This window comes from Mus musculus, chromosome Y (genome assembly GCF_000001635.26).
Source record: "Mus musculus strain C57BL/6J chromosome Y, GRCm38.p6 C57BL/6J".
Lineage (NCBI taxonomy): Eukaryota > Metazoa > Chordata > Mammalia > Rodentia > Muridae > Mus > Mus musculus.
Genome location: NC_000087.7, coordinates 85,454,409 through 85,526,497, shown reverse-complemented (window position 1 = coordinate 85,526,497; position 72,089 = coordinate 85,454,409).

Sequence of the window (72,089 nt, the reverse complement as noted above, 5' to 3'; positions counted from 1 at the left end):
TTAATTGGTGGGAGAGGACCCAGTTCATTGTGGGTGGGGACACCCTTATGGTGGTAGTCTTGTGCTCCTTATGGAAGCAAGACTTAAGGAGCATGTCAATAAGCATCACCACTCCATGGCCTATGCATGAGCTTCTGGCTCCAGGAACCTGTGTTGTTTCAGTTTCTTTCCAAACTACTTTGATGATGAACAGCAATGTGGAATATAAGCTGAATAAAACTTTTGCTATGGAATTAGCTCTTTGGACATGGTATGTTCTTACAACAATAGAAACCTTAAGTAAGACAATTTCTTAGAGGAACAAAATATCTAATACTACCACTGTCACTTATCCTATAAGGACAAATAATGTGTAGATATTTTATTTTAATTTAAAGGTAAGATATTCTCATGTATATAATGACATGCAATTGTTCTAGTTTGCTTCTTTCTCACACTGAAGAATACTAACATCAAACATAACTTGGGAATATAAGGGTTATTAGCTTACATGTTACAGACTATTACCAAGGAAGGCAAAACAGGAACTTGAAGCATTACCAGGAAAGAGTGCTTATTGCTTGACCCTATCTTAGTCATTGTTCTATTGCTGTGAAGAGACATCATGGATAAAACAACTATTATGAAACAAAGCATTAACTGGGGGCTTGATTACACTTACAGAAGTTTAGTCAAACATCAAGTCAGCGACCGCAGCACTGGAGCAATAGAGAACTATTGATCCTTAAACAGAAACAGATATTCTGCCATTACATTGGTTTCTTGAAAACTCAAAGACCACCCTTATTGACACTACCACTTCCTCCAATGAAGCCACATCTTTTCTCATTCCTTCTAATCCTTAAACACACTGCCAATCCCTGGTGACTAAATATCCATATATATGATTCTATAGGGTATATTCTTATTCAAACCACCAAAAATCATGTGGCTTGATCGAATATTTTATTTTAAATACAGAGTAAAAGCTTTCCTTTTATAAATGACTACTGATGAGCTTACCCACAGTTGCCTACCCTCACACATCGACCACCAATGAAGAAAATGTCCCATAGACTTACCCAAAAACCAAGTGAATAGAGACAATTCTTCAATTGTTCTCTCTCCTAAGGTGACGCTAGATTGTCAAGTTGGAGATAAATAAAATCCCAGCACATTAAGGTTTATCCTGCTACATAACCCACACAAACATTACTCATCACAATCTCCTCATTCTGCCTAGGTGTAGACCCACTTCCCTCCATGGCAGAAGTGAAGGGTAAGTACCTCCAACAGCAAGAATACTCAATAATAGGTGACAAGTAGTGAATATGCCTTATAGCTTCACAACACCTACATTCTAATTTGTGTTACACTTTCTGGGAGACACCCCAGTCTGTCCAACTTCCTGCCAACTCAGCTTTGACCAGAAAAATTCTCATCAAGAAATCCAATGACTTTTAATTGATTTCTTTCTCCTGAGGGAATGGAGTGTAACCCCTTCATGGATGTATTGGTGTCTGATTCATAAGTAATAAAACCCACTACTATTAACAGCTAAATCACAGGTGCTATGACAAATAACAACTCACATGAGAAGCAGTACATTTGGTTAAGCCTTTTCAGAAGTTTTATTGGAGTTTGATTTATATACTAAATAAATCCATTGATTTATTTATTTTTAAGTGTGTAATTTAATGATTCTAAACACATTTCACCACTGTCATTTTTCACTCATTTTCTGGTACTTCATATGATATTGAAATCTACTAAAATACAATAGTGAATTCAGAAGAAAGACCAGTGGTGTGGGTAGCAGCAAAGTTCTTGAGTCTCAAAGACAACAGATACCATGGCTGAATATTCCAACTACAACAACTAGGTAACATTGGTTCTACACTTAGCATGCCGTTTCTAGAAAAAAAAATTAAAGAATTAAGCAATGTTTCCTCTGAACCTGTCATGTTACTATCACAAATGAAAGAAGGATCCATGATCTCATGAATATGAAAGGGGCATGAAGCAGCACAATTGTTCAAATTATTGGCAGCTAGTCAGCATTAACACAAGAAGGGACCAAAGACAATAAACAGCTTTGAAGACATGTCCAAATGACCGCGTTCATTTACAAGTTTCTTACCCATTCCTTGTATATCCATTGATTGATTAACTCATTGATTAAAGCCCTCAGGTTCCAATCACTTTTCAGAGTGCATATTGTACTACCTATGAACATTGTACTGTGGACCAAAGCCATCATCTAAGACCCTTACTGACATTTCAAAACAATTTAACCACAGAATTCTTTATTTGAAACAAAGTGATAAGATCCATCTATCTCTTCAAGGATATCTCTGTTTTGTTCAAAAAGGAGAAAAATGCAATCCAAGTTCAGGATCTTGATCCCTTATCCATGCATCTTAAACCCATAGGGGCTAGCCAGAATGTAAGGTCAGAAGTCTAAACTTCACCTATACTACAACTAACTCTGAAGATATCTAGCAATCTCCAGTTCCTTTCTGGTACTTACCCACACCAAGTCTGCATTAAGGAATATGGTCTAGTGTGAGATAGTGCCAGCAGTTAATTGCAAAATCCCACTATGAGTTGAGTTGTATATATACTGAGGCATCTGTAATATAGACACACATGCATATTCACAAATACTCACAGAAAGAGGCAAGAAGTAGAGGAGCTGAAACTTAGAAATCCTCAAAGAAGAGAATGAAAATCTTGTAAGGCACAGAGGTAAGAGAAAAACTGTGTCTTTCTGCACAAAATCAGGAAATTCTGTCTTCCATCACTGAATGGGAAGGCTCACTATCCCTTATCGCTATCTGATAAGGTATAGACAGTTGATGAAGGATGAATAGTAAGTTTTCATCAAAGGTATTGACTTTGAAGGTTATAGATTGTTCATGCTCTACTGGAAGCCAGATGTCTAAGAGTTTATGGGAAACACAAATGATTTGAATGTGTTGTAACAAAGGGGAGAAGACGAGATATGAAGTTGGCAGGAGGAGTTAGGTGGGAGTGGGCCAGGTTTTGTTCTGGGAGGAGTTACTAAAAGGATTGGAAAGTAAATTCCATCAAAATATTTGTATGCAATTCTCAAGGTATTAAGGAAAGTAATTCTTAATATACCATGTACTGAACACACACAGACCACTTATATTGCCATCTTCTAAATAACAAATTCTTATAGAGCAGTTTCATTACATTGAGGGCAAAAGACATCCAGAGGTTATTTAAAATAAAGAAGAATCTAGGGAGATGGCCCAGTGGTAAAGCCAAGTGTTTGGTCAAACATTCACCTAAACACCAGTGCTTAGGAATTGGAGTGGCAGAGACAGAAGAATGACTGTGGCTTCCTGAATGTCAGCCTCACTCCTAGCTCAGCAAGAAACCCTGTCACAAGGGGAAAATTAGGGAGTGAAGTAGCAGAAAACAGTATACCCTTCCCTATCCTCTGGACTTACCTGTATAATTCTGTATGCATACACACATCAATATGATAACTGTATAAAAGAGGTTACTTTGCATAAATTATAGGCAAAAGCAATGTTGTTTTAACCTAGAGACCTGAAGACTTTTATATATTAATGGTCCTGGAGAAACTCTCCATATATAGAGGATTGATATATCTTCTTCCTGTGCAAAGGAAACCTAAGTTAAGTGTGTGTGTCAGTGACTTTAAACACCTTTCTTCCTCTAGATTCCTATTTATACCACAGAATGGTCTGTAAATAATGAAAAGATGAATATAAGACTTTTTCAGGGTGTTGCCTTCTTTTAAAATCATATTTATATTTTACTAAATCGATGGAAAATCTTCAGCTCCAAGGAACAATGGATTCAATATTGTTGACTTCTGTATTATCCCATTATGAATAGGAATTAATTATACATCAACATTTCCCACGATTTGAACTAAATCAGGAATAAGGGATATGTTTCCATAAAAATAAGTAATGCCAATATCGTTAATCAAGTAGAAATGTGTGTGTGTGTGTGTGTGTGTGTGTGGTGGGGTTAGGATGCCTTTGGATTATTTGAGAATGATTGCTGATCAGAAATATGTTATGCAAATAACCCTAACCTGAGAGAAATGAAAAGTAATGATATAAACTATACTACCAAGTGTCATGGCCACTTATTAGTTGATATCATTTTCTTTTTCATTCCTTTATTCGTTTGAATAATTGTGTGCCACAGATGATCACACGTTCAAATGTGTTAGTTTTCCGGGTGATGGGCTGTTTAGAATGAATTAGGAGTTGTTTTATTATTAAAGGAGATTTGTCACAGAGCCTTGAAATATCAAAAACCCATCAGACTCTCTCTATCTCTCTCTCTTTCTCTCTTTCTCTCTCTCTCTCTCTCTCTCTCTCTCTCTCTCTCTCTCTCTCTCTCTCTCTCTCTCTCTCTCTCTCTCCCTCTTTCATTACTCTCTGCCATCTCCATCATAAGTTGTTCGCTCTCAACTACTGCTCTACATGTTTTGCCTCTGTGTTGCCATGGTGTCTACCATGATATCCTGGACTTGCCCTCTGGAACTCTAAGACCACAATTAAATGTTTCCTCTTATAAGTTTGTTTGGTCATGATGTCTCTCACAGCATAGAACAGTAACCAAGACATACATACTCCTGTTTATTTTTTGAAACATTCTTTATTTCTTTCATTAAAGTTACCTTTTGTCCATTGAACAGTTTTAAGAATAATGTTAATGGGCCCAAATAAATAGTGCCAATAGGTGTGGCACTCTCAGGAAGTGTGAAATAGTTTCATGAGGTGTGACATTGGTGGAGTAGTTGGGACACTGATGGAGATGTGTCTTTGTTGAGTTGGTGTGATCTTGATGGAAGAAATGTAACAATGTGGTGGTAGGCTTGGAGGTCTGCTGTCCTTAAGCAATCCCCAGTTTGACACAGTCTCCATCTGCTTCCTGTATATCAAGACCTAAAACTCATCTCCTTCTCCAGCACTTTGTCTGTCTGAAGGCTACCATGTTTCCAGCCATGACAATAATGGAGTAAACCTCTGAAAAGAAGTTACAAAGTGTTCAAGATTTACTATGATCCTGGTGACACTTCATGTCAATAGAACCCATACTAATACTCACATAAACACTCAAAAACACATTTGATGTTGAGTGGGAACAGACTTTAATGCCCTCTGCCTACTGCCAGGAAGCTATTCATTTCCAAGCAGCTATCAGATGAAGATGTAGAACTCTCAGCTCCAAATGAACAATGCCTGCCTGGATCCTGACATATTCTTAACTTGATGATAATGGACTGAACTTCTGAACCTGTAAGCCAGCCCCAATTAAATGGTTTTCTAATAAAACATGCATTGATAAGTGTGTCTGTTTACAGCAATAAAATCCTAACACACACATGTACATATTCACCTAGATATACTGAGTCACAGACACACACACATGGAAATATTCACACACACACACACACACACACACACACACACACACACACACACACACACACACACACACACATTCATTTACAGGGACTTTAGATTCAGCCAGTACCCATGCAATTTAATTGGGGTGTTGAATACATGTGTTTGTGGAACATGACTATTGCTCTTTCTTTTAGGAGTTATGTGGACAAAATCTGCACACTCACTTCATTCCTCTTCAACATCAGAAATCTCAATTTAAAGAAAGTGAGATAATGAGAAGTAGTTTTAGATACCTCTCTTTTTTTTTTCCTGTGAGTAGCTTCCACTTCAAATCACCAAAGAAAAATAAACATAACAGGAAAGAAATTCATATTCAAATGCTCTTGACAAGCTCATAATACATTCTCCATAATGAATATAAACTTTTATTTAGAATTCCCAAGGAAATGAGACTTTTGAAAAATCCTTACTTTCAGATAGGCTTTGGTATTTCATTTCCCTGCAAAAGAACACCAATGTAAAAAGACAAAATGTAGATTGCTTTGTGCACAAGTTGAATCAGAAACATTTGATAATGTGCATACAGGGACTCACCACATTTTTACAAACATATATATATATATATATATATATATATATATATATATATATATATATATATTATATATATTGGGAGGGTGAAAGGAGACATCTGGAGAACAATAAGACCCTCATTAGCATTAAACATTCCTGAAGTCAAGTAATAACATCTAACAACATCAATAACAACAACAACAAAAACAACAACAAGAATAGATGTTCATTAGGAAGAATTTTTTAAAATAACCTTCCATTAGCCACATAAAGAGGGGGCATGATCCATCTGCAACACTTTATAGATACTTATTACAATTACCACTAAAATTTTTAAAATAATACGGATTTTTAAAAATGAAATTGAAGTAAAGTAGATTTTTCAGCTGTTAAAAGGGGGAAAATGTGTTCTAGAACGAAATAAAGAGTGTAAGAACTAATTGATTTTTTAATAAAGAACATCCTTATAACTCATGTGTCAGTAAGTATCAGGATTATAATGCAGTTGATTTTCTCATTGTAGAATAATTTTAATGTGTTTGAATATTTCCAATTGCAAGAATGGATCTCAGAATTTTCACAGGACAAGAAGAAGACACCAAGTAGTTCCTCACTTTTGTTTCAAAATTCTTAATTCCTTTTTTGCAGAGTCCCAGACATTCCAGGGAAGGGTTTGAAACATTCAACAACTTCTGAGACCATAACCTCAGAGAGAAGCTACCTTTCTCAGTAAATGGAACTAGGAAAGCTGAAAAGATCCATCAAATCGCTTTAGAACAAAAATGGCAGCTGGTTCACAGAACAAGGTATCATTTAGCAACTCAGCCAAGAAATAAGAGGATTTGAAATGATAATAACACAGAGTAATAAAAACCACTATGCAGTTGTAATTTAATCGTATATATATACTTTGGACAGAGAAAGCAATCAAATCTTGAGATCTCTCTGCTCAGCCCAATGAAACTCTGGGTCATGCTGCAGATGTTCCAAGTTCATGGCTCATCACAGATACTGGAAGTCTCTGGGAAACTAGAACTACATCACGTAAGTGCTGTGAGTCCAAAGACATGATTTCAGAAATTGTTCAAGTCCTCATCTTGCTTGAAAAAAAAAAATCACATAGCACCAGAAGTAATAAGAAGTTCATGGTATCAATGTCAACAGGTAAGCACTACTAACAAATATCTGTTAAGCATTGGATTGTTACCAACTCAAATGAGGAGATGATTTTTAAATTTAAATGGAGTTACATTTTAATAATTTGTAGTAATGTTAAGTGTCCAGTGTGAAACTGTGGGTGTAGGGCAAGTTGGTGAAGTGAGAGAGAACATGGATGGCAGAAGGTTCTGTGCTCTGTGAAGGCTGACATGGGAGGAGTGAAGGATAATTACCATGCATACCTGATTGTGCATCTGGCTGTGTAAATCCACTGAAACTACACGGATGGGGGTGAACTAGGGGAAGACAATGGTACCAGATTCTTTGTCTCTGGCATCCCATATTGGGCCTAAAAAACATAGACAGTCTAATGTTTTAGAGCTTTATTTTAGACAGCAAGGAGAAAAAAAAGAGTAAAAAGATTGTTAGACTTGCCATGGCCAAAAGGAGAGATGGGGAAAGACATAGAAGGAAGGACAGAAAGCAAGTTAGAGAGTAAGAAAGTTGAACGCTTAGAGAAAGAGGTAAAAGTTTACAGAGAGTAAGGATTGTAAAAGTTAGACAGAGAGAGAGAGAGAGAGAGAGAGAGAGAGAGAGAGAGAGAGAGAGAGAGAGAGAGAGAGAGAGAGAGAGAAAGAATGAGAGACTGATGTAGGGCCAAGTAGCCTCTCATATATTGGGCTCGTTATCTTGCTGTTGCTAGGTAACTAGAAGTTATCTAACCTGAAGATCAGAACCTTTGGTCATTTTGTATGTGACTGCTAGCCATTAGCCACTGCAGGGCGGGAGTGCTTGTGGGTATGGTAAATTCACCAGGAGCCAGGGTTCCAGAAATACGGAGGAAATGCCTTCCTTCCCATGTAGGTGAAAATTACGACCCATTAGGTTTCATCAGGTTTAAGGACTTCAGCATGACTGGAGACCAGACATTTGGTACATAGCACAATGCCCCAAGCTCAATGATCAAATTTAACTCTAGCCTCCAGATTTTGTGGTTTCTCAGGCAGAACACTATCAGAGAGGATGTGAGTTTGAAACTCTGGGGACTCCCACCAGAAGAAATCAAGGCATGGAGGTGGGGTGGGGTAAAATGATCTTAGAAGAAATCTGTAAAACAGTGAAAGGACAATTGAAAAGACATATGGAAAAGACCAGTAACAGGGGATGCCTCAGGAGACCATCCTTGTCTTCATAGCTTGGCAAGACAAAATTCAAATGACCAGTAGTACTGGAGGAGAGTCTGTGAATGCATCAGGGAGGGTAGGGTAAGGGTAGGAGGGAGTGAGGGAGGGTGAGATAGAGAAAAAAGTAGAAGGAGAAAAAGAAAGAGAAGAAGAAGAATATGGAGAGGAAGAGGAGAAGAAGGAAGGGAAGAGGAATGGGTGGAGCAGAACGACAAGGAGAAGGAGAAGGAAGAAGAACAAGAGAAGTGGAAGAGGAAGAGCAAAAGGAAGGAGGAGGACTTGGAGAAGTAGAAAAGGAGAAGGTTAAATAAGGAGGAGAGAAGGAGAGAAGAAGAATGAGAGAAGGAAAAGTCAAAGGCATAGAAGAAGAAGAAGAAGAAGAAGAAGAAGAAGAAGAAGAAGAAGAAGAAGAAGAAGAAGAAGAAGAAGAAGAAGAAGAAGAAGAAGAAGAAGAAGAAGAAGAAGAAGAAGAAGAAGAAGAAAGAAAGAAAGAAACAGGAGTAGGAGGAGAAGGCGAAGGAGAAAAGAATAAAGAGGAGAAGGATAAGGCAAATAAGGAAAAACAATAGAAGAAGAAGGTAAGCAAGGAGAAGAAATGAGTTTAGATGTGAGGCATAGATAGACAGACAGAGACAGAAAGACAGAGAAACTTAGACATACAGAGTGAGACATGCACATAAACATTCACACAGAGACACACAAGTAGGCACAGAGACAGAGAAAAATATACATAGAAAGAGAGATATGCACAGAGACATTCACAGAGTTACACACATTTACACAACTTAATTAAGAAGTATTTAGAAAAATATATCTATGAAATCACGAGGATATTAAGTACTAAATTATGTGAGCAATGAGGAGGAATGAGATCCAAACAAATTTTGCAAGTCCTCCAACATTCTCCATGCTTCCACACAGCTTTAGCTATGGGAGTATCAGTTATAGGGCTGTAACTTTTGTTTTCTTCATTTATAATTTACTGTGAATCTCCTTTCTCCACCATTCAATATGGTCCGTAGTTTCCATGTGGAAGGACTTTCCAATGCATGGCATCTAGTGAGAAAGAGAAAACAATTTTAAAGAAGAGTCTCTATGCTAGAGCCAACTGTACAAACAATTCGTAGTTATTCTCCAAATGCAGGGCTCAAAGAACACAGAGGCTCCTCTAGCTGCTACACAGATCTTAAGTATGGCCCCACAGCATCACTGGGAACCTATTGACAATTCTCACTCAGGTCATAAAACTATGGAGCATTCCAATTTCTTGAGTTCCAGAAAAAAAGCCTTTTGGAAGCTTATCTCCCTAAAATTGAAGATTACACTGAAATTTATGAAAAGTGAGAATAATTTTTAATGTGAAAAATCATTCCACACACACATTAAAAAAATACATGAAGGCAAAATTGACAGCAATATATTTGACACAACACCCACCCACACACACCTACACACACCCACACAGAGAGAGAGAGAGAGAGAGAGAGAGAGAGAGAGAGAGAGAGAGAGAGAGAGAGAGAGAGAGAGAGAGAGAGAGAAAGAGAGAGAGAGAGAAAGAGAGAGAGAGAGGGAGGGAGGGAGGGAGGGAGGGAGGGAGGGAGGGAGGGAGGGAGGGAGGGAGGGAGGGAGGGGGAAGAGGAAGAGGTGGAGAGACAGATGTACACTTACAATACTTATTTTTAAGTCAAGTTGTCAAAACTCCTGACACAATCAATGTTCAGGAAGAGATGTATATGGCAAACACTCACGAGGAACAGACTGTCATGATAAAGAGAACATAGGAGGAAACAACAAGTTCATCTGTGGCATTGAGAACCTGAATGGGCCCTTCTCACATTTGGTTGGATTTAGAATCCAAGATTTAGTTCAGAACCACCCAGCTCGCTCCTTCTTGCCCCACGGATCTACTTCTCCTAGGGCACAGTCACAAAGGTTCCACAACATTTCTAGACAGTTTTCCCAGTTTTAGACAACTGGGACTGTGGGAGAAATAACCCCCCCCCCAATCTTAATTAAACTAAGCCACACAACTGCAAAATATATTTGAAAGCAGTTTAAATTCAATTTTGGAAAGAGAACAGAGAGCTCTACTTTGAAATGGACTGAAATAGTCTTTAGGTTCCATTGTGCACCCTAAATGAAATATATTGTAAAAGATTCCGTTTTCTATGTAGCAAGTGAGGGCTGAAAACAACACACTAATAGAGATAAAATGCAAAAAAAAAAAAAAAAAACAAAAACAAACAAACTGGGAAATATAGTAACAATTCAAACTGACTGTGTGAAAAACGATGTATTTATACACGTTAACTGTCCTATTGACCACAGTGTCATTCATCATTGTATTAGGGGATACAATCTAGTGATTAATCATCAGGGTTTGACAGTAAAACCCTTAGGCTCAATACACCAGACATTAGCTGAAAAATGATTTACAAGAATGTATTGCCCTTTGGTGTCTTCTCTGTGAATCTGTTGTATGGATGCCCTGTCGTTGGTTGTTTTAGTTGTTGGTGTTGTTTTAAAATAGATATATTGAATGCAAAAGCAAGTGGCAGGAGCCCAAAAGGTCCTCTCTCTATCTCCTTCCCAAAACTTTCTAATTTTCCCAATCCCCTCATTCATTCAAAAATTCAGAAGTTCAAAAAATACAGAAACTCATTCATCATCTTTACTTTGTGCTTGCATGCTGGTTGCAATTATCTTGTAAGCATTAAAAATAAGGCTAACATACTGCCTATGTTCAACAGGGTTTCATTGATGTGAAGAGACATCATGACACAGGAAACTCTTATAGGGAAAACTTAATTGAGGTTGTCTTACAGATTCAGAGGGTCAGTACATTATTATCTTGGTAGGAAGCATGGCAGCATCCAGGAAGAGGAGGTGCTGGGGAAGGAAGTAATTGGTCTATATCTTAGTCTGAAGGCAACAATGTGGAAGCTTGTGGCCACAGTTAGCAAGGAAGAGGATCAATTTTTGTCACTGGGCAGAGATTGTGCACTACATAAAAGCAAGCCTACACAATGATACACTTCCTCAAACAAGCCAACACCTTGTAATAGTGCCACATCCCATGGGCAAAAGATATTCTAATCAACACACTGCATCATAGGAAAATGGCAGAGAGAAATAAAGAAAGACACTGCATGATTGCATTCCTCTGGTCACAAGTGCTACATACCTACACGCTTATATGCACACACAAACACACACACACACACACACACACACACACACACACACACACACACACAAATGCCTATCGGATGTGCATAATAATAATGTGCAGTCTAGGGTCCTGGGCAATTTGATTGGACCAGGCGCTGTGTTCCACCCACCAGAGGTCTTAGGATCCCGTGGAGGATCCTGTGTGGGTCCTTGTGGGTGTCCACAGAATCCCCCGGTCCAGGGACCATGGTGCTCCCTTGATCTACTTCTGTTGTCCAATTGCTCTGGCTAGGATTTCAAGTGATATATTGAATAGATAGGAAGAAAGTGGCAGCCTTGTCTAGTCCCTGATTTTAGTGGGATTGGGTTTAGTTTCTCTCCATTTAGTTTGATGTTGACTACTGTTTTGCTATATACTGCTTTTATTATGTTCAAGTATGGGCCTTGAATTCCTGATCTTTCCATGACTTTTATCATGAATGGGTGTTGGATTTCGTTAAATGATTTCTCAGCATGTAAGGAGATGATCATGCGGTTTTTGTTTTTCAGTTTGCTTATATAGTGGATTACGTTGATGTGTTTCCTTATATTAATCCATCCCTGCATCCCTGGGATGAAGCGTACTTTATCATTATTGATGATCTTTGTGATATGTTCTGAGATTCAGTTTGCATGGACTTTATTGAATATTTTTTGCATCAATATTCATAAGGGAAATTGGTCTGAAGTCCTCTATTTTGTTGGGACTTTATATGGTTTAGTTATCAGAGTAATTGTGGTATCTATAGAATGAATTGAATAGGGTACGTTCTGTTTCTATTTTGTGAAATAGTTTGAGAACAGTTGGAATTAGTTCTTTTTTGAAGGTCTGATAGAACTCTGCACTAAACCCATGTGGGTGGTCCTGGGCATTATTTGGTTAGGAGACTATTAGTGACTGCTTCTATTTCTTTAGGGGATATGGGGCTGTTTAGATCTTTATTCTTATCTGGATTTAACTTTGGTACCTGATTTCTGTCTACAAAATTGTCCATTTTGTCCAAGTTTTCCAGTTTTTTTAGTATAGCCTTTTGTAGTAGGATGTGATGATGCCTAGGATTTCCTCAGGTTCTGGTCTTATGTCTCCCTTTTCATTTATGATTTTGTTAATTAGGATACTATCCCTGTGCCCTCAAGTTCATCTTGCTAAGGGTGTATCTATCTTGATACTACTTTCAAAGAACAGGCTCCTGGTTTGGTTGATACTTTGAATAGTTCTTTTTGTGCCCACTTGGTTGATTCCAGCACTGAGTTTGATTATTTTCTGCTATCTACTCCCCCTTGTAAATTTGCCTCCTTTTGTTCTAGAGCTTTTAGGTGTGCTGTCAAGCTCTTAGTGTGTGCTCTCTCTTGTTTCTTTTTGGTGGCACTCAGAGCTGTTGGTTTTCTTTGTGGGACTACATTCATTGTTGTCCCATAAGTTTGGGTATATTGTCCCTTCATTTTCATTAAACTCTAAAAAGTGTTTAATTTCTTCTTTATTTCTTCCTTGACCAAGTTATCATTGAGTAGAGTGTTGTTCAGCTTTCACATGAATGTTGGCTTCCTATTATTTATGTTGTTATTGAAGATCAGCCTTCCTCCATGGTGATGTGATAGAGTGTATGGGATACTTTCAATATTTTTGTTGAGTCCTGTTTTGTGACTGATTATATGGTCTATTGTGGAGACGGTACCATGAGGTGCTGAGAAGAAGTTATATGCTTTTGTTTTAGGGTAAAATGTTCTGTAGATATCTATTAAATCCATTTGTTTCATAAATTCTTTTATCTTCAATGTGTCTCTGTTTAGTTTCTATTTCCCCGATCTTTCTATAGATAAGAGTGGGTTGTGAAGTCTCCCTCTATTATGGTGTGCAGTGCAATGAATGATTTGAGGTTTACTAAAGTTTCTTTAATGAATGTGGATGCCATTGCATTTGGAGCATATATATTCAGAATTGAGGGTTGATCTTGGAAGATTTTGCCTTTCATGATCATTAACTGTCCCTTCTTGTCTTTTTTGATAACTTTGGGTTGGAAATTGATTTTATTCTATATTAGAATGGCTACTCCAGCTTATTTCTTCAGACCATTTGCTAGGAAAATTGTTTTCCAGCCTTTTACTCTGAGGTAGTGTCTGGTTTTGTCCCTGAGGTGGGTTTCTTTTTTTTTTTTTTTTTTTTTTTTTTCTTTTTTTTTTCCATTTTTTATTAAGTATTTAACTCATTTACATTTCCAATGCTATACCAAAAGTCCCCCATATCCACCCACCCCCACTCCCCTGCCCACCCACTCCCCCTTTTTGGCCGTGGTGTTCCCCTGTACTGGGGCATATAAAGTTTGCAAGTCCAATGGGCCTCTCTTTCCAGTGATGGCCGACTAGGCCATCTTTTGATATATATGCAGCTAGAGTCAAGAGCTCCGGGGTACTGGTTAGTTCATAATGTTGTTCCACCTATAGGGTTGCAGATCCCTTTAGCTCCTTGGGTACTTTCTCTAGCTCCTCCATTGGGAGCCCTATGATCCATCCATTAGCTGACTGTGAGCATCCACTTCTGTGTTTGCTAGGCCCCAGCATAGTCTCACAAGAGACAGCTACATCTGGGTCCTTTCAATAAAAACTTGCTAGTGTATGCAATGGTGTCAGCGTTTGGATGCTGATTATGGGGTGGATCCCTGGATATGGCAGTCTCTACATGGTCCATCCTTTCATCTCAGCTCCAAACTTTGTCTCTGTAACTCCTTCCATGGGTGTTTTGTTCCCAAAACTAAGGAGGGGCATAGTGTCCACACTTCAGTCTTCATTCTTCTTGAGTTTCATGTGTTTAGCAAATTATATCTTATATCTTGGGTATCCTAGGTTTGGGGCTAATATCCACTTATCAGTGAATACATATTGTGTGAGTTTCTTTGTGAATGTGTTACCTCACTCAGGATGATGCATTCCAGGTCCATCCATTTGGCTAGGAATTTCATAAATTCATTCTTTTTAATAGCTGAGTAGTACTCCATTGTGTAGATGTACCACATTTTCTGTATCCATTCCTCTGTTTAGGGGCGTCTAGGTTCTTTCCAGCTTCTGGCTATTATAAATAAGGCTGCTATGAACATAGTGGAGCATGTGTCCTTCTTACCAGTTGGGGCATCTTCTGGATATATGCCCAGGAGAGGTATTGCTGGATCCTCCGGTAGTACTATGTCCAGTTTTCTGAGGAACCACCAGACTGATTTCCAGAGTGGTTGTACAAGCCTGCACTCCCACCAACAATGGAGGAGCGTTCCTCTTTCTCCACATCCACGCCAGCATCTGCTGTCACCTGAATTTTTGATCTTAGCCATTCTGACTGGTGTGAGGTGGAATCTCAAGGTTGTTTTGATTTGCATTTCCCTGATGATTAAGGATGTTGAACATTTTTTCAAGTGCTTCTCTGCCATTCGGTATTCCTCAGGTGAGAATTCTTTGTTCAGTTCTGAGCCCCATTTTTTAATGGGGTTATTTGATTTTCTGAAGTCCACCTTCTTGAGTTCTTTATATATGTTGGATATTAGTCCCCTATCTGATTTAGGATAGGTAAAGATCCTTTCCCAATCTGTTGGTGGTCTTTTTGTCTTATTGACGGTGTCTTTTGCCTTGCAGAAACTTTGGAGTTTCATTAGGTCCCATTTGTCAATTCTCGATCTTACAGCACAAGCCATTGCTGTTCTGTTCAGGAATTTTCCCCCTGTGCCCATATCTTCAAGGCTTTTCCCCACTTTCTCCTCTATAAGTTTTAGTGTCTCTGGTTTTATGTGAAATTCCTTGATCCACTTAGATTTGACCTTAGTACAAGGAGATAAGTATGGATCGATTCGCATTCTTCTACACGATAACAACCAGTTGTGCCAGCACCAATTGTTGAAAATGCTGTCTTTCTTCCACTGGATGGTTTTAGCTCCCTTGTCGAAGATCAAGTGACCATAGGTGTGTGGGTTCATTTCTGGGTCTTCAATTCTGTTCCATTGGTCTACTTGTCTGTCTCTATACCAGTACCATGCAGTTTTTATCACAATTGCTCTGTAGTAAAGCTTTAGGTCTGGCATGGTGATTCCACCAGAAGTTCTTTTATCCTTGAGAAGACTTTTTGCTATCCTAGGTTTTTTGTTATTCCAGACAAATTTGCAAATTGCTCCTTCCAATTCGTTGAAGAATTGAGTTGGAATTTTGATGGGGATTGCATTGAATCTGTAGATTGCTTTTGGCAAGATAGCCATTTTTACAATGTTGATCCTGCCAATCCATGAGCATGGGAGATCTTTCCATCTTCTGAGATCTTCCTTAATTTCTTTCTTCAGAGATTTGAAGTTTTTATCATACAGATCTTTCACTTCCTTAGTTAGAGTCACGCCAAGATATTTTATATTATTTGTGACTATTGAGAAGGGTGTTGTTTCCCTAATTTCTTTCTCAGCCTGTTTATTCTTTGTATAGAGAAAGGCCATTGACTTGTTTGAGTTTATTTTATATCCAGCTACTTCACCGAAGCTGTTTATCAGGTTTAGGAGTTCTCTGGTAGAATTTTTAGGGTCACTTATATATACTATCATATCATCTGCAAAAAGTGATATTTTGACTTCCTCTTTTCCAATTTGTATCCCCTTGATCTCCTTTTGTTGTCGAATTGCTGTGGCTAATACTTCAAGTACTATGTTGAAAAGGTAGGGAGAAAGTGGACAGCCTTGTCTAGTCCCTGATTTTAGTGGGATTGCTTCCAGCTTCTCTCCATTTACTTTGATGTTGGCTACTGGTTTGCTGTAGATTGCTTTTATCATGTTTAGGTATGGGCCTTGAATTCCTGATCTTTCCAGAACTTTTATCATGAATGGGTGTTGGATCTTGTCAAATGCTTTTTCTGCATCTAACGAGAATATCATGTGGTTTTTGTCTTTGAGTTTGTTTATATAATGTATTACATTGATGGATTTTCGTATATTAAACCATCCCTGCATCCCTGGAATAAAACCTACTTGGTCAGGATGGATGATTGCTTTAATGTGTTCTTGGATTCAGTTAGCGAGAATTTTATTGAGGATTTTTGCATCGATATTCATAAGAGAAATTGGTCTGAAGTTCTCTATCTTTGTTGGATCTTTCTGTGGTTTAGGTATCAGAGTAATAGTGGCTTCATAAAATGAGTTGGGTAGAGTACCTTCTACTTCTATTTTGTGAAATAGTTTGTGCAGAATTGGTATTAGATCTTCTTTGAAGGTCTGATAGAACTCTGCACTAAACCCATCTGGTCCTGGGCTTTTTTTGGTTGGGAGACTATTAATAACTGCTTCTATTTCTTTAGGTGATATGGGACTGTTTAGATGGTCAACTTGATCCTGATTCAACTTTGGTACCTGGTATCTGTCCAGAAATTTGTCCATTTTGTCCAGGTTTTCCAGTTTTGTTGAGTATAGCCTTTTGTAGAAGGATCTGATGGTGTTTTGGATTTCTTCAGGATCTGCTGTTATGTCTCCCTTTTCAGTTCTGATTTTGTTAATTAGGATTTTGTCCCTGTGCCCTTTAGTAAGTCTAGCTAAGGGTTTATCTATCTTGTTGATTTTCTCAAAGAACCAACTCCTCGTTTGGTTAATTCTTTGAATAGTTCTTCTTGTTTCCACTTGGTTGATTTCACCCCTGAGTTTGATTATTTCCTGCCGTCTACTCCTCTTGGGTGAATTTGCTTCCTTTTTTTCTAGAGCTTTTAGATGTGTTGTCAAGCTGCTAGTATGTGCTCTCTCCCGTTTCTTCTTGGAGGCACTCAGAGCTATGAGTTTCCCTCTTAGAAATGCTTTCATTGTGTCCCATAGGTTTGGGTACGTTGTGGCTTCATTTTCATTAAACTCTAAAAAGTCTTTAATTTCTTTCTTTATTCCTTCCTTGACCAAGGTATCATTGAGGAGAGTGTTATTCAGTTTCCACGTGAATGTTGGCTTTCCATTATTTATGTTGTTATTGAAGATCAGTCTTAGGCCATGGTGGTCTGATAGGATACATGGGACAATTTCAATATTTTTGTATCTATTGAGGCCTGTTTTGTGACCAAACATGGTCAATTTTGGAGAAGGTCCCGTGAGGTGCTGAGAAGAAGGTATATCCTTTTGTTTTAGGATAAAATGTTCTGTAGATATCTGTCAGGTCCATTTGTTTCATAACTTCTGTTAGTTTCACTGTGTCCCTGTTTAGTTTCTGTTTCTACGATCTGTCCTTTGAAGAAAGTGGTGTGTTGAAGTCTCCCACTATTATTGTGTGAGGTGCAATGTATGCTTTGAGCTTTACTAAAGTGTCTCTAATGAATGTGGCTGCCCTTGCATTTGGTGCGTAGATATTCAGAATTGAGAGTTCCTCTTGGAGGATTTTACCTTTGATGAGTATGAAGTGTCCCTCCTTGTCTTTTTTGATAACTTTGGGTTGGAAGTCGATTTTATCCGATATTAAAATGGCTACTCCAGCTTGTTTCTTCAGTCCATTTGCTTGGAAAATTGTTTTCCAGCCTTTCACTCTGAGGTAGTGTCTGTCTTTTTCCCTGAGATGGGTTTCCTGTAAGCAGCAGAATGTTGGGTCCTGTTTGTGTAGCCAGTCTGTTAGTCTATGTCTTTTTATTGGGGAATTGAGTCCATTGATATTAAGAGATATTAAGGAAAAGTAATTGTTTCTCCCTTTTATTTTTGTTGTTAGAGTTGGCATTCTGTTCTTGTGGCTGTCTTCTTTTTGGGTTGTTGAATGATTACTTTCTTGGTTGTTTTAGGGCGTGATTTCCGTCCTTGTATTGCTTCTTTTCTGTTATTATCCTTTGAAGGGCTGGATTCGTGGAAAGATATTGTGTGAATTTGGTTGTGTCGTGGAATACTTTGGTTTCTCCATCTATGGTAATTGAGAGTTTGGCCAGGTATAGTAGCCTGGGCTGGCATTTGTGTTCTCTTAGTGTCTGTATAACATCTGTCCAGGCTCTTCTGGCTTTCATAGTCTCTGGTGAAAAGTCTGGTGTAATTCTGATAGGCCTTCCTTTATATGTTACCTGACCTTTCTCCCTTACTGCTTTTAATATTCTATCTTTATTTAGTGCATTTGTTGTTCTGATTATTATGTGTCGGGAGGAATTTCTTTTCTGGTCCAGTCTATTTGGAGTTCTGTAGGCTTCTTGTATGATCATGGGCATCTCTTTTTTTATGTTTGGGAAGTTTTCTTCTATTATTTTGTTGAAGATATTAGCTGGCCCTTTACGTTGAAAATCTTCATTCTCATCAATTCCTGTTATCCGTAGGTTTGGTCTTCTCATTGTGTCCTGGATTACCTGGATGTTTTGAGTTAGGATCCTTTTGCATTTTGTATTTTCTTTGACTGTTGTGTCGATGTTCTCTATGGAATCTTCTGCACCTGAGATTCTCTCTTCCATTTCTTGTATTCTGTTTCTGATGCTCGCCTCTATGGTTCCAGATCTCTTTCCTAGGGTTTCTATCTCCAGCGTTGCCTCGCTTTGGGTTTTCTTTATTGTGTCTACTTCCCCTTTTAGTTCTAGTATGGTTTTGTTCATTTCCATCACCTGTTTGGATGTGTTTTTCTGTTTTTCTTTAATGATTTCTACCTGTTTGGCTGTGTTTTCCTGCTTTTCTTTAAGGGCCTGTAACTCTTTAGCAGTGCTCTCCTGTAATTCTTTAAGTGACTTATGAAAGTCCTTCTTGATGTCCTCTATCATCATCATGAGAAATGTTTTTAAATCTGGGTCTAGATTTTCGGTTGTGTTGGGGTGCCCAGGACTAGGTGGGGTGGGAGTGCTGCGTTCTGATGATGGTGAGTGGTCTTGATTTCTGTTAGTAGGATTCTTACGTTTGCCTTTCGCCATCTGGTAATCTCTGAAGCTAGCTGTTTTAGTTGTCACTGTTAAGAGCTTGTTCTTCAGGTGACTCTGTTAGCCTCTATAAGCAGACCTGGAGGGTAGCACTCGCCTTAGTTTCAGTGGGCAGATTATTCTCTGCAGGCTAGCTCTCTTCTTGCAAGGCAGGTACCCAGATATCTGGTGTTCGAACAAGACTCCTGGCAGAAGTTGTGTTCCACTCACTAGAGGTCTTAGGATCACGTGTGGAATCCTGTGTGGGCCCTTGCGGGTGTCAGGCGACTCAGCTGGCAAGGTAGCCCGGGGCTCGAGTGGAGTGGAAGGGGTTTGTGCCCCAGATCAAGCCCGGGTAGCCTACTTCCCTATGTACCACAGTCTCAAGTTCCGCGTGATTGGATTGGAGCAGGCGCTGTGTTCCACTCACCAGAGATCTTAAGGTCCCGTGGGGAGTCCCGTGTGGGCCCTTGTGGGTGTTGGGCAAGACTCTGCTGGCAAGGTATCCCGGGGCTCGAGTCTCGAGTCGAGGGGAAGGGCGAGGTGGGTTTCTTTTATGCAGCAAAATGTTGTGTATTGTTTATATAGACAGTCTGTTAGTCTATTTGTTTTTATTGGTGAATTGATTCCAGATTAAGGCAACTTCAGACCAACTTCTTTTATGCATATCAATGCAAAATACTCAATAAAATTCTCCCCAAACTAAAAGGGCTATTAGGTCATTTTCTGATAGTCAAAACTGCAATGAGAACTGCCAGTTTTCCTAGTGTCACTGGCTAATTGCTATTAGATAGTAACTAGGCTTTCTCCTATTCAGAGCACATTCCAAGAGGTTGTATAACAATTAACCAAAGGTCATCAGAAGGGAACTAATGATTTATTATAGGTTCTAGGGTAAAAGATAAAATATTGATTGGGTTTACCTATACAAAACATCACTAATATCATAGTTATGTTTTGATAACTTCAGTGAACCTGTTGATCTGAGACAGTTGATGAACTTTGTAACATGAGGTCATGTATTCTGAAATATTTATAATTGCTGAGGACAAAGAGACAAGGAAAATCGAGACAGAAATTTTTTTTTTTTGCCTTTCTCCACTTAGACTATTTTTTTTTTTCCTTTTACTCACTTAGAAGAATTTTTCCCTTTCCGCACTTAGGATCTTTCTGCTTTGCCCTTATATAACTTTCATAAAAATATTTTTATAACTTAGTAATAACTTCTATAATCACTTCTCTAAATTCCTTCTCTTCCAGTGACACCTGGCTTGTTGGCTCAAAGTTAGAGCCCAGCAATTCCTGCTGAGCTAGAAAAAAGGCTGCATTGCTTAATCCTCCTCTGTTAGGCTACAGGTGTTAATCACCTAAGCCAGCCTACCCTCAGAAAAACCAAGTACTTTTTAGAAGTTATCATCAGCATTTCAGTACAATTTGAGAGCTAGAAAGCCCTGAGACATTTCGATTTTAAAGCCATTGCCAGGGTCCTACTCTGTGACTCCACTGCTATCCTGGCTCAGAGCAATCCTGGACCTCAAACTCTAGTATAGAGCAGTAGTGATAAAAAAAAAAAAACCTACATGGTATTGATACAGAGACTGACAGATGGATCAGTGGACTAGAACTGAAGAACCAGAAAGAAAACCACACATTTATAGACACTTGATATTTGGAAAGAAGCTATATATATATATATATATATATGATGGAAAAAAGAAAGGATTTTCAATAAATGGTGCTGTTCTAATTTGCAGTCTGTATGTTGAAAAATAAAAATAAATCCATACTTATCACCTTGCACAAAGCTCAGTTTCAAGTTGATCAAGATTATCAACATAAAATAAGATCCACTGAATCTAATAGAAGATAAACTCATTGACACAGAGAGGGAAATGTCCTAAAAACTACTCCCATGGCTCATGCTCTAAGATCATCAATTCATAAATGTGACCTCATGAAACTGGAAAGCTTCTGTAAGCAAACCATATAGGCAATGGTACTAATCATCAACCTACAGACTGGAGAAAAAAATCTCAACTAACCTCACATCTGATAAAGGGCTAATATCCAAAATATATAAAGAACTCAAGAAACGAAATAAACCAATCAAATATGGGGTATATATCTAAATAGAGATGTCAAGACAGAAGAGTCTAAAATGGCTAAGGAACACTTAAAGATATGTTTAAAGTCCTTAGTGCTCAGGTTAATTCAAATCAAAACAACCCTGAGATTGTACTTTACACCAATCAAATTGGCTAAGATCAAAACCTCAGATGACAGCACATGTTCGTGAAAATGTGGAGAAAAAGGAACACTCCTCCACTGCTGGTGGGACGGAAGCAGGTACAACTTCTCTGGAATTCAGTGTGGAGATTCCTCAGAACATTGGAAATAGGTCTATCTGAAGACCCAGATGTACCACTCTTGGGCATATACCAAAAAGATGTCCCACCATGCCCCAAGGCACATGTTTTTCTATGTTCATAACAGCCTTGTTTATTATAGCTAGAAGCTGCAAATAACCCAGATGTCCCAAAACAGAAGAATGGATACAGAAAATGTGGCTCTTTTACACAATGAAATACTACTCAGCTATTAAGAAACGAAGACATCCTGAGTTTTTCAGGCAAATGGATGTAACTCGGAAATATCATTCTGAGTAAGGCAACTCAGAACCAAAAGGACATGCATGGTATATCCTCATTAATAAGTGGATATTAACCAAAAAAGTGCAGAACACCCTGTATTCATTCCGCAGAACTTAAAAAAGTTATCAAGCCACAAGTCCCAAGTGAGGACACCTCAATCCCACTTGGAAGGGAGAAAAAGAAATCACAGAGCGAGTGGGGGTGGTGGGAGGGTCTCAAGTGGGGATGGGGACCAGGAGTACTAGAGAAGAACATGATCAGGTATTGGTTAGAAAAAAAAACTGAAGCCCTGAGGTACAGCAGAAAGAATGAAAACAGGCAACCTATGGAAGTATGGCATTGGGGACCTCCCAGAATGTACCAGAGCCCTGGGAGGTGAGAGACTCTCAGGACTCAAATGGAGGTATCTTAGATGAAATGCCCTACAGTGGGGAGTAGGAACTTGTAGATGGGAAGCAGGAACTTGTAGAATCCACATCCAGTAGAAAGATAAGGAAGGCATGAAGTGAGTGATGGGGTTGCCATCCCACGTGAAAAGCTCTGACCCAGAACTATTCCTGTCAAAAAGAACTTCAAGAACAAAAACAGAGAAGAGCCTGATGGAAATGAGGTCCAGTGAATGGATCAAGGTGGGGCCCAGCTTGGGGAAAGGCCCCAAGGCCTTACACTACTACTGAGGCTATGAAGTGCTCACAAAAGGGGGCCTATTATGACTGTACCCGAATGACCCAAAAAGCAACTGGAAGAGTCAGGTGCAGATATTTACACCCAACCAATGGACAGAAGCTGCTGATCCCTCTGGTTCAATGAGGGAAAAGCTGGAAGAAGCTGAGGAGGAGGGCAACCCTGTATGAGGACAAGCAGTCTCATTTAACCTGGATCTCCAAGACCTCTCTGACACTGAGCCACCAATCAGGCAAAATATACAAGCTGACATGATGCCCCAAACACACATACAGCAGAGGACTGCCAGGTCTAGGTTTAGTCAGAGAAGATGCACCAAACCCTCAAGAGACTGGAGGCCACAGACAGTCTCTTGGGTAGTTCTGGTGAGGTGGGGGTTGAAGACAATTTTGTGGAATTGGTGGGCGGTGGTATGGAATGTGGAACAATCAGAGGGGGGACCTAGAGGGGTATAACACCTGGAGTATGAAGAAAAGATTAAATAAATCCAAAAAGATAAATAAATAAATAAATAAATAAATAAATAAATAAATAAATAAATAAATAAATAAATAAATAAATAAATTCTTAATGAACACTGGCTTTTAAAGGTTTCTTTCTTTTGAGTACATTCTCTCTCTCTCTCTCTCTCTCTCTCTCTCTCTCTCTCTCTCTCTCTCTCTCTCTCTCTCTCTCTTTCTCTCTCCTTTCTCCTCTTCCTTCTCTTCCTATTTCTCACTTGCTGCTTTGCTCCAGAATATTTATCAACAGTCACCTATTATTCTACCTATGTTTAGAAGGGGTGAGTCTCTGCCTCTTTAAGGTATCTAAGGGAGTTTTTTTTTTCCTACAAAATTAAAATGAGAGTATTGTCCTGGAAATTTCCCAATGCTTGTTTTGTAGTGTGTAGCACTTTCCTGATACTTACAGAGGAGTTCCTATTAATTGAAATTTTTGCGTCTGTGTATCAGAGGGAGAACAATAAATGGAGAAAGAGAGGATAAGGTGGGAGTTCTCATTGTTTTCTATTTGCTGAGAAATAATCTATGCACTAGACACACCAGTGCTTTGGTCATTTCCCAGATAAAACACCTGCTTTTAGCTATCAATGATTACAAACAAATATAGTAAAAATATGTAAGTATATTTTTGTGAGAATATGTTTTCCATTGATTTAATTATCAGAAATAATATTTTTCAGTCCTGTACTTAATTTGTTTAGCCCCTAGATATGAATCCCTGAAATATGTGTTCTTGGGCTTTTGAAATATATTGAGATAGCTATCCAGGCTCTATTCTAATTTATCAGAACAATGTATGACAGTTATAATAAGTATATAATATCCCTAACATAATTACTGAATAATATATAGATAAAGCAAGACATCAAACTTTATCCCTTAGAGATGCCCAGACAAAGATAGCTGATAATAAATAACTCTAAAAAGATAGTTAATAAAATTTATATTTGTCCACTTTGGTGAAGTAAAACCCCTCTGCACAGATATTTCTTTCATGATATAGAATAGAGGTCCTAACTGTCACAGGAACAGATTTATATAGTTTGTCAAAGAATTCTTTACAAGATTACAAAAGAGGTCGAATATAAATGACATAGTCTTTAGTTGAATTGACCTTTTATAAATAGAAATTTGACAAAAAATAATATTTACTCTATGGGTGCTTTCAAAAATAGAATGGTTTGCATGGAACAAGTTAGTATTGGAAGGATTAGAAGTTCGAAGCTATCCTTGGTTACATTCTAAGTTGGGGCCAGCCTAGGCTATATGACATCCTGTCTGAAAATATGAAATTACTGGAACCAGTAGTTTATCTTTATGAATCCTCTACTTTGGATACTGAATCATGAGCAATATCAGAAGTACAAGGTCTATCAGTACCAGAAAGTATAAAAAGAATTTCCCCAAACAAAAATAATTTAAGAGTTATTTTTAGGGGCATGATTATGTTGCCAGGGAATAAAAGCACTTTGAGTTTAGAGTGGTCAGTAATGAGGAGTGAGTATTGCTCTTACACAGGACTCACATTGGTTAGCTCACAGTCACCTTTACCTTGAGGTTCAGGAGGCCTCTGGCAACTGTGGGCATGTGCATTTCCTTACATACATATGTACGTACGAACACATACACACACACACACACACACACACACACACACACACACTCACACACACACATTTAAATAATAGGGAAAAGTACTTTGCTTTATCTATCAGTTTAAAGGAAGTTTGAGTTGAATGTACTTAAAAGAGGTGCCTCATAACCAAAGTATGAAATCTGCTAGTCTTCCACAAATTAGGTGACTCAGAGCCACTACTCAAATAAATTACACCCTATAAAATCAAATAACCCCATTTAAAAATGGGGCTCAGAACAGAACAATGATTTCTCACCCGAGGAATACCGAATGGCAGAGAAGCACCTGAAAAAATGTTTAACATCTTAATCATCAGGGAAATGCAAATCAAAACATCCCTGAGCTTCCACTTCACACAAGTCAGAATAGCTAAGATCAAAAATTCAGGTGACAGCAGATGCTGGCGCAGATGTTGAGAAAGAGGAACACTCCTCCGTTGTTGGTGGGATTGTAAGCTTGTACAACCACTCTGGAAATCAGTCTGGCGGTTCCTTAGAAAATTGGACATAGTACTACCAGAAGATTCAGCAATACCTCTTCTGGGCATATATCCAGAAGATGCCCCAACCGGTAAGAAGGACACATGCTCCACTATGTTCATAGCAGCCTTATTTATAATAGCCAGAAGCTGGAAAGAACCCAGATGCCCCTCAACAGAGGAATGGATACAGGAAATGTGGTACATTTACACAATGGAGTACTACTCAGCTATTAAAAAGCATGAATTTATGAAATTCCTAACCAAATGGATGGACCTTGAGGGCATCATCCTGAGTGAGGTAACACAAACACAAAGAATCTCTCACAATATGTACTCAGTGATAATTGGATATTAGCCCAGAACCTTAGGATACCCGATACAAGATATAATTTGCTAAAAACATTAAACTGAAGAGAACGAAGAACAAAGTGTGGACACTTTGCCCCTTCTCAGAATAGGAAATGAAACACCCATGGAAGGAGTTACAGAGACAAAATTTGGAAGTGTGACGAAAGGATGGACCATCTAGTGTATGCCATATCCAGAGAACCATCCCCTGATCAGCTTCCAAATGCTGACGCTATGGCATACACTAGCAAGATTTTGCTGAAAGGACCCAGATATAGCTGTGTCTTGTGAGACTATGTCAGCGCCTAGCAATCACAGAACTGGATGCTCACAGTCAGCTATTGAATGGATCACAGGGCCCCCAATGGAGGAACTAGAGAAAGCATCCCACGAACTAAGGGAACTGCAACCCTATAGGTGTAACAACAATATGAACTAAGCAGTAACACGGAGCTCCTGTCTCAAGCTGCATATGTATCAAAAGATGGTCTAGTCGGCCATCACTGCAAAGAGAGGCCTATTGGACTTGTACACTTTATATGCCCCAGTACAGGGGAACGCCAGGGCTAAAAAGGGGGAGTAGGTGGGTAGGGGAGTGGGGGTGGGTGGGTATGGGGTACTTTGGTATAACATTGGAAATGTAAATGAGCTAAATACCTAATAAAAAATGGAAAAAAATAAATTACACCCTAGACATGTGCAGCCATGAGGTCCACTGGTAAACTGTGGATAGAGATCAATGGTAGAGCTATTGGATTATGTAAGGGGAGGCTCAAATAAAACTGAGAGAGTCACAGTCTCATGTGATATAAGCTGGCTTTTGTTTGTGTGTTGGTATTATATAGTATTATAATCCTTACTTGCTTTCGAGATATATTCCATATAGTTCAGACTGTCCTTTATCTCACTTAATAGCTCAATATGACTATGAACCACTGATCCTCCTGCTTTCATTTTCCAGAACAGCTAGTATTAAAGAGAGGTACCAGCATGCTCTACTTGATACAGTTTTAGAGATAAAACCCAAGGCTTCATGCATGAGAATAAAGTACTCTACCAAATCTACTTCGGCAGCTGCAAGCCTTCCTGTTAATGATAAGTCCAAGACAACATTTCTTACCCTTAACACATCATGCCTATGGCTATAATCATTAATGTCCTCTTCTGTCTAAATCAATATCAACTTCACACAAGCCAGAACCATTTGAGAATATTGAATTTCAATTGAGAAAATAACCCCACCAAACTTTTGCCTGGAAAAGGCTTTGTTGAATTTTATTAATTAATGATTTCTATAGAAGGATATCCCAGTTGGCAGTATCAGCTCTGGACTGATGGTACTGGATGCTATAAAAAAAAAAAAAGTAGGATGATCAAAACATGGGGAATATGCCAGTATGCAATTTTTCTACATGTCCTCTACTTCAGGTCTTACCTGCTCCAAATTCCAGTCTAGGGTTTCTGGTGTGACTTTCATGTATGATGAATTACAAACTGAACTATGAACCAAAACATTTTCTCTCCCAGTTGATGTTGTTCATAATGTCTTATCACCTAAATACAATCCCTTACTAAGGCAAGTTAGTATGCCAATGTAGCTCATATGGAATACCAAGTACTGAATGTTCACGGTGGTCCAGATAGAGCATAGAAATAATGAACTTCACTGGTCATGATAATGCATACCTAATATCTATGTACGTGAAAGACAGGAGGATGAGTGTAAGTTCAATGCAATGCTGAGCTACATAGGGAGGTTCTGAGTCCAAAACAAAACAAAACAAAAACAAAATCAATATCAAAAACAAAACAAAAAAAAAAACACAAAACGGGAGGTTAATGAGATGCTAAACAAATAAAGCACTTGCTAAGCAATTGTGATGGCCTTCATTCCATTCTCAGAACATACATGAATGTAAAGAGGGAACTGCATTCAGCAAAGTGATGCTCTGACTTCCACATGTGCTATAGATCACATATGCTACCACATAATAATAATAGTAGTAGTAGTAGTAGTAATAATAATAATAATAATAATAATAATAATAATAATAATAATAATAAATGTGTTTAAAAATGAAAAGAAAATTTATTCAGTCATATTATACTAGGCTTATAAAAAAACTAGCACTGAGGAAGAGAAATTGGAGTAGTATTGAAAGTTTGAGGCAAGCATGAACTGCATTAAGAATGTTAGCACCTTATAACTTTTTGTAGGTATCCTGCCCAAAACAAGATACATGAAAGTTTATTTTACACACAAAGTCAGACTATAGTCCATCACTGTTGGGGCATCAGTGCAACAGGAAGTAGCAGAAACTTGACACAAGTCAAGAGTATAGATCAAGGAATTGATGCGTGTATGGTTACTAGAACTTAATTTGCTTTCTTTATTCTCATACACTCCAGAATCCCCATCGTAAATAATGGTGCCACAAAAAGGGAAGTTCTTCCCATATAAATTAAAAGTAATCAAGATGCAGGCACACAACCATGCTCACAGACTAAGTAGTATAGACAATCCTTCATTCTGATTTCCCTCCCAGGCAATTCTATATTGTTTTATGTATATAACATTAATCATCACAGCTTCATTCATTGTTAACCGGTCACATAGACACATCACATTATGTTTTAGACATGAACTACCAACCCTTATTTCCAAAGTTCTCTGTGTGTTTAATAATGCAAAATACAGTTCAACTTTAAAAGTCCTCATAGTCTTTAAAATTTTTACCACATCAAAAAATGTATTGTGATATCTTGTAAAAAATTATGTTATTGCTATGCGTAATAGAATAATGTAAAAATTATTATCACAAAATAAAAATAAGTATTAGGAATAGAAAATGATGATTATTCAAAAAGCCAAAATCAAGCAGAGAAAGGAAATCCTCCATTTCTGGGGCTTTCCATGGAGAAATCAGCTTTGGTGTCCCAATTCCTCTACATATGCTATCTTCAGCACACACAGAATTTCTCAGCATTTAAACTGATTCCATTTCTCACCTTCAGATGTCCTTGTCCAGATATTAGATCATGTCCCATCATCCTGGCCTTTCTAATACTCTGGAATCTCTACAGTAGCTTAAACTTTACCTTCATAACTTCATGCAACAGCCTCTTGGGGCTTCTTTGCCAGGATTCAAACTCTGTCACACAGTTCTGGCCTCAGCTGTTCTTAAAGACTGTCTTAGTATTGCATCTTTCATATATTAAATTTAGAAAAATGTAGACATTGCCACCAAATTTCATGACTGGCCCAAGAGGTAACCTAGTTTCACTGGACCATAGCTGTAACATCATATCTCAGTTAATGTATCTGAAACGTTTGACCATGTTTCATCAACACTAGTATCATTGGCGAATGTAAAACATACAGAGTTCCCAAAGCTTTTTAATCATTCCCAATTCTAAGGTATGTTAATTTATTTTTAAACAAATTCAACATATATATTTTTGGTATGAACTTCATTGTACAAAGTTCCATTTCAAGGACTTGTGACTTTGTGATTAAAAATATGAACATAAGATGTTAAAAAAAACATAAAATATATGCACAATGAAATGTTTTGTCCACAGACATCCAAATTCTCTCAATATGTCTTACATTTTCTAGCCTCCATTCTCCATTTAATGTTGCCTTAACTCAAGGGGATTAATGATAAACACCTTCTTTCTGAAAATATTTTTTTCCAAATTCAATAAAATAAAAGCCAATTCAGTTTAAAAAAATGCATTTCTGTTTGATGGAAAACTCAAGTTGATCGTGCTGTGCTTTAAACTATTTCGAGTATTTGATATGCTCTCTACTTTATAGAGTTTGACTCACATTTAAGGGTACCCTGAGAAGTTCTGGTAAGTAATTTTATAATATTCAGTCAAGTTCCTACAAATCCAAAGTAACCAAAATATCTTTAGAAATCTGCAACCCTTGAAAAAACATATTGTCTTGCAGATTTTATAGTATATAGACCTGTACTGGCTAGTTTTATGTCAACTTCACACAGCTGGGGTTATCACAGAGAAAGGAGCTTCAGTTGAGGAAATGCCTCCATGAGATCCAACTCTAAGACATGTTCTCAATTAATGAACAAGGTGAAAAGGCCGTTTGTGGGTGGGACCATCTGTGGGCTGGTAGTCTTGGGTTCTATAAGAGAGCAGGCTGAGCAAGCTAGGGGAAGCAAGACAGTAAAGAACATCCCTCCATGGCCTCTGCGTCACCTTCTGCTTCCTGACCTGTTTGAGTTCCAGACCTGACCTCCTTAGTGATGTAAGCCAATAAATCTCTCCTTCCTCCCCAAATTGCTTCGTGGTCATGATGTTCTGTCCAGGAATAAAAACCCTGACTAAGACAACACCCTATCCTGTTACATATATTATGCTATTTTTTTCTAAGCCCAGTTCATAGAGATAATTATGTCTGACAGAAAATAAAGCTCATTAATTTGAACAAAGAGTTTCAATAACAGAATTTACTCTAGTATTTGAGGGTTAACATGGTGAGTCAAAAAATGAGATGAACTGCCTTGTTGCTGCTCTAAGAACTTAAGAGGTTTTTTTGCAATGATGATTTGTGGGAATTTAAAAGGTATACATAACTACATGTGTACTTGTGTGTGTGTGAGAGAGAGAGAGATTAGGATAAAGTAATTTGTATTATTATTATTATTAACAATTTTTCATACAATATATTTTGAGCATGTGTCCCATCCCTGAATACCTTCCAGATTTTTTCCAACCATCATACCCAATTTAATGTTCTTTCTCTTTCTTTCTCTCTCTTTTTCTTTCTCTCTCTAAATGAAAAAAACAAAAAAGCCTGAATCAACAACAACAAAAAATCATGAAATCAAAAAGCCTCAGAAAATCACACACACACACACACAAAACACACACACATATACACACACACACACACACACACAGAGAGAGAGAGAGAGAGAGAGAGAGAGAGAGAGAGAGAGAGAGAGAGAGAGAGAGAGAAAGCCAAAACAAACAACATCAAAGAAGTCCACAAAAATAACATGTGTTGGTCAACTCTCTGTAGGTATTAGTCAACTCTGGAATTTGGTTGACATGCACAGCAATATTCCATCAGAAAAAAAAAGAGTTCTTTCATATGCCTGAGGGTCTCAATTTAGAACAGAGTCTATGTACATTTCCCCATCTAAGTGTTGGGATCTCATCTATCTTGAACTTGTACAGGTTTCATTTGTGCTACCACAGTCTTGTGAATTCTTATGTTCAACATCATTTTGTCTGGAAGAGAATGAAGAGGAAACCATATTTTTATGAAACTTAATAAATAAGTTTTCTCCACTTAAGAATAAGAACAAATTTGTTGTTAGAGTTATAACACCTCTCTTTTCAAAGAGACCATCTCATTACAGACATGTGTTCATTCCAACTACGAAATAACTAATATAATAATGTAAACTTTTAGTTATCTTCCAATATTGGTAAATACTTACAATTCAACTGATTTGGTAAATCAATTCAAAACTGACATTACCAATTTGAAAATTAAATAACTGTTTATTAAAATTACTAAGGTATAAAAATAAGTATGATTGCTATCAAAAAATATTGCCTTAATAAAATTAACATAAGTGAAGTAACAATTTTACTTAATATAGATTGTATCTCATATTCATCAATACTATTTTAAGATATTATAGTCTTCATTTTATGCATCTGGGATTAGATGACATGCTGAATTTCAGTGCCTGAAATAATAACTAGAGATGTTAGATGACTGGGAAGAAACTGGATTTGATTTTTATACTTATTGTGTTTTTATAATACTAATATTAAATCAATTGATTACTACACTAAAGCTTTTTGAATCACTTTTTTTCAAATTTTAAAATCTTATGCTACCTCTTATACTACATAGCAAGGCATTATTCAACAGATTCTTAATTTGTTAAATTGTTCTTTGTGAATGACAATGATGTGTAAGAATATTAAAATCATCAATATACTCACCAAATAACTACAATGTTTTTAATATGTTGAAGGAATTTTTATATTCTGCATCTGTTAGAAAAATATCTTAATGTTCATTAGACACAGCCCTGGAAGGAATTAGGGTAATTTTTTTCTTTGAGCTTAGAGATGGGTGAGTCCTTCAGTAACATTTAGAATTTCTTTTTACCATGAGCATTCTTGAATCTCGACAGTCCTGACCCATGAAACAATTGAAAAGGGTCTGAGAAACCACCTAAGGAGAGAATGGGGAACAAGAAACACAAAGAATGGACAGCAAGACAAAAAAAAAAAAAAAAAAAAAAAAAAAAAAAAAACAACAACAACAAAAAACCTGATCAAGCTGACAAATTTTGTTTTTCCCAGGCAGGTTTTATACCAATAGAAACAGGAAATGGGGAGTGAAAATGATGCGAAATCACTTTGTTTCTGGGGGAAAGCACCTGTTCCCCAAAGCAGGATATTGACTAGGTAAAAAAAGTTCAGCAGGAGGAACAAAACAGAGTGGGTTGCTAAGGACCTGTCCACAAGATCTATAGCTATTTGTTCTTAACTGGGACTAGTACTTTCCTATACAGGCCTCAAGTTTTCCCACAGAAATCTCAACTAAGATAGAACTTTTCCACTAAGGCCAAAACTTTGTTAGTAAGGACTTCTGGCTGACAAGGCAGTTAACTTCACCCACAGTCATTCCCAACACTTGACTATAAATACTGCACCTGGAAATTAAAAATAATATTTGTTTGCATGAGATGCAAGCATGAACATGTCTTGATTGGATTAACAACTTTTGGATTAGAATGGCTAGAAGATAAATACAACAAGACAAATTAAAATTAAGTTAACTATTGGGTAAGTAAACCTAATTAATATGCTTTATTGGCAAAACCAGAAACTAATATTGAGAAAACCAGCAAAGTTTCAACATTAAGGTCAAAAGAGCTATGAAACAAAAAACCTTTTTAAAAGTAGGGATGTGAAAATTTTAATTTCTCATTTGTTTAATGTTGCATGAGACTGTAGAAAAAATAGTGACAATGGGATAGAAGTCAACATAAGATTCAAAGTCACACAAAACATTAAAATAGACAGCATTTGCTAAATAAAAGTGTAATTTCAAAACTTAGTGAAATATTTATTAATAAAAAACTATTTGAAAGCATGTGGCAATGAGCAGACTAAAGCCCACACTAAAACGTTAGCTTATCTTTGGAGTTATTAATAGTATGCCAAAATTGGAATGCCTTCTTTTGAGACACGGATGCATTTAATGAAATCATATTCTCTCTAAAATTTTCATAACATCAACACCACTGACAAGTATGAAGAAAGCAATGACTTGACTAGCTATTGATGCTGCAGTAAGTTTGTATTTTATTTTAATTTATTTACATTCCAAATATCCCACCTCCTGATCCCACTTCCTACAGTTCTTCAACCCATTCATCTTCCCCATTTTCCTCTGAGAGGGTGTTCCACAAGACACCCACCCCATCTCACCTCAACATATCCCACACCAGCATCCCTGATGCATCAAGTCTCTCCAGGATTCAGTCTATCCTTTCCCACTGGGCTGGAAAAAGCAATACTCTGCTACATATGTGCCAGGGGCCATGGACTAGCCCAAGTATGCTCTTTGTCTGGTGGCTTAGTCTCTCAGATCTTCCTGGGAGTTTGGGTTAATTGACACTCTTGGTAATCCTATGGGGTTGTCATCTTCTTCAGTTCTTTCAAACTTTTCTCTAACTCTTCTGTATGCGTCCAATGATTAACTATAATTATCTGCATGTGTCTCAGTCAGTTGTTTTTAGAGACACTAGGGGCCCTGTCTATTAACTGGAGGTGGTCTTTCCAGGTTCCATCTCCGCACTGTTGGGCATTTCGGCTAAGATCACCACCCAGTTCCGGGAGCCTCTCACATCCCAGCTCTCTGGGACTTTCTAGAGTTCCTAAGAGCTCCCCACCACCAGATTACACGTCTGGTACATGGATCAGACCGCCTGAAATTGGAATCATGGATGATTTCAACTTACAAAGAATGTGTAGAGAAACAAATGTTTTCTCTGGAAGAGTACTGGCTATCACTCCTAACCACTGAGCAATCTCTCCAATTCAAGAATATTATTTCTTTAAGACAAGATGTCTTTTCTTGAAGTTCTTATATTGGAAATTATAGATAAAATCTTTTGTAACATGATGCTAATTGTCTGAGAATATGTTTCCCATCTGTACCTTAAATACTAGATTAATTTAAAATGTTAACTGTCACTAAACAAATTTAATAACTATTTTTCATTTCATTTTTCATGCAGGTTATTGTAGACTAAATAAATAGTCTGATGTTATGCTGGGCATGGTTGTGTACGCCTTTATTCCCAGCACATGGGAGGCAGAGGCAGGTGGATTTCTGAGTTCAAGGCCAGCCTGGTCTACAAAGTGAGTTCCAGGACAGCCAGAGCTATAGAGTGAAACTCTGTCTCACAAAACCATAATAAATAAATAAATAAATAAATAAATAAATAAATAAATAAATAAATAAATAAAATAAAAATTAAAAAAATAAAAAAGAAGTCTGATTTTATTGTGTGAATTGATGCATTTAAAATTAATGCAAAATATAACATATGATTATTCTCACAATGAAGATATCCATAAGATACCTTATGTGATAAAATGTTTTAGCAGTGAACTATATTTTAACAGAGAGATCATTGAAAAGCCCTTAACTTGTGTCCTTTATTATCTGAAATAGGGTGTATTATGTGTATGTATGTATATATGTATGTATGCATTGTATGTGTGTGTCTTTCTGTGAGTGTATTTGAACTTTGTGAGGGTGCGAAGAGAAAGCGTTATGAACCAAGCAGTCCAGGAAGGTTAGGTTGGGGTGTCTCCTCTGGAGTTATACACCCCAGGATTTGGCTATATTTGAAGCCAGCAAACTCTAACAATAGTATTGCTAATATCCCCTTCTAAATTTGAATCATATCCCTACACCCATTGCCCAAATTGTTGCTGTATGAACAATATGGATGCTGTAAATTCAAACTCTGCCCTTGTCATTCAATAGCAATCTCAGTTAACTACTAAGACATCTCTTTAAATACTCTTTTGTGAACACAGACAAATAATAAAATTCTTCTAGTTTTAGAGCTTTATGATAGCTATGAATTTCAACAAGATATCATAAGGACCTATTAATGATTAGAGGTTTGGCAAAGGTAAGTGCTTGATCATGGACCATTTTCCACTTTGGTTAATGCTTCACATGTTGAATTATACCATATCAGAATATACATGAATATTTGTCTTAAGCATTACACAGAATAAGAAAATAAACAGAATAGGAAAGTGAATGGAAGATAGTTTTGACATTACTAATTAATTTACAAAATTATTTTTAAAATGGAATTTAAAATGAGAGATAGTAATTGTTAGTGAAGTTGTTAAAAAACGAAATTTTTGTGGAGAAAATAATTTTCTACACTAGATCTTTAGGCTAGTCTGTTCCAATAGGGGAAAGTAACTGGTATTGGTAAGACATAATTTTTATTTCCAGTATTCAGTAGGCTAATGCAGCAAAATCATACTTTCCAAGGAAATTTGAGCTATGTAGTGAGATCCTATGGCTTAATAAGTGTTCTATTAATACAAGATACCATCACCAGGAAAATATTGTAAACTGAAACCATTTAATCATGACTTGCTTACAGTTTCAGAGATTTAGTTCATTCTTACTGTGGTGGGAGTGCAGTAGCATGTAGACAGACATGTTAATTGAACAGTAGCGAGAGAATCTTCAGGTAGAAAGAAGAGAGAAACTCTGGTCTTGTAATGTACATTTTGAAATATCAAAATAATACCCAGTGTCAATACTTCCAAAAATGTTATACCCATTTCAACAAGGTCATACTTATTCCAACAAGGCCATACCTGCTTACTCTTTCAATTATGTTACTCAGTACTTATTCAAATATATGAACCTTATGGGGGCCATCCTTATTCACACTGTTTCTAAATACTTTCTTTTTAATTGGACACTTTACTTATTTGCATTTCAAATGTTATCTCCATTCCATGTTTTCCATCTACAACCCCTATATCCCATCTTCCCTTTCCCTGATTTTATGAGGGTGATCCTCCAACCTCCAACCCACTCCTACCTCACCGCTCTAGCATTAGGCATAGAGTGTGGAATAACCACGATACAACTCATGAACTACATGAACTTCAGGAGGAAGTAAGACCAAAGAGTGGATGCTTCCATCCTAACTAAACGGGGAACAAAATAATCAAGGGACGTAGATGATGGGAGGGAATTGTGAAGAAGAGAAGAGGGGGGGCAAAAAAGAGGGGAAGAATCAGGAATGGGAGAAGACAGGAGAGTTGTTCAGAGGGTAAGGACATTGAACAGGGGTGTATAGCAACTGGGGGATGAGGAACTGGTGGTAAAAAACAGAAAGTCCCAGATGCTAAGAAAGCAAGAGCTTCCCAGGACTCCAGAAGGATGGCATTAGCTAAAATACTCCCACAAAAGGGGACGGGAAAACCTGTCTAGACTAAATATATTATTTAAAGAGAGATAATGAAGTATTCTCTCCCTCTTTCTCTGTTTCTGTCTGTCTGTCTCTGTCTCTGTCTCTGTCTCTCCCTCTCCTTTCCTTCATCTCTCCCTCCATCCCTCCCCCTCGGTTGTGTGGTTTGGTATGGTGGTGGTTGTGGTGGTGGAGATTGTGTGTGTGTGTGTGTGTGTGTGTGTGTGTGTGTGTGTGTGTGTGTTTGCATGTGAACACACACATGCCTGTGAAGAAATGCCATGGTGTGCATGTATAGCTCAGATGACATCAGATGTCACTTTTATTTCTCTACAATATAGGACATAAGAGTCAAACTCAGGCTGTCAGGGTTGGCAGGAAACACTTTACCAGTTGAACCATCTCTACTGCCCATAACATAAAGGTCTATATATAGTTTTGTTTAGTCTATGTATAGTTTAGCTGACTATGGATTTACTTTCATGGTGTATCCTGGCATAAAGACATTCTTCATATTTCTTTATACTTTATACTTTAGCAAGTAGTATAGTAGTGATGTTACTTTCAGAAATGTACTATGGTTATTTAAAATATTACTATTAAAGAAAAAAGAGATAAATGGTATATGAAAACTTTATCCTGACAATGTTTCTGCATATATAAAAATAATCTAAAACAAAAATTGAAGATTAAATAATTAAGCTTGAGATATTCTTTCCTTTTATGAATATTCAGTAGGGACGTATAATTTAGGAGAAATAACAGATGTTTCAAGCCTTTGTTTCATAAGGCTTCTGCTACTCTGAAAATGTTTATGCAAACTAAAACGCCCAAAATAAAAATCAGTAAAGAAAATTGTATTTTAACACTGACATTCTTACTATGAACCACACATATGTAAAAAAATTAAAATAGTAACATAGATATTTATCTTGCTAACATTTAAAATATTGAGTAATGAAGTATTTGTGCATATTTTACTGTCTTGAAAGAGAATCTCAACAATTACCTTAGGCTTTTTTTTTTTAACTCAAAGGTCTTCCAATTATGGCTGTTGCTATGAGTATTAACTACCATACCAGCAAGAATTGTTTTAGATATTTACAAGAAAACTATTAGCTGGGATATAGGTATCTGCACCGTAGATTTTGTAAGAAAAAGAAGAATAAAATATTAATAAAATAGAATATGTTAAAAAAATTCAGTTTTGTTGCACATTTCCTGAACAGAAAAAAAATACCATGATTTATATACCATATATCCAGGATTATGTGCATAAGCTTATGTGTATTTGTGTGTGTGTGTCCGCACACACATGCACATGCACACACTTGTGCACGTATCTAACTTATTTCTAAACCTATAGCTTACTATAACTCTTCAAAATAAAATATGTTAACTCACAAAATGTCATGTTTACATGATATTAGTTCAATTTTTAGGGTAGAAACCTAGATGTCAGAAAAGTTAGTATTTTTTTATTTTTATATTATGAAGATAGTTGTATACCCCTGTGTATGTTTTACTTTTTCCCTTTAACATAGAAATGAATAATGGTTTGAAAATTTGGTACTCTTTTTCAAACTTTTTGTTTGATCTTCCTGAGTTTTAAATCATGCACCCAGTCCCACTTATCTCCTCATCACCTTGTATTCTGCTTCCATCATTGCAACCACCCCACCAGAATAAGAATCTCATCCTGGAATTTATAATGTCACAGTGTATATCCCACAGTGTGCACTTTTATCTACACTTCTTTGTTTCCAAGTTGTTCATTTTAATGAGTCTTAAGAGCTCTCTGCCTTCTACTATACTATCAGTACTAATGCATAACTGTAACTCCTCTCAGATATCCTGTTGTTGCCCTTTTTTATGGAGATCCTGTAGTATGGGATCTGTAGGGTGGCCATTTTAATCTACTTCAGCAGTTCACCAATGGGGGTCAATGTTGTGGTGGGGCAATTCAAACCCCAGGATCTGGGCCTGAGAGAGATCTGACTAATCAGACCACCAGCTCTGCCACACTACCACCATCTGGGAGAGATTTCCTGCCCTTCCCAAGCTTCCCTTTCCAAAGTTGCAGCCAAAAAGGGGCAGAAACAACTTTCATGCTACCATACCCTCAGTGCTCTCTCATTTGTGCCCCTGCCATCAAAACCAGCTTTACTGTGCTTCCCAGACAAGGTAGAGGGATCATACTCTACAGTGCTACAGCAGGTAAGGGATGGAGCCAGGTCTCTAATTCTCACTCCCTCTGAGCATGCTCACCAGTAACCCCCCAAACCAGGGCCAACTCCCTCCCTGCTGCTCAGATGAGGTGCATGGCCTAATCTCCCAAGTGCTGCAAGAGGTGATTGTGCTCATGGCCCCATCAGGGACAGCTCTCTTGCCAAGGGTGGTGAGGGCAGAAGGGATGGAAAGGGTCTCTCCTTTGTCCAAACCACTGCACATCAAACAAGAGGCAGGACCAGGTACCCATGCCCATGCCCACCAGGCAGCTCATCAGAAAGCCCCAAATCTAGGACCAGCTCTACTCTGCTGCTCAATCAAGGAAGGCTGTCACTAGAGGCAGGTTTTGAGATCATATATGCTCATGTCTGGCCAGTGTGTAGACAGCCTCTTTTTGCTGCCTGTGGATGAAAATTTATAGCTCTTGGCTTCATCTCCGGCTCTAACAAAAATATTCCTGAAAACTACCATGATTCTTGGCAAGACAATAATGAAATTAACCTCTGAAACTGTAAGTCAGCCCCAGCAAAGTTCTTTGCTTTATAGGAATTATTGTGGTCATAGTGTCTCTTCATAACAACAAAACTGAAATTTCGACACCTTCCATCCTTACCCTCCAATTCATTCTCTAAATTTCTTTCTCACATTCACATTTTATTTTATACTCTATGATAATGATTAAAACGTCCAGGTAATAGTAAATAAACAGTAAATTACTAAGATTTCTTTTTGTGAATCTATTCAACATTTTATCATTTTTATCATAAATGTAACACTGTTCTTGTTTCAAATACAAATAAAATCTCAAAGAAAAATGAACTGTAATAAGAGGATATTAGCCAAAGACGTACAGATTTCCTAAGATACAATCCACAGAACTCAACAAACTTAACAACAAGAAGGGTCCAAGTGAGAATGCTTCAATCACACTTGTAAGGGAGAAGAAAGAAATCACACGAGGCAGAGAGAGAGAGAGAGAGAGAGAGAGAGAGAGAGAGAGAGAGAGAGAGAGAGAGAGAGAGAGAGAGAGAGAGAGAGAGAGAGGGAGGGAGGGAGAACTAGGTGGGAGATGGGAGGGGGAGGAAAAAAATGAACACATTCAGGTATGGGAAGGCAGGAGAGAGGCCGTGAGGGTTAGCAGCTCTCCCAAGTCTGCCTGCCCAGAGCATAGGAGGAACTCTGGCCAGATGTGGGCTATCCTTCCTACCCTTCCTTCCCCTGCCCTCATTAGTTTCCACATATTTGGTGCTAAATTTTCATTTTTTATGAAGTCTATGACAATCCTAGAACTAAGGTATCACAAAACTGGTTCATCCTTGTTTTCTGCAATGATCACTTTTCATACTATTAAAAGAGCTGGAGTCCTATTCATCCCTCCATGTTAAAATTAACTAGGTCCTAAGATTACTGTTTTTACTGACTGCATGTGCTGCTGTTCCCAGTCCATGTCTCCATTCAGAGATCAAAAACCAGCAGCAGCCTTATGACTTGACTAGGACAATTGAGAATCCTGAAATGGGTTATTGGGCCCAACTGGCTAATAAAGAAAAACCACTTGGGATGTCATGATTTCCATATTTAACGTTTGATCTGTGCAGGCTGGCTGATAACTCATGGCCTGAATCCCAACAGACTTTACAACATTCATACACTAAGTAGACTTAGGGAGAATTTTGTATACGTCTGGGGAAAAGAGAACTGTGGCATATGGGGAACCAGAACAATTCTATTATGCTTTTTGGGATTGTGAAACATCGGGATAGAAGGCATCAATGGAAAATTTTATTACAGTCACCTGACAGGGGAGGGAATCTGAAGTTCAACTAAAGTTCACCAGCCTAGGAAAGCAGGAAAAGGGCTGGGAAACTGGGAAACCTTGGGGCCTCCGATTTTATATTATTGGGGGGAAAAACCTCAAACTCATTTTCACAATTAGGCTCCTGATAAAACCAATAGTAAACCCCCTGAATGTGACTGTAGGACCAAACCGAATTTTGGCAAACACTAAACCTATACCAAGAGGTCTTGCCCTGAAAAACCTATGCCAAAGTCTATTCTCAAACCAGTGTTTGTTGACCTCCCAGTCCTTCCCCAGCAGGCTCTGCGCCCCCGTAGATCTGCTCTGGTCAAGGATGCTAAAAACCTTTCAGATTTTGACCAGTTCCCAACCAGAGCTAACCATCTTCTGCTGGCTGTGTTATTATGCCAGAAACCCTTTTTATGAAGATGTTGGTTTTATGTCTAAATATAATGAGTCCGAGAGAGACACTGCATGCATATGGTCCCAAGAGAAGAACCTTAACCATACAGACCATATCAGGACAGGGGACCTGCCTGGGAAAAGTTCCCTTGTCACATCAACATATTTGTAACCAAAATACCCTCATGGTGCATTCCAAATGGGTTATTTCCCCCTGAACAGGCATGGTGGGCCTGTTCAACAGGGTTGACTCTGTGTGTGCATGGAGAGGTTCTTAATTCCCCTACTGCAAAGGAGTTCTCTATTCTAGTCCAATTGGTGCCATCCATAACCTATTATTCAGAGGAAATAGTGCTGAAGAACCTAATAGGGCATGTTGGGGGAGACCTCAAAAGACAGAAGAGAGAAACTATTTCCCTAACGTTGGCTATCATTTTGGGAGCAGGGCTACCTAGTGCAGGCACTGGGATAGCAGCTCTAACATTGTAAGAGAATAACTATACAGCCTTATATTAGATACAGATCAAGACAGCCAATGCTTAGAAAAATCCATTGCACACCTAGAGTGAAATGTAGATTCCCTGGCTGAGATAGTTGAACAGAACATACAAGGGTTAGACTTTGTCTTCCTGCATCAGGGATCCACTTAGACTTGAACTACTTTTTCTTTCTTTTCTAGATATATTGGATTTTTTGCTAATATTCATTATAGAACAATATGTGAAATGTTCATAAAAACATTCCTAAATGTTCCATAACCTTCCCAAACACTGTCTCTACCTGGAGACCAACTGTTTAAATATATTAGCCTACTCAAAATATTATATATTCAAATCATAATAAGACTGAAGCTATGGTGACAGCTAGAGTCGTAAATTGCTTCTGAGTAAAATTTTCACACTAAATGGACAACTGTGACCATAGAACAGGCACTGAGTTAACATGTCAGTGGTGGGCATAAATATACCACCTCCTGTTTAAACGTGTACACTGTGTTTAAACTGTAAGACAGAATTTGCAACACCTATTCCCTTGTTTGTATTCCCAATATTTTATTATTGAATAAAGCTTACTTGTCTGAACTTTATTACTTGTCTATTTGGTTGTTATATAGGAGATAGGTTGCCAGGCATATTACTTCTATGACTTCTACCTTTTTGATTGCTAGTCTTACTTTACTGAATATTGAATTAACTGAAAGTGAAAAGCACTGGATATAAGTGATTTTCGGTTCATTACCTCATTTGAGGTCTAAAAACCTATCCTAACTCTGGGACACATATTCTTGTGCTAGCCTATGTAAAGCACATAGAAGACCCCTTTGGTTTTTGCCTTTTTGTCTTCATTCTCACAGGTATGCTTGTTCTTTTGAAGGTTTTAGAGTATATTTCTTTGAGAGCCCAACATATACTGAAGAACATCTGGGAAACTCAGTCTTGTGGACAGAAGATCTATTGGATTCCTTTACTATCTGACCATAGACATCTATTTTTAAATACCTGGGCTGGACCACAGTGTATAAATCCCTCTACAAACACACACACACACACACACACACACACACACACACACACACACACACACACACATAATTATTCCAGTTTTTTCTTTAAAGAATTTTGACTACCATACCTAAAATCTCTAAAATTAAATTTATCTTCCTATATCCAATTACTTTCATGCTCCTGTTTTGAAGATATTCTAAACTATATCATACTATCAATTTTACTAATTATTTTATTTATTTATATTTCAAATGTGATCCCCTTCAGCATACTCCCTCCATGAGGCCCCTACCACACTTCCCTCCATTCTCTAAAATGTTACTCTCCCACCCACCTCTCTAGAATTCAACTTTTCTGGGGACATAAAGCTTCCACAGGACAAGCACACACCCTCATCGCACTGAGGCCAGAAAATGCAATCCTCTGCTACATATGTATAGTAGGGGTTATGTACTAGTACATGTGTGCTTTTTGGTTGGTGGCTTAGTACCTGAGAATTCTGGGAAATCTAGTTTTTTCATGGTGTTGTTCTTCCAATAGGGTTGTAATTCCCTTCAGTTCCTTCAGTCTTTGATCAAACTCTTCCATAGGGGTTCCTGGGTTTAGACCAATGATTGGCTGTAAATATCTGCATCTGTCTCAGTCAGTTGATGGCATAGCCTCTTTTAGGAGAGTCATGCCATGTTCATGTCTGAAAGCATATCTTGGTCAATTAACAAATGGGACCTTCTGAAACTGAAAAGGTTCTATAAGGCAAAGGACACTGTCAATAGGACAAAATGGCAACCTAGTAATGGAGAAAAGTTCTTTACTAACCCTACATCTGATCGAAGGCTAATATTCAAAATATACAAAGAATTCAAGAAGCTAGACTCCAAAAAAAAACAAAAAACAAAAAACAAAAAACAACCTAATGAAAAAATGAGCTCTAGAGCTAAACAAAATTCTCAATTTAGGAATCTCAAAAGCCTGAGAAGCACCTAAAGAAATGTTCAACATCCTCATTTATTGTGAAATAAAAATCAAAACCACGCTGAGATTCCATCCTAAACCAATCAGAATGGTTGAGACCAAAATGTCAGGTGAAAATAGCTGCTAGAGCAAATGTAGATAAAAAAGAACACTTTATCTTTGCTAGTGGGATTGCAAAGTGTTTTCCAGATTCCATAATCTGGAAAATATTCTGGCATTTCTTCACAAAATTGGAAATAAGTCTATCTGAATATTCATATATACAACTTCTGGGCATATACCCCAAAATGCTCTACCATATCATGAGTAAACCTTCAGTGTTTACAGCAGCCTTAATTATAATAGCAGGGGTTCAGGGACTATGCCGAACTTAGGAAATTAATCTGAACAGGTAAGAGAGTGCACCACAGAACTGGACAGCTTCTGGAACAGGCGGAGCCACAGAACCACTGAGGCAGCACGCTTTTCAGGCAATAGAAAGCCAGCCACCCTCCCAACCAAAGGACAGGTATCTGCCTGGTTAGGAAGGCCTCAGCCTCAGGAGCAGCAGATGCCACTTTGGTTCTGGGACGCCACCGAACTTAGGAACTTAGTCTGCACAGGTGAGAGTGTGCACTTCTGGGACCTGCCAAGCAACACAGCTTCTGGAAAAGGTCCTGTTTTTGGCCCACTTCTTCAGCCAGGAGGAGGTCCAAACACAAGATAATCTGTGAACCTTCCCTGTAAGAGGAGAGCTTGCCAGCAGAGAGAGCTCTGAGCACTGAAACTCAGAGGAGAGAGTCTGTCTCCCAGGTCTGCTGATAGACGGTAACAGAATCACCAGAAGAACAATCTCTTAACAGAGTCAACTATAACAACTAACTCCAGAGATTACCAAATGGTGAAAGGTAAATGTAGGAATCTTACTAACAGGAACCAAGACCACTCACCATCATCAGAACCCAGCACTCCCACTTCGCCTAGTCCAGGGCACCTCAACACACCCGAAAACCTAGACCCAGATTTAAAAGCATATCTCATAATGATGGTAGAGGACATCAAGAAGGACTTTAATAACTCACTTAAAGAAATACAGGAGAACACTGCTAAAGAGTTACAAGTCCTTAAAGAAAAACAGGAAAACACAATCAAACAGGTAGAAGTCCTTACAGAAAAAGAGGAAAACACATCCAAACAGGTGAAGGAAATGAACAAAACCATATTAGACCTAAAAAGAGAAGTTGACACAATATAGAAAACTCAAAGTGAGGCAACACTGGAGATAGAAATCCTAGGAAAGAAATCAGGAACCATAGATTTGAACATCAGCAACAGAATACAAGACATGGAAGAGAGAATCTCAGGTGCAGAAGATCCCATAGAGAACATCGGATCAACAATCAAAGAAAATGGAAAATGCAAAAAGATCCTAACTCAAAATATCCAGGAAATCGAGGACACAATGAGAAGACCAAACCTACGGATAATAGGGGTGGATCAGAATGAAGATTTTCAACTCAAAGGACCAGCAAATATCTTCAACAAAATTATTGAAAAAAACTTCCCAAATCTAAAGAAAGAGATGCCCATGAACATACAAGAAGCCTACAGAACTCCCAATAGACTGGACCAGAAAAGAAATTCCTCCCGACACATAATAATCAGAACAACAAATGCACTAAATAAAGAGAGAATACTAAAAGCAGTAAGGGAAAAAGGTCAAGTAACTTATAAAGGCAAGTCAATCAGAATTACACCAACTTTTTCACCAGAGACTATGAAAGCCAGAAGAGCTTGGACAGATGTTATACAGACACTAAGAGAACACAAATTCCAGCCAAGGCTACCATACCCAGCTAAACTCTCCATTACCATAGATGGAGAAACAAAAGTATTCCACGACAAAAACAAATTCACATATTACCTTTCCACAAATCCAGGCCTTCAAAAGATAATAACAGAAAAAAAAAAAAAAAAAAAAAAACTAGGAAGGGAACCTTGCCCTAGAAAAAACAAGAAGGCTATCCCTCAACAAACCTAAAATAAAACAGCCACAAAAACAGAATGCCTACTTTAACAACAAAAATAAGAGGAACCAACAATTACTTTTCCTTAATATCTCTTAATTTCAATGGTCTCAACTCCCCAATAAAAAGATATAGACTAACAAACTGGCTACACAAACAAGACCCAGCATTTTGCTGCTTACAGAAACTCATCTCAGAGAAAAAGATAGACACTACCTCAGAATGAAAGGCTGAAAAACAATTTCCCAAGCAAATGGTATGAAGAAACAAGCAGGAGTAGCCATCATAATATCTGATAAGATTGACTTACAACCCAAAGTCATCAAAAAAGACAAGGAGGGGCACTTCATTCTCATCAAAGGTAAAATCCTCCAAGAGGAACTATCAATTCTGAATATCTATGCTCCAAATACACGGGCAGCCACATTCATTAAAGGAACTTTAGTAAAGCTCAAAGCACACATTGCACCTCACACAATAATTGTGGGAGACTTCAACACACTACTTTCACCAATGGACAGATCAAGGAAACATAAAGTAAACAGGGACACAGTGAAACTAACAGAAGTTATGAAACAAATGGATCTGACAGATATCTACAGAACATTTTATCCTAAAACTAAAGGATATACCTTCTTCTCAGCACCTCATGGTACCTTCTCCAAAATTGACCACATAATAGATCACAAAACAGGCCTCAACAGATACAAACATATTGAAATTGTCCCATGTATCCTATCAGATCACCATGCACTAAGGCTGATCTTCAATAACAAAATAAATAATAGAAAGCCAACATTCACGTGGAAACTGAACAACACTCTTCTCAATGATATCTTGGTCAAGGAAGGAATAAAGAAAGAAATGAAGGACTTCTTAGAGTTGAATGAAAATGAAGCCACCTTATACCCAAACTTATGGGACACAATGAAAGCATTTCTAAGAGGAAAACTCATAGATCTGAGTGCCTCCAAAAGGAAACTAGAGAGAGCACACATTAGCAGCTTGACAACACACCTAAAAGCTCTAGAACAAAAGGAAGCAAATTCACCCAAGAGGAGTAGATGGCAGGAAATAATGAAACTCAGGGGCAAAATCAACCAAGTGGAAACAAGAAGAACTATTTAGAGAATCAACCAATCGAAGAGCTGGTTCTTTGAGAAAATCAACAAGATAGACAAACCCTTAGCCAGACTCACTAAAGGGCACAGGGAAAGCATTCTAATTAATAAAATCTGAAATGAAAAGGGAGACATAACAACAGATCCTGAAGAAATCCAAAAAACCCTCAGTTCCTTCTACAAAAGGCTATACTCAACAAAACTGGAGAACCTGGATGAAATGAAGAAGTGTCTAGACAGATACCAGGTACCAAAGTTGAATCAAGATCAGGTTAATGATCTAAACAGCCCGATATCCCCCAAAGAAATAAAAGCAAACCTTAATAATCTCCCAACCAAAAAAAAAGCCCAGGACGAGATGGGTTTCGTGCAGAGTTCTATTAGACCTTCAAAGAAGATCTACTCCTAGTTCTGCACAAACTGTTCCACAAAATAGAAACAGAAGGTACTCTACCCAACTCATTCTATGAAGCCACAATTACTCTGATACCTAAACCACAAAAAGACCCCACAAAGATAAAGAACTTCAGACCAATATCACTTATAAATATTGATGCAAAAATCCTCAATAAAGTTCTTGCTAACCAAATCCAAGAACACATCAAAACAATCATCCATCCTGACCAAGTAGGTTTCATCCCAGGGACGCAGGGATGGTTCAATATACGGAAATCCATCAATGTAATCCAGTATATAACAAACTCAAAAACAAAAACCACATGATCATCTCATTAGAAGCTGTGAACACATTTAACAAAATCCAACACCCATTCATGATAAAAGTCTTGGAAAGATCAGGAATTCAAGGCCCATACCTAAACATGATAAAAACAATCTACAGCAAACCAGTAGCCAGCATCAATGTAAATGGTGAAAAGCTTGAAGCAATCCCACTAAAATCAGGGACTAGACAAGGCTGTCCACTCTCTTCCTACCTATTCAACATTGTACTTGAAATCCTAGCCAGAGCATTTAGACAACAAAAGGAGATCAAGGTGATACAAATTGGAAAGGATGAAGTCAAAATATCACTTTTTGCAGATGATATGATAATATGTATACGTGACCCAAAAATTCCACCAGAGAACTCCTAAGCCTGATAAACAGCTTCAGTGATGTAGCTGGATATAAAATTAACTCAATCCAGTCAATGGCCTTTCTCTTCACAAAGGACAAACATGCTGAGGAAGAAATTAGGGAAACAACACCCTTCTCAATAGCCACAAATAATATAAAATACCTAGGCATGACTCTTAGGAAGTAAAAGATCTGTATGACAAGAACTTCATGCCTCTGAAGAAAGAAATTAAAGAAGATCTCAGAAGATGGAAAGATCTCCCATGCTCATGGATTGGCAGGATCAATATAGTAAAATTGGCTATCTTGCCAAAACAATCTACAGATTCAATGCAATCCCCATCAAAATTCCAACTCAATTCGTCAACAAATTAGAAAGAGCAATCAGCAGATTCATCTGGAATAACAAAAAACCTAGGATAGCAAAAACTCTTCTCAAGGATAAAAGAACATCTAGTGGAATCACCATGCCCAACCTAAAGCTGTACTACAGAGCAATTGTGATAAAATCTGCATGGAACTGGTATAGTGACAGACAAGTAGACCAATGGAACAGAATTGAAGACCCAAAGAAAAACCCACACACCTATGGTCACTTGATCTTTGACAAGCAATCTAAAACCATCCAGTGGAAAAAAGACAGCATTTTCAACAAATGGTACTGGCACAACTGGCTGTTATCATGTTGACGATTGCGAATTGATCCATTTCTATCTCCTTGTACTAAGGTCAAATCTAATTGGATTAAAGAACTCCACATAAAACCAGAGACATTGATACTAATAGAGGGGAAAGAAGGGAAAAGCCTCGAAGATATGGGTACAGGGGAAAAATTCCTGAATAGAACAGCAATGGCTTGTGCTATAAGATGGAGAATCGATAAATGGGACCTCATAAAATTGCAAAGCTTCTGCAAGGCAAAAGATGCCTTCAATATGACAAAAAGACCACAAACAGATTGGGAAAGGATCTTTACCTATCCCAAATCGGTTAGGGGACAAATATCCAATACATATAAAGAACTCAAGAAGGTAGACTCCATATATTCAAATAACCCCACTAAAAATGGGGCTCAGAACGAAACAAAGAATATGCCCCAGTACAGGGGAACGCCAGGGCCAAAAAGGGGGAGTGGGTGGGCAGGGGAGTTGGGGTTGGTGGCTATGGGGGACTTTTGGTATAGCATTGGAAATGTAAATGAGCTAAATACCTAATAAAAAATGGAAAAGAAAAAAAAAAGAAAATATATATATCATAAAATTCTGAAATATATAACCTAAGGTTGCTCTTTAAGTCCTTGAAAAAAAAAATAAAAACAAAAGTTATAGTAAGAAGTAATAAAAACAAAGGCAGACCTGAATGTGAACTAGAGCACAGAATAAGGCAACTCAAACAAAAAATACATTCTTTTAAAAGCTTAAAATAATAAAATCAAATAAAAAGTGTAAAATACAAAAGTGGGTGGTGAGTGGGAGATGCTAGATATACAAATGACATGAGAAAGAGAGACCAAGAGAGACGAAAAAAGGATTTTGGAGCTCTCCCAGGAACAGAAGGAAATTTGGAGATGTACTGTTTCTCTTTGCCCCATACAGGAGACATCCATAATTCTGGTTACATCAAGTTCTCTACCCTCTCTGTATTGTCTGTGTTTGATGCACCAGTCTTTCCATGTGTCAATTCGTGTCTGTTTTTGTTTTGTTGTCTGAACAACTGTTGTTCTGTTTCATGTTGAATAAAAATAGTTAAAACTTAAAAAAAAAAAAAAAAAAAAAGTTCTCACCAGAGGAATACCGAATGGCAGAGAAGCACCTGAAAAAATGTTCAACATCCTTAATCATTAGGGAAATGCAAATCAAAACAACGCTGAGATTCCACCTTCACACCAGTCAGAATGGCTAAGATGAATAATTCAGGTGACAGCAGATGCTGGTGAGGATGTGGAGAAAGAGGAACACTCCTACATTGTTGGTGGGATTGCAAGCTTGTACAACCACTCTGGAAATCAGTCTGGCGGTTCCTCAGAAAATTAGACATATTACCACCAGAAGATCCAGCAATACCTCTTCTGGGCATATATCCAGAAGATGTCCCAACCGGTAAAAAGGACATATGCTCCACTATGTTCATAGCAGCCCTATTTATAATAGCCAGAAGCTGGAAAGAACCCAGATGCCCCTCAACAGAGGAATGGATACAGAAAATGTGTTACATTTACACAATGGAGTACTACACAACTATTAAAGAGAATGTGAGTTTCCTTCATTCGGATTCCAGATTTGGAGTATAGGGGATGTGATTACTTGGCATTATTCTATTTTAATTCATTCATTCATTCACTCAACCCTGTCCACCTTCTTATTATTACACATCCCATATCTACTGACCATCCACTGTATCCAAGAGCATGTCCCCAAGCCACCTGATCTCTAAACACCCAGGGGCCTCTAGCCTCTTGAGACCTCAGTGCATCATCTCTGATTGAACAGAGATCAAATTTTTTTTCAGTGTATATTTTGGGGATAATCTAATAGTTGGTATATGCTTCCTGTTTGGTGGTCTATCATTTGGGAGAATTCTGGTCCAGAATAATTGAGACAGCAGGTCCTCCTAAAGGGATACTCTCCTCTTCAGCCTCCTTCAGTCTTTCTCCAATTCCCCAATGGTTCAGCAGATTCTGTCCATTGGTTGGTTGCAGACATATGCATCTGATTGTTTCAACTGCTCATTAGGTCTTCAGAAGTGCATTCATGCTAGTATTCACATTACAATTATGTGAATTCAGAAGCCAGCAGAGTTCGTGGACTGCAAGCAGGTCTTCTGAAAAAGCAATGCATGATATAATTACCTGAATTTTCTGGCAGTACTCTTCAATATTGTGTTCTACGTGATGCAATATTCCACTCTCTTTCTCTATCTCTGTCTCTGTCTCTGTCCCTCTCTGTCTCTGTCTCTCTCTGTCTCTTTGTCTCTCTCTCTGTCTCTCTGTATCTGTCTCTTTCTCTGTCTCTGTCTCTCTCTCTCTCTCTCTCTCACTCTCTCTCTCTCTGTCTGTCTCTCTCAATATCTATTCCTCTAACACTCAGTATGACTAATGATTCTCTTATCTTCTCTTCTACAAAGGGGATGATATTTTAATGTCATCTGCAAATTGTTATTCTGAATCGGAGTAGGGGAAGGACACTTTAAATCTGTTGTTACACCCAAGAGCATGGCTTTTAAAACTTGGTGAATCAGTAGAAGATGAGACAATGTATAGAAGAGGTTGCTTCTTTTGCTTTGGTTTGGTTTAGCTTTGTTTATTTCTGTTACACACAATCATTAGAAGAAACTCTGTGAAATACTGCCTAATGCAAATTTCCTGAAGGAAAATAGGTACCTCAGAACCAAAATTATATTTCTCAGTTACAATATATAATATATATTATTAGAGATATTTTTTTCATTAAACCTTGAACAGAATTTTTCTCTGATCTTAACAAAACTGCAAAGTACATGGGGGATAAAGGTGCACACTCTCAGGTGTGCATGGAATGACAATATGTTGAAGACCTTATTAGCCTCCATGTCCTTACCCTATGTGCCATCTTGGAAAAAAAAATATGCTGAAAGTCAAGAAAATGGCTTACTTGAATATGCCAGGGAGATTTCTAACCAAAATGTCACTGTGTATATCTCTAACACAAGGTAGACCTGGTATTGCAAGAGACAGTAAATGGCAGTAACATTGGTGCACTCTAGGATATGGGCCTGTTCTAAGTGTACATCAATAACAACAAAGAGAACGAAAATTTGCAGCCTAATTGCATAAAGGATATAGATATATCTATCTATTTATCTATAGATTAGATAGATAGATAGATAGATAGATAGATAGATAGATAGATAGATAGATAGATAGATAGATAGATAGATAGATAGTTATAATAAATACACAATGATACACACACACATACATATATATTATATATAATATAACACTTATAAGCATATACATATAATACATATATACACATATCCATCTGTTAAACAAATATGATATATGATATTTGTGCACAGCAAGATTTCAGTTTCATAATGATGATCACCTTTACATATAATCAAATGAATCTGACTTTTTTGTCTACTTCAATCTAATTTATATCACTCTTCATATATTAGAAACTCTTGATACATTTTAATAAATATCAGTAATCCTATTGCTGAATATAGAAAGGTTTGTTCCATTTTCTCTTCATTTTTGTCTTGGTTATATTGTTTAATTTCATATCCCATGTTATCTCCTGTTTTAGATTTCCCCCTGGAAATCCCTCATCTGACCACCTCACCTGCCTCCGAACCTGTGCTGTCCCATCAATTCACCCACTCCATTTCTATACTAGAAAATCCTACCGCCTGATTTTACTGGACTTAGGATCAGTTATCTACTTTCTCATTCACAAATGCTATCTCTGTGAGATGTAAACTTTACTGTTGTATAGTAAATTTGATATTGGTAAATGATCATGTCAAGAAAAACTAACTACAATCAAGCAGGATTGGTCCAACAGATTGTATATGTTCAGCAAGTTTACCCCATTCACTAGGTATTATGCCCATTGCAACAAGTTTAAGAAATGTTCCTGACCCAACTAGCAGCTGAAAGAGTCAGATGCAAACACTTGCACCCAACCAATGTCTTGAAGCAGTTGAACACTATTGTTGAATTAACTAAGTTTAAAAGATGGTGAAGAGGAGGGCAGCCCTGTAGAAGGACCAACAGTCTCAATTAACTTGCTCCCCCAAGATGTCTAAAACTCTGGACAACCAAGGAGACAAAATATGCCTGCTGATATGAGGCCTCAAGCACACATACAGAAGAGGATTGCTGGGTGTGTGTTCCATCTGAATAGATGCACCTAATTTTCAAGAGAATGGAAGTTCCAGGGGGTTTAGATTTCTGGTAGTTTAGAGGTGAGGTGTGGAGACATTTTTGTGGAGAGTATGAGGTGTGAAGGAGGTATGGGATGTGGAACAATTGGAGGGTAGATAGGGTGGGGAATAAAATCTGGACTGTAAATAGAAATAATTATAAAGAAAGAAAAAAAAGACAAAAGTTATTGCAATTGCACTGAATTGTGGAATATTAGTGGAGAGTGGTGTGTTCAAGGGTTTTATTTCCTTTTCTCTATAAAAATGCATTCATGGAAAGCAAGTATTAAGATTTTTAAGGATCCAGGACTATTTTGGCAACTGTTCAGAGAATGTTCTGCCAATGCTGAATATCTGAGTTCTGTTCCTCTATCGTCGTCTGCTATTTCATAACTGTTTTTGTGTCCCTTAAACTGCAGTTTGAGTATTAAGACGTTCTTTGCAAACATGACATCTTCAATCCAGTTTCAATGAGTAAAATGTGGATTTTAATGCAGGATGTATTCCTTAAAGGGATGTTTCTGTGGAGACTAACATGAAGAGACATTTTTTTTTAAATGATGATGCATTTTAGACCAAATTCTCATGCTGTTGATGGATGAATGTGAAGGATTTAGTGTAGCTGCAAACATACACTTATCTTTTTGGAAATGTTATTTTCTAGGATGTAGTAAAATCAAAATGTTGCCTCCATTTTCATCTATTTAGAATTTTCGGAGTCCAGGACATCAATCTGATCCGGAAAATGAGGCCAGATTATCATAAAAATTGAATACACGATAATATCAGTTTTAACATTTTCTTTCCTAACAAAATGATAATTGCTTGTTGACATATTTACAAACTTTCTTTATTTTATTCTGTTTTTGTTTACATTCCTTTACCATATTTTTACAGTGGAGTAGTTATCCCAGTCTCAGCCTGCACCCTGACTTCCTCATCACATACCTCTGCCCACATCAGCAATAGGATATCCACACATCCCAACCCCCACATATTCCCAATGCCTAGGACCTCAACTTTCTCTGGTGTTTAGGTGTATCTTCTTCCATTGAGGCCAGGTCAGGCAATCCTTTCTGTATATGTGTCAGGGTCTCATATCCGCTGGTGTATGCTGCCTAGTTAGTGGCATATTATCTAAGAGATCTTAGTTGTCCAGAGTAGCTGACAGTGATGTTAGTCATTCTATTGGTCACACTCCTCAGCTTCTTCCAACTAGCTCCTTATTTCAAAAACAGGGTTCCCCAAATTCTGTCAATTGTTGGATAAGATATGTGTATATTTGAAAGCAGAAAAAAAAAGAATGATTTCACCTTAGAATACAGAGCCATATTTTGGAGAACACTGAAAAAAAAACAGAGAGTATTCTCTCATGAATATGTTCCTACTGGAAATAAGAAAAAGTGTTCTTATTTCATATTTGTTGATTCTTTAGGTTGATTTTTTTCTCTGATACTTTTATTTATAGCCCTATTTGACCTGGGACTTAATTTCTATGCAAGGTCATAGATTCAATTGCCAAATCCAATTTAATTGGAAAATAGCAGGACAGAAATCTTCATGAAAAAAAAATGATGAATAACATTGAAATAAAAATTTGAGAACTTTATTTCTTCCAAAGGAAAAACGAAAGTAAATGAGTAAAGATTTTATGGAGAATGTGCATTAGATTGGTGGATAAATATTTCTAGACATCACTGGATGAATAAATGTGAATTATTCCAAAACAAGATAAATGCAGTGTAAGTCAATAATTTAAAGAGATGTACCAAATTAATATTTGACAGTATTCCTGAGCTATGTGTTCAGATATCTGACTTCTATCTGACACCTTGGATAGAATTCAAGTCTGGTCTTATTTCAATGATGTAGATCTTGGGTGTAAAGATGCATCCAAGCATCACTGCACTGGATGCCAAGATTGAGAAGACCTCTACAGCAGCCATGACCATGCCCTTAGTCCTATGTGAGTCATGGAGGAAGGTGACATAAACACTGCAGATTCCTAGCACGACAAAGGTCAGGAACTTGGCTTCATTAAATGTTTCAGGAAAATTCTTTGCCACGAAATCCACAGTGAAGCTTCCAAGGGCAAGGCAGGTCAAGTATCCCAAAATTCAGTAGAATGCAGTAACTGAACCCTTGTTGCACAAAATGATTATCATTATCATCAATATCAACAAATATCAATATCAACAAAAGGAGGAGAAACTGAGAGCCAGATTACCCACAGAATACATTGATATGGAACATATCAGAAGGATGTATTTCATTGAACCTGATAAAAGGAGGTTCCTTAAACCTCTTCCAGGTTCTGTGATTATGAAAGCCAAACTACAATGATTGTTTTGGCAAGCAATGTGGAAACAGACACCATGAATACAATTCCAAAAGTGATTTGTTGTAAGGCTACATTTTTTTCTGTTAGGAAGACCAATGAAGAAAAAGGAGCATGAGAAAATGGAACATGAGTGACATGAGTAGCTGATGAGAAATGTGGAAAGACATAGAAGGAAGGACAGGAAGCAAGTTAGAGAGTAAGAAAGGTTAAAGCTTAGAGAAAGAGGTGAAAGCTTAGAGAGAGTAAGGATTGTAAAAGTTGAGAGAAAGAGAGAGAGAGAGAGAGAGAGAGAGAGACAGAGAGACAGAGAGACAGAGACAGAGACAGAGATAGAGACAGAGACAGAGGGAGGGAGGGAGGGAGGGAGAGAGGGAGGGAGGGAGGGAGAGAGAGAGAGAGAGAGAAAAGAGAGACAGAGAGAAAGAGAGAAAGAGAGAAAGAGGGAGACACTGAGGTAGGGCCAAGTAGCCTCTCATATATTGGGCTTGCTATCTTGCTGTTGCTAGGTAACTGGAAGGAATCTAACCTGAAGATCAGAAGCTTTGGTCATTTTGTATATAACTTCTAGCCATTACCCTATCCTGAGCAGGGGTGCCTGTGGGTTGGGTAAATTCACCAGGGGCCAGTGTTCAAGAAGTACTGAGGAAATGCCTTCCTTCCCATGTAGGTGAAAATTACGACCCATTAGGTTTCATCAGGTTTAAGGACTTCAGCATGACTGGAGACCAGGCATTTGGTACATAGCCTAATGCCCCAAGCTCAATGATCAAATTTAACTCTAGCATCCAGAGTTTGTGGTTTCTCAGCAAAACAACAGCACAGACGATGTGAGTTTGAAACTCTGGAGACTTCCACCATATGAAATCAAGGCATGGAGGTTGGGTTTGGTAAAATGATCTAGAAGAAATCTGTAAAACAGTGAAAGGACAATTGAAAAGACTCATATGGAAAAGATCAGCAACAGGGAATGCCTCAGGAGACCATCCTTGTATTCATAGCTTCTCAAGACAAAATTCAAATGACCAATAGTACTGGAGGAGAGTCTGTGAATGCATCAGGGAGGGGAGAGTAAGTGTTAGGAGGGAGGGTGAGATAGAGAAAAAAGTAGAAGGAGAAAAAGAAAGAGAACGAGAAGGGAAAGTAGAAGGAGAAGAATATGGAGAGGGAGAACAGAAGAAGGAAGGGAAGAGGAAGGGGTGGAGCAGGATGACAAGGAGAAAGAGATGGAAGAAGAACAAAAAAAAGAAGAGGAAAATGAAAAAGAAGGAGCAGGAGGGGAGGAGAAGGAGAAAAGGGGAAGGTGAAATAAGGAGGAGAGAAGGAGAGAAGAAGAAGGAGAGAGGAGGAAGAGATGGGGAAGGAGAAGAAGTAGAAGAAGATGTGGAAGAAGAACTAAAAGAAGAAAGAGGGAGAGGAGAAAAAGATTGAGAAGGAAGAAGAAAGAAGGAGAAGAAAGAAGAAAGAAGAAAGAAAAGTAGAAGAAAAAAAGAAGAAAGAGGAGGAGGAGGAGGAAGAGGAGGAGAAAAGAGAAGGAGAAGGCAAAGAAGGAGAAGAAGTAGAAGGAGGAGAAGGAGAACATGGAGAAGAAATGAGAAGAGATGAGAGGTATAGTTAGGCAGACACAGACAGAGAAACACAGACACACAGAGAGAGTCGTGCACATAAACATTCACACAGAGACACACAAGTAGGCACAGAGACAGAGAAAAATATACATATAAAGAGAGACATGCACAGAGACATTCACAGAGATACACACATTTACACAACTTAATTAAGAAGTATTTACAAAAATATATCTATGAAATTACAAGGATATTAAGTACTAAATTATGTGAGCATTGAGGAGGAATGAGATCCAAACAAATTTTGCAAGTCCTGCAACATTCTGCATGCTTCCACACAGCTTTAGCTGTGGGAGTATCAGTTATAGGGCTGTAACTTTTGTTTTTTTCATTTATAATTTACTGTGAATCTCCTTTCTCCACCATTCAATATGGTCAGTAGTTTCCATGTCGAATGACTTTCCAATGCATGGCATCTAGTGAGAAAGAGAAAACAATTTAAAAAAAAAAAAAGAGTCTCTATGCTGGAGCCAACTGTACAAACAATTTGTAGTTATTCTCCAAATGCAGGGCTCAAAGAACTCAGAGGCTCCTCTAGCTTTTACACAGATCTTAAGTTTGGTTCCCCAGCATCACTGAGAACCTATTGACAATTCTCACTCAGGTCATAAAGCTATGGAGCATTCCAATGTATTGAGTTCCAGAGAAAAAGCCATTTGGAAGCTTATCTCTCTAAAAGTGAAGATTGCGCTGAAAATTATGAAAAGTGAGAATAATTTTAAATATGAAAAAACATTCCACACACACACATTAAAATAATACATGTAGACAAAATTGACAGCAATCTATATGACACAATACCCACATACACGAGAGGGGAAGGGGCAGGGGGAGAGGTGGAGAGACATACGTATACTTACAATACTTTTTTTTTTTTAGTCAAGTTGTCAAAACTGACACAATCAATGTACAGGAAGAGATGTATATGGCAAACACTGGGGACAGACTGTCATGATAAGGACAGCATAGAAGGAAACAACAAGTTGATCTGTGGCATTGAAAGCCTGAATGGGCCCTTCTACATTTGGTTGGATTTAGAATCCAAGATTTAGTTCAGAACCAGCCAGCTCCCTCCTTGTCCCAGTGATCTACTTTTGCTGGGGCACAGTCACAAAGGTTCCACAACATTTCTAGACAGTTTTCCCAGTTTTAGACAACTGGGACTGTGGGAGATATAACCCCCCCCCATCTTAATTAAACTAAGCCACGCAAATGCAAAATATTTTTGAAAACAGTTTAATTTCAATTTTGGAAAGAGAACAGAGAGCTCTACAATGATATGGACTGAATTAGTCTTTAGGTTCCATTGTGCACCCTAAATTAAATATAGTGTAAAAGATTCTGTTTTCTATGTAGCAAGTGAGGGCTGAAAACAACACACTAATGGAGATAAAAAGCAAAAAACTGGGATATACAATAACAATTCAAAATGACACTGTGAAAAACGATGTATTTATACATGCTAACTGTCCTATTGACCACAGTGTCATTCATCATTGTGTTAGGGGATCCAATCTAGTGATTAATCATCAGGGTTTGACAGTAAAATCTTTAGGCTCAATACACCAGACATTAGCTGGAAAATGATTTACAAGAATGTAATGACCTTTGGTGTCTTCTCTGTGAATCTGTTGTATGGATGCCCTGTCGTTGGTTGTTTTAGTTGTTAGTGTTGTTTTAAAATAGAAATATTGAATGCAAAAGCAAGTTGCAGGAGCCCAAAATGTCTTTGCATCCTCTCTTTCTCCTTCCCATAACTTTCTAATTTTCCCAATCCCCACATTCATTCAAAATACAGAATTTCAAAAAATAAAGAAACTCATTCATCATCTTTACTTTGTGCTTGCATGCTGGTTGCAATTATCTTGTAAGCATTAAAAATCAGGCTAACATACTGCCTATGTTCAATAGGGTTTCATTGATGTGAAGCTACATCATGACTCAAGAAACACTTATAGGGAAAATTTAATTGATGTTGTCTTACAGTTTTAGAGGGTCAGTATATTATTATCTTGATAGGAAGAATGGCAGCATCCAGGAAGAGTCGGTGCTGGGGAAGGAACTAATTGGTCTATATCTTAGTCTGAAGGCAACCAGGAGGAAGTTTGTGGCCATAGGTAGCAAAAAAGAGGATCGATTTTCGTCACTGAGCAGAGATTGTGCACTACATAAAAGCAAGCCTACACAATGATACACTTCCTCAAACAAGCCAACACCTTGTAATAGTGCCACATCCCATGGGCAAAAGATATTCTAATCAACACACTGCATCATAGGAAAATGGTAGAGAGACATAAAGAAAGATACTGCATGATTGCATTCCTCTAGTCACAAGTGCTACATACCTACAGGTTAATATGCACACACACACACACACACACACACACACACACACACACACACATAAACACACACACACACACACACACACACACACACACACACACACACACACACATGCCTATCTGATATGCATAATAATAATGTGCAGTCTCGGGTCCTGTGCGATTGGATTGGACCAGGTGCTGTGTTCCACTCACCAGAGGTCTTAGGATCCCGTGGTGGATCCTGTGTGTGTCCTTGGGGGTGTCCAGAGACACCCCTGGCAAGGGACCACGGTGTTCCCTTGATGTACTTCTGTTGTCCAATTGCTCTGGCTAGGATTTCAAGTGCTATATTGAACAGATAGGAAGAAAGTGGACAGTCTTGTCTAGTCCCTGATTTTAGTCGGATTGGTTTTAGTTTCTCTCCATTTAGTTTGATGTTGACTACTGGTTTGCTATATATTGCTTTTATTGTGTTTAAGTATGGGCCTTGAATTCCTGATCTTTCCTTGATTTTTATCATGAATGGGTGTTGGATTTGTTTAAATGATTTCTCAGCATATAACGAGATGATTATGTGGTTTTTGTTTTTGAGTTTCTTATGTAGTGGATTACGTTGATGTGTTTCCTTATATTAAACCATCCCTAAATCCCTAGGATGAAGTCTACTTGATCATTATTGATGATTTTTGTGATATGTTCTTGGATTCAGTTTGCATGGACTTTATTAAATATTTTTGCATCGATATTCAAAAGGGAAATTGGTCTGAAGTCTTCTATTTTGTTGGGAATTTATGTGGTTTAGTTATCAGAGTAATTGTGGCTTCTATAGAATTAATTGAATAGAGTACCTTCAGTTTCTATTTTATGGAATAGTTTCGGGACAGTTGGAATTAGTTCTTTTTTGAAGGTCTGATAGAACTCTGCACTAAACCCATGTGGGCTGTCCTGGGCATTATTTGGTTGGGAGATTATTAGTGACTACTTCTATTTCTTTAGGGGGTATGGGGCTGTTTAGATCTTTATTCTGATCTGGATTTAACTTTGGTATCTGATTTCTGTCTAGAAAATTGTCCATTTTGTTCAAGTTTTCCAGTTTTGTTTAGTATAGCCTTTTGTAGTAGTATCTGATGATGCCTAGGTTTTCCACAAGTTCTGGTCTTATGTCTCACTTTTCATTTCTAATCTTGTTATTTAGGATATTATCCCTGTGCCCTGTAGTTCGTCTTGCTAAGAGTTTATCTATCTTGATACTATTTTCAAAGAACAGGCTCCTGGTTTGGTTGATACTTTGAATAGTTCTTTTTGTTCCCACTGGTTGATTCCAGCCCCGAGTTTGATTATTTTCTGCTATCTACTCCCCCTTGTAAATTTGCCTCCTTTTGTTCTAGAGCTTTTAGGTGTGCTGTCAAACTCTTAGTGTGTGCTCTGTCTGGTTTTTTTTGTGGTGGCATTCAGAGCTGTTGGTTTTCTTTGTGGGACTACATTCATTGTGTCCCATAAGTTTGTGTATATTGTCCCTTCATTTTCATTAAACTCTAAAAAGTGTTTAAGTTCTTCTTTATTTCTTCCTTGACCAAGTTATCATTGAGTAGAGTGTTGTTCAGTTTTCACGTGAATGTTGGCTTTCTATTATTTATGTTGTTATTGAAGATCAGCCTTCTTCCATGGTGATGTGATAGGGTGTATGGGATACTTTCAATATTTTTTTGAGTCCTGTTTTGTGACTGATTATATGTTCTATTGTGGAGAAGATACCATGGTGTTTTGAGAAGAAGTTATATCCTTTTGTTTTAGGGTAAATGTTCTGTAGATATCTATTAAATCCATTTGTTTCATAACTTCTATTATCTTCAATGTATCTCTGTTTAGAGTCTATTTCCAGGATCTTTCTATTGATAAGAGTGGTTTATTGAAATTTCCCACTATTATGGTGTGCAGTGCAATGAGTGATTTGAGCTTTACTAAAGTTTCTTTAATGAATGTGGATGCCTTTGCATTTGGAGCATAGATATTCAGAATAGAGGGTTCATCTTGGAAGATTTTACCTTTCATGAGCATTAATTGTCCCTCTTGTCTTTTTTGATATCTTTGGGTTGGAAATTGATTTTATTCTATATTAGAATGCCTACTCCATCTTATTTCTTCAGACCATTTGCTTGGAAAATTGTTTTCCAGCCTTTTACTATGAGGTAGAATCTGGTTTTTTACATGAGGTGGGTTTCTTTTATGCAGCAAAATGTTGTGTATTGTTTATATAGCCAGTCTGTTTGTCTATTTGTTTTTATTGGTGAATTGATTCCACATTAAGGCAACTTCAGACCAACTTCTCTTATGTATATCAATGCAAAAATACTCAATAAAATTCTCCCCAAACTAAAAGGGCTATTAGGTTCTTTACTGAGAGTCAAAACTGCAATGAGAACTTCCAGTTTTCCAAATGTCTCTGACTAATTGCTCTTTGATAGTAACTAGGCTTTCTCCTACTCAGAGCACATTACAAGAGGTTGTATAACAATTAACCAAAGGTCATCAGAAGGGAACTAATGATTTATTATAGGTTCTAGGGTAAAAGATAATATATTGATTGGGTTTACCTACACAAAACTTCACTAACATCTTAGTTATGGTTTGATACCTTCAGTGAACCTGTTGATCTGAGACAGTTGTTGAACTTTGTAGCATGTGGTCATGTATTCTGAAATATGTATAAGTGCTGAGGACAAAGAGACGAGGAACATCTAGAGAAAAGATTTTTTTTTTTGCCTTTCTCCACTTAGACTATTTTTTTTTCCTTTTGCCCACTTAGAAGAATTTTTCCCTTTCCCCACTTAGGATCTTTCTGCTTTTCCCCTTATATAACTTTCATAGGAAATTTTTTATAACTTAGTAATAACTTCTATAATCACTTCTCTAAATTCCTTCTCTTCCAGTGACATCTGGTTAGTAGGCTCAAAATTAGAGCCCAGCAATTCCTGCTGAGCTAGAAAAAAGGCTGCATTGCTTAATCCTCCTCTTAGGCTACAGGTGTTAATCACCTAAGCCAGCCTACCCTCAGAAAGACCCAGTACTTTTTAGAAGTTATCATCAGCATTTCAGTACAATGAGAGAGCTAGAAAGCCCTGGGACACTTAGATTTTAAAGGCATTGCCAGGGTCCTACTCTGAGACTCCACTGCTATCCTGGCTCAGAGCAATCCTGGACCTCAAACTCTACTATAGAGAAGAAGTGATTAAAAAAAAAAACTACATGGTATTGATACAGAGACTGACAGATGAATCAGTGGACTAGAACTGAAGATCCAGAAAGAAAACCAAATATTTATCGAACCTAGATTTTTGACAAAGAACCAAAAAAAAAAAAAAAGATGGAAAAAAGAAAGGATTTTCAATAAATGGTGATGTTCTAATTTGCAGTCTGTATGTTGAAAAATAAAAATAAATCCATACTTATCACCTTGCACAAAGCTCAGTTTCAAATTGAACACGATTATCAACATAAAATATGATACACTGAATCTAATAGAAGATAAACTCATTGACACAGAGAGGGAAATGTCCTAAACACATATCCCATGGTTCATGCTCTAAGATCAACAATTCATAAATGTAAAATAATAAACTATTTTAGATCATCTCCCCATTAATGTAACAATCACTGTAGTCATCAAATGGTTTCCATGTAAGATTTGAGGCAATTACCATATTAACCATTTTTTTTTAAATTTGGTTGGTTAATTGTTTGGGGGGTATTCAATTTGAAATGAACAGGAGATCATTTCCTGCCTGCGAACAACGTGGAGGGAGTCAGTTCAGGAAACAGATAGCTACTACAGATAATAAATAAATAAATACTCCAAATGAAGGCAATTTTTAAACCTTTCATAGCATGGCAAAAAACACTTTAGTCATTTACAGACCAAAAGCTAGAACCTCTTTGTAGTGTGGGCATTGGGCTTAGCAGCCTAGTCTCAGTATACTAACATACTTGGAAATTATCATAAAAAAATACACTGAATAGTTTGTCTTTAGATCTTTAAAAACCTCAGAAATACTTATCAAAATAAAAGACTATAATAAATTCAACAGAATAAGTTTCATTTTCTTTCAACAAAAATTTAGGCTTTTTATAATAATAAATATTTGTTATGAGTAATTCTAGCTCATTTGGTCATAAATATATATGTTTTTAGGAAAATAATTCTAAAAACTTAAAATTTATGTTTTGTATTATTATGTATAACATTGGCAAATTAGATAAGACATGCTCATTCATGTTAAACTCATAAATCTACTCCTATTTATTGAATCTTTTAAAAATCAGAAACCTCCCTAGGCAAGATCTTAAACTAATGTTCCCACTTATGCCATGACATTTTTAGCAGATATTTAAATGTATTAACTGATCTACTAATGAGTAGAAATCTGAAAGACCAGAATCTCTGTTACCTTTCACATAATGATTCTATTCAATGTAAACTATGACTACAATTAGAAAAATACCCAAATCCTAAAGTCAAATCCTCACCTCTTTTATCAGTCATAGAAAATATTTTAATAGCTATGGTACTGTAATCTGTAATCCCAGCACTTGGCAGTTGAATGAAGGAGGATCAAGGCCTTTGACTGTCCATAGCTACATAGCGAGTTTGAGGTCAGCATGAGTAATGTAGGACTGTCTCAAATAAACCTGTCCCCTACAAATCAAACAAAAATCTAATGTTAGTATAAAGATATAAAAAAGTAAATATTTCTGTCACTTCAGTAGGAAAATGTTGACCAGAAATACTAAAATAAATGTACAATTGCAATTTTTTACTATATTTTTGAAGGGAAAACTATTGAAATCTGGATATCCATAGAGTTCCCTGTTTAGAACATTATCCTGACAGCATATAGCCCTGAAATGTTAAGAAGCAAGGCTTGGAGAATCACAGGAGTTGCCTTGCCCAGACTTTAGAGATGGCAGCAAATAACTGTAAGTATCACCTGTTTTTTTAGACTGAGGAAGTTCAATTGATGATGACATGTTCCAATATAATAATAGAAAAACAAACAAACAAACAAATAAAAAACTATTATTTCTGCTTTAGATCTTGGCAGGGCCATTCTAGCCCCATCGTTTGACAAAAGCACAACACAGCTCAGAAAATTGTTTTGATGACATCAACAATTGTCAGACTTAAAATCTATCGATGTGCTTCAAACATCTCTCATCTTCTGGGGTTATACATGGTGGTATTTATGAGACCTCTAAATGATCCCTAGGATTAGGAGCATAGTGTGTAGAGTTGGGAGTGGATATATAGACTGGAGAGATAAAATGGGAAGCATGGTGATCCTTGGATTGCCTGTGCAACATACCTTTGCAGTTGTGCTAATAGATTCAGTGCAGATTGCCAATACCTTCTATGAGCACTACCCTAGCACACAGTACAGTGCTTTCTATTCTTTTTCCGGGCTTTTGCCTGTGAGAGGGAATGTAGCTTGGAAACTACTGGTTGGTGTGTGGAAGATAAAAATCATTGGATCGGTTCAAAGCTATGGGAGCTGCCAGTTAATAGGCTAAGCTTCAGACTACATCCTTCCAATGGATAACTAGGGTCCAGTCTAGATGAATTTCTGGATACCCAGGATACATGAATAGCATGCAGTATTCTAGAGTAGTATCCAGCTTAATGATACTTCTGTTGCTCTTGTGTCTTTCCCTCTTCTGTATCCCACAAGTTCATTCGGCTTTCTTGGCATGACTCACAAATGAGCATTGTGTATTAACCTGTGATATATGAGAGGAGTTGTCTGAATAGAGATGAAATATTGAGTCATGGCAAAGAAAACTGTGGAAATGGAAACCATCCAGGGGCAAATGTTGTAAAATTAACATAGTCTGTGAAAGAAAAATGCTTTTGCTTTCAGAAGGAGAGTGAATGGAGTTTTTCACTAAGCTGGAAGGGGGCTAATAAAGACCTTTTTTAACTGGAGAATTTAATAAGAATTAACCAAAACCCAGGTGCAATTATTCTTACAGGAGTGAACTGGATAGATGGGTAGAGTTTGGCTAGTATAAGATACTTGATTTAATGACTTTTGAGGTCCTTTTTCGAAATCATGATCAATAAATTCTGCCCTCTGTGACATTTCTACTATATTTGTTTGAAAGATGAATGAACTAGGATACATAGATATAACTTTATATTATAGTTCTTGAACTTTCATGATGTGACAATTAAATCTGTATGATCAGGACATATTGTAGAGCTCTGCATTAGGCACACATAATCTATAGCTCCTGGGGACATACACGCAAATGAACAAACATGACTTTATAGTGTTTCTTGTTTTCAGAATGGAATACATTTTATAATCTAAAAGCAATAGGTTCAGTTTCTATGTTCTTAGAGATAGAACCTTAAAGACCCTAAAAACTCTAAAAAATAAAAAAGAAAAAAGAAGAGAAAAGAAAATAAACTTGAAGCTTTAAATAAACAACAAAAACCCTAAAAACAAACAAACAAACAATAAAAAAACATAATTTTTTTTGAAAAAATAAAACTAAAAGAACCTAAAACCCTAAAAAAACAAACAAACAAACAAACAAAAAATCTAGTTCTCTACAAAGACCCAAAAAAACAAAAAATCATTACCACAAACAAACAAACAAACAAGGAAAGAACAATAACCACACTAAGCCTTAAAAAAAAATCTCGCCAAATACACTGGGAACAACCCTAAAATCATTTAAAAAAAGTAAAAAAAAAAAACCCTAAAAAAAATAAAGCAAAACCTAAAACCCTAAAAACGCTAAAATTATTAAACAAACACTAAATGACCGAAAAAAGCTATTTTTTAATCTTAATAAACATTTTTAAAACCCTACAATTCTATAAATAAGAAAACACAAGAACTCTAAAAAGACCCTAAAAAAATTATAAAACCCTAAAAAAAAATCCAAAACTCTACAAGTCTAGATCCCTAATGAGACAATAAAAAAAAAAAATTAAAAAAAAAAAAGATAATGAAAAATACAAAACCACAACCCCAACAACTACAAATTCTTCTGCCTTAAAAAATCGCCAAAAACACTGGAAAAGAAAATCATTTTACAAACCTTATTAAAAAAATGCTTAAAACAATTTTTAAAAATTCCTTAATTAAATTAAAAAACAAAACAAAACTAAAAAATAAAGAAAAACCCTAAAATTCTAAAACAATCTCAACAACAGTAAAAAGACACAAAAGAACTGTAAAACCCTAAAATAAGTTTTTTTAAAAAGTTCTAAAAACACATCAAAACTCTGAAACTCAAAAAAAAAAAAAACTTGAAAACCCGCTTAAAAAAGCAAAACAACAAAAACAAACAAATAAACAAACAAAAAACAACAACAACAAAACACCTACAATACCCTGAAACACTAACTAAAATCCTGAGACTATAAAAACAACCCTACCCCCCCAAAAGGCTTACAAAACCCTGAAACATTAACTAAAATCCTAAGATACAAAAATAATCCTAAACCCATAAAAAAAAAGCAAACACACACACAAGAAAACAAAAAACCTTTACAAAATTCTAAAACCCTATAAAACACTAAAAGTATAAAAAGAAACAAAAACAAAACAAAACAAAACAACAAGAAGATCAAAAACACACAAAAAACTATAATTATCCTAAAATTATTCATAAACCCTAAAAAGCCCTAAAACCCTGAAATACCTTAAATTTCTAGGAGAAATCAAGATCTAAAATAAATAAATAAATACATAAATAAACACATAAATAAATACATAAATAAACAAACAAACCTCAACCCTACCAAAAACAAACAAACAAACAAACAAACAAACAAACAAACAAAAAACTTGTAAGGACAAAACAACCTCCCAAATTTAAAACCATTAAAACCCTAAAACTCTAAATAACCCAAAGGGCTTTACCCTCCTGCACCCCCCCCCAAAAAAACCCGAAAACTGTAAAATACTAAAAAGCCCGAAAAAAAAGCCTAAAACATTAGAAGAAGTAAATAGAAAAAAAAATCTAGAATTTTAAACAAATACTGAAATAGTCCTAAAATCAAAAAAAAAAAAAAAAAAAAAAAAAAAAAAGAAAAGAAAAGAAAAAGAAAAGAAAAAGAAAAAGAAAATTCTGAAAACACACCTATCAGCTAGGCAGTCATTCAACTTACATATTTTAGCCTGCTTCTGAGTGCTGGTATTAAAGGGGAATAAAACTATACTTGACTCCTTTTTGTTTGTATAATTGTTTTCTAAATTATTTTTTTTCTCTGTGGGTGAGTATATGTGTGTGTGTGTGTGTGTGTGTGTGTGTGTGTGTGTGTGTGTGTGTGTGTGTGTGTGCGTGTGTGTGTGTGTGTGTGTGTTGTCCAAAGAGGTCATCAGATCGTCTAGAACTAGAATTGCAGGTGGTTGTGAACAACCATGTGGGTGTTAGAAATTGAACCCTGGTCCTGTGCAAAAGCAATCAGTGGGCCTAAGCAGTGAGCTATCTCCTCAGTCCTTTCTGCTTGCTCTAATCTCTACTTCACTATTCATCTTGCCTAAATATGTCTTTAATTCTTACTTCTTCTGTCTTTTTTCCTTGATGAATTCTTGTTTGCTTTTCTCTTGCTTCTCCAATTACAGCACCAAGATTCTGCATTTCCTTTTGTTTTGGAAGATTCTCAAGGAATCTTAAATCCAGATTTTAGGGCAGTTATTTAAAATTCTTGCTGGTGATTCTGACAATGGTTTCCTCATTTTTTTAAAAATTAGGTATTTTTTCATTTCCATTTCCAATACTATCTCAAAAGTCCCCACATACCCACCTCAACCACACCCCCACCACCACCACCACATCTTGTCCCTGGCATACCCCTGAATTAAGGCATATAAAGTTTGCAAGACTGATGGGGCTCTCTTTCCAATGATAACCAACTAGTCCATCTTCTGATACAACTGCAGCTAGAAACATGAGCTCTGATATGCTGCTAGAAAAATGAGCTCTGGGGGGTTTCTTTAGTTCATATTGTTGTTCCACTTATGGGATTGCAGACCCCTTTAGCTCCTTGGGTACCTTCTCTACCTCCTCCATTTCGGTCCCTGTGATTCATCCAATAGCTGACTGTGAGCATCCACTTCTGTGTTTGCTAGGCCATGGCAAAGCCTCACAAGAGACAGCTAAATCTGGGTCCTTCCAGCAAAATCTTGCCAGTGTATGCAATGGTGTCAGTGTTTGGAGGCTGCTTATGGATGGATTAGTGGATTGAAAACCACTAATTTGGACACAATGGGGCTACTGCTGCCAATGTAGACTGTTTATCCAGTGTTGCTGGTCAGAAATCTCCGTTCTTTGAAGGCAATGGGTTTTCCCAGAACAGGCTTCTTCTGAGTCCCCAAACTTCTGTCAACACCTGTTCACCTTGATGATGATCACTGATGTATCAAATGACCATACTTAGTAAATTAGAGTAATACAGTTTTCTTTTCCACCCTAGAAAGTGGGGATTCTAAAAATATGTGTACTAGCTAAAAGCAGTGATGGTGCTCTTCCTAGGGTTCCTTACATAGTGTCCTCCTTGGATGTTCCTCTCTGATCTATACTCACCATCTATGTTGCTTCCTCTCATGAACAGCACACATGATAACACTCAACCCATCTGATCTTCAGTCAGCAGAAATATACTAATTATATTTCCCATATGGCCCAGTTGCTCATGATTCTGAGGCATAATCATACATGTTGTATTGCCAAACAAAATGACACTAATTGTCTAGTATATAATGAAGCATATTTTGTATGACTCTTTTCAGGAGTCTGTATATTCAATGATGAACACACCATCAGCAAATGAGTGAATTCTTGTGAGATGATGTCATCACAGAGGGAACCAATGGGCTAGAAAGAGAAAAGAGAGAGCCAAACTCCCTTTCATAATTAAACCTTTTCTATAACAGCATTATTAAATTATTTTTATATGTAAGTCATATCCCTCCTGACCCATTCAATTTCTTCCAAATATATTCACACCTGGGGATTAATCTTCAGAAAATTATTCTTGGGAAACACATGTGATTATTTCAACATCTATAGTAGTGTGGGGGCATTATTCTCCCTACGTCATGTAAACTTAATATATTTAGATACCTCCTTCCCTGTGATAGCCTTGCAGCTCACTGAGTGACATGTGCATTTGATGATAAATGATACACAAACATTGAAGCACCTTACCATATCCTGTCACCCATATCATGTACAACATAGCAAGAACCACACCTGAGTTGAAAAATACAAATATATTTTATAGTGTCTTGAAGCTAAAATCCCCAAATTAATCAAAATATTATTTGGACTCTGTTACTTTATACCAGTGTTTTTTAAGTGTACAAGTCGTAGGCCTTTTCTGTGACTCTTTGCACAGGTTTATAGTGTCCTTTTACCATCTTCATCCTCCCCACTATCCTCCATTGGTATCAAATCTCCCCCTGCTGCTGCGCTTACTCTTCCAAAATACCTCCTATTTTTTAATGCCTCTTATTAAATTTATATTTTCACAATTGTCATTTTGAGTTTTACTTGTCTAACCTAATATATAGTATTTTAACGTTCCATCCATTTTTTTGAAAACAAAGCCCTGCACTAATACACATAGATGAGAAATATATTTCTCTCTCTCTCTCTCTCTCTCTCTCTCTCTCTCTCTCTCTCTCTCTCTCTCTCTCTCTCTCTCTCTCTCTCTCTCTTTCTCTCTGTCTCTCCTTTTTAAGGCATTCATCCAGTAGTTGACATCTAAAATCACTCCATAGCATGTATGTTTCATACAGTGAGGCAATCAATATTGATGATATGGATATGTAGTGGTCCTTCTTAGATTTTTTTTTTTTGAACTTAAATCAACCTGGGAAGATAGAATCTCAGATAAAGATCCTCCATCACATTGGCCTGTGGCCACACCTTAAGGAATGATTTTTTTTTATGACTGTTGTTGAAGGATCTAGCTCTCTATGGATAGTGACATATTCTATGAAGATGATGTACAGGGTGTGGTGGGGACCGTGGAATGTACTGAAAACGATTTTTTTTTGAAGAACTGAAGATCTATGTGCCATGAACAATTAAAGTGTCCTCTAATTTGTAAGTAAATTTTATACATACCTGTGTCCAGTATTCTGTCTACACATATTTCAAAACTAAAATTACCTCATCTATTTCATCCTGTTTTACTGCATTTAATCTCTGAAATTCCTTGTAATCAGAAGTGCTGGTAAATTTTAAAAACCTTTAAAATATGACTGGGAGATATCAGGTTTGTTTTAATTTTATCACAACTTTGTAAGCATGCCCAAGATCTATGTTTTCCTCTTACTTTCCAAAGAATCCATAATTCATGATTGCCATTGGTTTCAATATATGTCATTTAACCCTGTCAAATTCCAGGTTTGTTTGCATAAAATAGTCCTCCTCTAACTGTGGGTTTTCATAAAGTAAAAATTGGTGTGCTATCCAGTGTGCTGCCTCAAAGAGTCTGGCAATATTTATGATAAGAAGCACAGCTTAAAGATAACCAAGGGAAAGGTTGGAACATGAAAAATAACCACCATGGATGTTGTCAAGTCAGAAACCGAAGACTTTCTCAGAACGAAAATAAAAACAAAAATGAAACAAAACAAAACACAAACCAAACAAATAAATAAAAATCCAACAACCAAACAATAAAAACAATGCAAGGGTGAAATTCTTTGGCAGAATATTACTCAGATCATCAGGCCTTTCAGTTGGGATTTCATTTATTATTTCTAGGAGGCCATATGAAAAGGTAAATTCGAGATGCTGAACGTTTCTGAGTGTAACTAGGGAAGGAACCAGCCTGAGAGAGGTTCTATGATGTAAGCTGAACTAGGGTGATGTCACAGAGCACTGGCTGGAGGTTGCGCATCTATTCCACTTGGAGGCACTAGAATCCATTGAAGGTGAGTTCACTATCTTCACAGTGGTGTGTCAAAGCCAGGTCATTTTTTCCCACAGGCTTTTAGTCCCTGGTCTGTATCAGGAGACAGAATCTTGACAACTAGGTTATTTTTCTATGGGTAAGTATATTTATGTAGTAATTAGGACCCTCATAGCTACAGAAAGCTAAAAATTTTCTCTCCTACAGAGAGTTACTGTACAATTTACTTTCTCCATGTTTATTAGCTAGGGAGATGAATGGTCTAGGTTAGTTTATCTCCTGAATTTATTATCCTTGCTAACAATATCTAGATCACAATTCCACTAAAATGCCAAATCTCCTCTCTGTCCAAGTGCATGTTAGAAGATATTAGTTCTAAATGGCTGATATTGCCTCAAATTGTTGAGCTGTTCTTGAGTTCACTGATGCAATGGCTTCATCAAATAATTCTGAAGCTGGGTCAGGAGAAACAATAAAGAAGGACAGTGGTGTGCTGTGTCCCTGGGAAGATATTTGTGAATGCAGGCACTTAGCTCAGACCTTACACGTACAAGAGAGTCATGGTGACCCTTCTGGCCCTTTTATTTTTTTTTTCTCTTCTTCTTGATCATTGGGTGTAATAGTCATAGCACAACCTAAATTGACATAGAATTTCAAGGAGATGATCCTCATCAGAGACAAATTAACTCAGGGCTGAAGAAATAAATGTTGATCTGAGTATATTCTTCTGAGCTCTAGAAAATTACTTGTTAATTACACTATTTTTATTTCCTTGTTTTTTTGTTTCTTTGTTTCTTTGTTTGTTTGTTTGCCTGCTTGGTTAATTTTATTTGAGTTTCTGTATGTTTAGATTTGGCTGTCAGGAAACTCACTGTGTAGACCAGACTAGCCTTTATCTCACTAAGGTCTGCCTCACTCTGCCTCTTGAGTACTATGATTAAAGTTATGGGTCACCACCACTTCCTATTAACTTCTCCATTTGATTGTTTGTTTTGTTATTTTTTGTTTGAATTTCTCTTTTGTTTGTTTTTCGTTTGATTTTCTTCTGTTTTCTTTTACTTGTTGTTGTTGTTGTTGTTGTTGTTGTTGAGACAGGGTTCCTCTCTATAGCACTGGCTTCCCTGGAACTCACTTTGTAGACCAGGCTGGTCTCTAATTTAGAAATCTGCCTGTCCTTGCCTTCTGAGTTCTGGGATTAAATGCATGTACCACCATGGCTGACTTATTAACTTCTTATTTTTATAAAATTAATTTTAGGAGCTCATATCTGTTTAGCATAGTCTTCTTCACATGCTCAGAAGTTCTCGTAGAGAAGAGTCTTGGTCCAGCATTCACTCCCAACCCATAACCATTGCCCATCAGGAATTCATATATATGACAGAGGCAACAGCATTGTGTCTGGCGTAAACGGGCAAGATCTTCAGTCCCAGGCAATGGGCAAGTATGATATTTGAAGAGAATGGAAGCCACTTAGACAGTGTGATTTAGCACAACAGGTCTACAGCCAGGTAGAAGACAATACCTCTGAAGAGTCTGAGCATGACATCACTCAAGAAGAAGAGTAGGAGGAAGCCTTCTTCCCAGGCCCTGGGGAATATTGTTGGCTGCAGAATTTCTCACGGGTGGAAGGAAGGTAATGAGCCTGTC